This window comes from Equus asinus, chromosome 17, assembly GCF_041296235.1.
Source record: "Equus asinus isolate D_3611 breed Donkey chromosome 17, EquAss-T2T_v2, whole genome shotgun sequence".
NCBI classification, from domain to species: Eukaryota; Metazoa; Chordata; class Mammalia; order Perissodactyla; family Equidae; genus Equus; species Equus asinus.
Genome location: NC_091806.1, coordinates 13,929,268 through 14,001,356, shown reverse-complemented (window position 1 = coordinate 14,001,356; position 72,089 = coordinate 13,929,268). Strand labels below are relative to the sequence as shown.

The 72,089-nt window shown below is 34.7% G+C and overlaps 2 protein-coding genes and 1 pseudogene across 2 annotated transcripts; all 3 read right to left on the bottom strand.

Moving 5' to 3' along the window:
• Nucleotides 1-18,515: 18,515 nt before the first annotated feature.
• LOC139040863 (olfactory receptor 4A16-like) lies at nucleotides 18,516-19,617 on the bottom strand (annotated as a pseudogene).
• A 25,143-nt stretch (nucleotides 19,618-44,760) lies between these two features.
• On the bottom strand, nucleotides 44,761-45,678 carry LOC139040862 (olfactory receptor 4A47-like). The gene has a single exon (XM_070488589.1). It carries the CDS (start codon nucleotides 45,676-45,678, stop codon nucleotides 44,761-44,763), a length of 918 nt encoding a protein of 305 aa, XP_070344690.1.
• Nucleotides 45,679-61,262: 15,584 nt separating this feature from the next.
• LOC139040861 (olfactory receptor 4A47-like) lies at nucleotides 61,263-62,219 on the bottom strand. The gene has a single exon (XM_070488588.1). It carries the CDS (start codon nucleotides 62,217-62,219, stop codon nucleotides 61,263-61,265), a length of 957 nt encoding a protein of 318 aa, XP_070344689.1.
• Between the last annotated feature and the right edge of the window lie 9,870 nt (nucleotides 62,220-72,089).

Below are 72,089 nucleotides of genomic sequence, written 5' to 3'. Positions count from 1 at the left end.
TCTTGGAATATTTTAGTTAAAAAAACCAATATTTCTTTGGTGCAAAACATTACACTCTACCTCTTACTTCCTTTCTCCAATGTGATCTAAAGTGTATCACAAAACTGCTAAAGTGGTCAAGGCTGTCTTAGAAAAGATAAACCCTACACATTGATAAAATTTGTCAGCCTGTTTGTGAAGAGTTGTAATGGCAATTGAACACTGCAGTCTATTCCATCTGAATTCATATTACATTGTTTTAGAAAATTTACATTAGACATACAAAGCATTCTTTAATAGGATTTTAAGAAGTTCATGGACTATTTATTTAAATTATATACATGAACCCCAAGGAAACACGTGGTGGTCTGATTTCTTGCAAAATCTCTGGAAGTGTTGCTGTCACCCAAGCAAAACTCCAACTTCAATGGTTCTGAGCTGAGGTGTGGTTTGTTTAAAATAAAAAGTTAAAGATTTTTTAACTATGATTTACTTGTTTTTAAAAAGAGAATCCCCTCCTTGAGCATAGAATTGTGTTAAAAGACATAAAGTAATTGAAACAAATAAAGAGATATACCACGTTTATGGTTAGAGAGGATATATATAAAAATGATGTACATTCTTCCCAAATTAATCATTGCATTCAACAAATAAAATAAAAGTTCTGACAAAAGTTTTCATGAAATTTGAAAATCTGATTCCAGAATTCAAAAACAGCTACTATCTGGAGTAATTAAACTAACTTTTTAAAACAAAGAATAAAGATGATAGACATAACTTTCAGAATGGAATTATAGTATAAAACTAAAACAATTAAAGAGTTGATAAAAAATAGATATATGTGCTTGAAGACAGCCAACAAATAAACACATAAATATATTTGGGTTTATGTTTGAAGTGAAATTTCAAATCGACTTGAAATAATGATCTTAACTGATGTTGGGAGTGTGAATCTCCCCCTAGAGAAAAAAATACCTCACGAGGCACAAAAAATTATATGCCAGATGATTGAAAGGTACAAATGTATCAAAAAAAACTAGAAAAAATATTTGAGAAGTAATTAGAATGGATTTATATTGTAAGCTAAGGAAATTTTTTAAGCAAAACACAAAAAGTAAATACATAAAGAAGACATTTAAAATTTCCTTATGACAAAATTCCATATGAATAAAATATTTTAAACAGTAATGAAATGGGAGTAAATATAAATACTATAACTCAATAATATAAAGATAAGTAGCCTAATTTTCTAAAAGGACAAAACATTTGACAAGGCAATACACAGAAAGGAAATTACTACTGTCAGTGTCGCAATCCACTGTACACATCAGGATAGATGCGGAGAGGGCTGATCACCACTCTGAGTTTATTATAACCAGCGTTTCAATATATACATAGCTTACAGCTATTAAACATACACAGGTGTTCTGGATGAAGTAATTAGCGAATGCCAAGAATTCTTAGTGATTTCTCAAGGAGCCCTCCCTCGACCTCTGTTTTGATATTATCATGTTATTGCTGTTCTCATATATTTTTATCTTGGAGCAGGTAAGGTCTCCTAGGCAACAGCCCCTACTGTTCCAGATATCGATATCGTGTCTCCATCTGTGCCCCCAGGCGACCGCACCTGTCTTATGTTGCCTCCTCCTGGAGGTCTTACCCGTCATTGGCTGACTCGCCTTCTCACCTCTGGGTCACAGTTTGTTGGTAAGCCTTTTCCAGTGATTATTAACTCTTCCTGTGTCAGGGGTGGCTACAACTACTAGGCAATAGTATATATAAAAATACTCAACCTCATTAAAATCAGGAAAATTCAGGTTAAACAATGAGATACTACTTTCACTAATCAACTTCCTAAAAATAAAATTTAAAAATCCTCTTCATAGGCAAGGGAAAACAGGATTGAAACAAAAAAAAAACCCACTAATTGGGAAAAAATATTTACAACTTATTTATCTGACAAAGAGTTAATCTCCATAATATATAAAGAACTCACACAGCTCAACAATAAAAAATCAAACAACCCAATCAAAAAATGGGTAGGGTACATGAATAGACATTTCTCCATAAAAAAGGACAAAATCGTCCCATTCACAACAACATGGATGGACCTTGAGAATATTAGTTAAGTGAAACAAGCCAGATAGAGAAAGACGAACTCTGTATGACTTCACTCATAGGTGGAAGTTAACATATAGACAAAGAAAACTGATTCGTGGTTACCAGGGGAAAGGGGGAGTGGGGGAGGGAACAACAGGTGAAGTGGTGTACCTACAACATGACTAACAATAATGTACAACTAAAATTTCACAAGGTTGTAAACTATCATAATCTTAATAAAAGGAAAAAAAAAGCCTATTCATATAACATTTTGATGTGTGATCCAGTGAAAATACCCCCAAAAGTATACAAAAATATATTTCTTGCAGACTTGTTCAAATTTGGAAAATGGAAATGATCTAAATATCCGACAATAGAATGGAAATAATGTGTAGTATGGAAAACTAGGCAGAAATTTAAGTGTGGGATCCATGCGGAACATCTACCATGATACAAATCACTAAGATATACTTTTAAGTGGAAAATATGCAACAGTGCACAAAGATAATCACAGTATGATAACTTATATGTTAAAAAAGAATGCCAACATAATATAAGGTAGTTTCTATGAGAACCTCTGTGCCTATAAATTGACAGGAAAAGGTGTGGAAGGAAAGATTTACTACTCAAAAATAGAGGAGATGATGGCCACAGAGATTTTAGTGTTAAACAATATTTCACTTTCTTTATTAAAGAGATTATATTTCAGCATTATTTGCATAATTAAAGTTAATTTAAAAACTCACTATTTTTAATGTTGTTGAAGCAGAATACAATGCATAATGAATGAAATTAAACAACAAAAATGTATAAACCATAATCCTTTAGTGGAATTCAGTAAACCTATGTAACTTACCAAATTGTTTCCTCTATTACTTTATTAAATGTAGACATAGATGCTATTCTCCAAGCATTATATGCCATTAATTGTCATTAAAAAAAGAAATGTGACTATAGAGATACATTTCTACTCCCCCAGTTCTTCAGGGGGAGATATTTGCTATAACAAAACAGGAAACATGTCTATATCTGCATCTACATTTATACCAATATCTGCATCTCTTTTTACACCTATATCTGAATTTGGTTTTTATAGCAACATTAAAAAGTCGAGTTATACTTTTACAATCCTGACAGGATTTAAACAAGTTCCAAGATGTTCTTTTAAATCTAATAGCTGTTATTATTGAGGACTCAAGTTTATAATTTGCTATTTTTAATGGCTTCCTATTTTGCGGGACTAACTCTGGCTCTTATAGCTTTAATCAGAGGAAAAAATAAATTTGTAACAAAGGATGCTGAATAATCATTTTCTGCTACTCAAAAGGTTAGCAGCCTCTGATATGTGTGGACTCAATAGAAATGAAATCATATTTAAAGCTTCTAATTACCTGAATCCATCATCTCTGCTGCAAGGACTTCATTAAGAAAATCTACACTGAACAGCATCTTAAAAGGGGTAGTCAGGACACAATGTTTACCCTGTCTTATGACAAACTCTAAAAAAGAATAAAAAAGGGAGAAAATACTTAACTCCTATTTTCAGGGTCATCTTTTTGTCCAGAGTCTCCAAGAAAATGCTTCTTAGGAAACAAAACTGACTACTGTTCAAATCCTAAATGGCAATTGTATATGCAAAGGAGAAAAGTTATCACAGTGAATGAGAGTGCTTGAGTTATAGTAAATGGTTCCACAATATGGACCACAACTTAACTGTTGAATAATCTTAGGCAAGGTACATGATCTCTCAGCCTTTATTCATCTGTAAAACAGAGATAATAATAACACTTACCACATAGGATTCTAGTAAGAGTCAAAATAAAAGCTCCATATAAAACATTTACGTGTAGATATGTGCATCCACTATATTGAAAGAATTAACAAAATATAATCTCCTTTAGTACTAATTGTAAAGGACCAATATTCTAAAAATGTTTCACCATTTATAAGACTGGAGGCTCAGGCAATAAATATTCTTCAGTGAACTTATTTATTTATTTATGTATTTTTGGGGAAGATTAACCCTGAGCTAACATCTGCCACAAATCCTCCTCTTTTTGCTGAGGAAGACTGGCCCTGAGCTAACATCCATGCCTATCTTCCTCTACTTTAAATGTGAGATACCTGCCACAGCATAGCTTGGCAAGTGGTGTGAAGGTCCACACGTGGGATCTGAACTTGCAAACCCCGGGCTGCCACAGTGGAACATGCTAATTTAACCGCTGTGCCACTGGACCAGCCCCCAATGAATTTATGTTGGGGTTCCAGATTTTCGAAAATGTTATGTTGGGGCTATGAAATCTTTGATAAAGATCCTCAACTATGGGAAACTGAGCCTTGTTATCTTAATTCATACAATTAGCTAATTCTTTCCTTATTCATTTATTTATACAAGCTTATTTAGCATATATAAAGCAAGCTTATTTGTACAATTGGACATGCATTTTTAAGATAAATTAAGAATCATAAAAATGCATGTTTTCATTAACTGTTAATGTTAATAACTGTGAGTTCTCATCAAATATTTAATCAGTAGTTTAATCAATAGTCTCCTTTCTTCCTATGATGTTATTTCATTTCTAACTACTTCAACTGTCTTAAAACTTCAGGAACAAAATTCTAAGAAATTTCTCAGGTGGCCTTCAGTGACTACTTTGTGATGAAGGAAATACTCTTTCCTTTTCTCTAATGGATTATTTATAGCTTTTCTTATAATACTACATACAATTGTCTAAATTCAATTATCTGTGTTCTTCCTTTAGCTTACTTTTTGTAATAAGAATCCTTGAAATGTATGTATTCTCAGGATTTTATTCTCCATAGTTCAAAACCCAATGCATTCAACAATGCAGGTGCTTAGTAAGTGCTTATAAATGTAACTTCCTCAATTACCTTTTAACATATGATATTCATCTGATTCTTTTAATACTTTTCTGATTACAAAATACATGAATATGATTAATCTACTGCAGCCTTGTATCTATTATGTATAGTATACAGATAAACATGCTTCCAATTTATATATTGAGAAAGAAAAAAAACTGAGGTCAATTTAAAATAATTTAATAAATCACCTCCACAACGTGGAGTAGAAGATGTTGTAATCTCTGAACAGCACCACATGGCCATGTAAGATTTGACGACTCTGACACTCATAAAAATGATCATCATAACCATTTGACATTTTTTTGCACATGAATCCTTGGTCCTTAAAGAATGTAAGGAAAGCCTTAAGATTTTTAATATGGCATTGATATTAATGCATGTTTTTGTGCATGTCTTTGTGTATGAACATATATCCATTTTTTTCCAGAGGTGTGTTAGCAATTTTCCTCATGTTCTCAAGGGAATAAGACACAAAAATGGGTAACAATGATCTGGAGACAAAAAAAAAAAAACAACACTAGTAAAATAGCCCATCTTCTAGTAACTACTGTACTTACTTTAATCAAGTTTTGCCAACTTTAGAATGGCTAAATTTGTCAAAACAATGATAAACAGTCAATGAGTTTAGTGGGGAGGTCACACACGAGAGCTGAAAGAAAAGCATTCAGAAAAAGGTGGAAAATAGATAAGGGTGGAATAGAGTGTGAGGTGGATCTTTCTATCCTAACAATCTGTTTTATTTCAGAGGCCAAAGTGAGAATCATTGCTTTCCTTAAGGATTCTCTCCTTAACTACCCAACCCTCCCTGATTTGGTTACACTAGACTTCCGCCTTTGGGAGAATTCTTACACTCCTTTTATTTCTACACAAAATTTACCATTTTCTGTGGAAATGAGGCTAACAGGTTGTCTCAAGATTCTTTATTCCTCAAAAGCCCAAATAAAAGAATGATAAAAAACTCCCCTCTCACATAGATGGCACATTTTGCCTTTCAGCTTTATTATTTAGATTTTAGCCTACACATTGTCATGTTTCCTCTGAACATTCCATGAGGAGTAGTTATTCAGCTTTCCAAACTAAATCTGAGATGCATGTCAGCTGCAAAACTATATTTTTATGCTATCATTTTAGAAACATGCACAGAGTACTACTTCTATATTGTGATATACAAGATTCTATTTAAAGCTGACACTAGGTGACAGAAAAGCTCTCATTCTCCAGAAGCTATGTCAGGGTCACCACCTCTATTAAACTTTGTTCTAATTTCTAGCTAGGCATAAAGTCTTCTAACTTTAGATTTGCATAGTGAGCACTTATCTTGTTCATGTACCTTACATCAAAAGCATTTGTGGAGAATGGAAGAGAGATTTTGTCAAGATGGCAGCATAGGCAGACTCTGAATTCACCTCCTCCTATGAACACAACAAGGTTACAACTATTCTTGTAAAAATTACCCCTGAGAGCGAACTGAAAACTGGTTGAAAAGAACTCCCACAATAAGAGACTGTCCTGACTGAGTCAGAAGAGGCAGAAATTGCTCCTGGAGAGAAAAAAGTCACCTTTACAAGCCATAGAGCTTCATAGCCAGCTGGCCAGGAGCAGCCCTCAGGTATGTAGCCTTCCCTGGAAGAGTATGGGACCTGAGCAGGAGTGCTTTACCACTATAAGCATACTTCAGACTGAGCACAGCTGAGATGAGTGTCATAAAATCTGCCTTCCCTGGCTATTAACTACAACTGGGAATACCCACACAAAAGCTATTGGACATAAGTGGGAAAACCCAGATCTTAAAGGGCCCATGCACAAATTCACTCATCTCAGAAAGCAACCTAAAATCACTAGAAAGAAAGGTGCAAAGTCCTTTGGTGAAAAAAGACTCACAAGGTAGGCTCAGCTCCATCTCAGTGAGATGTGAGACCTCTCCAGGGACTGAGACATTGGTGGCAGCCATTATTGTAACCTAGTACAGACATGCTGACACAGATGCTGGCAGACACAATTGGAGTACTTCCCTTGGTTTATTAGCCCAGGGGTCTGCCACACCCACTAGAAAGTGATTTCATCCAGCTCAGCCGGGGCAGGCAGCCTGCCCTAGGTACTGGTACCATCCAACAGCAAGCCCTCAGGCTACTTGTCAGCCTGTATAGAGTGGCTACCTTGATTATCAGCAGGCAGGCCAGTGTGTCTGCGTCTGTAGGGCAGGGCCTGCATGAGGATCAGGTGGAGTGTGAAGGGAATTGTGGAGAGTGTGGGGCCTCTACAGTGGGGTGATTGAGTATGCTCCAGGGGGTTGGCATGTGTGCACAGGCCAGGATTGTCTTGATGTAGTGTGTGGACTGGTGGGGGGTGTGGCTTATCAGTGCCAGAAGACCTGTACTTCTCAAACAGCCTCATAGTGGGTCAGCCCCATCTTCCGAAGCATGAAACATTTGGGTGTTCTGTGGCTGGGGTCAGCCCAAAACAGCTGTAATCTGGAGAGAACACACAACAGCCTTGCAGGTCTGAAGCATACAGCAATTGTAAGCCCTTGAGCCTAGAAATCAGCCAGACTGGGTGCCTACTCACTTAACAGAAAAACCGCAACAGGAGTGTGCTATTAGACCTTGCAGTCAACTCTGCAAGGGCTTCCCAAACCCAATTTACAAACAGCAAGGCATTGGGGGAAGCCTAGACTCCCTGGATACCTGAAGTAAGAGCAACTCTGCCACAGAAGAAGGACACATGTAGCCCACACAAGTGTCAATCCTAGAACATTTGGAGTGGTGACAAGAGGGAAGCACACCTCCGGGCCTCAAAAAGTGTCTCTTACTTAAAGCCACTTCTCCAAGATCAGGAGACATAGCTAAACCACTTAATACAAAGATATAAGCACAGAAAAAGAGGCGAAATGAGGAGGCAAAGCAATACATTCCAAATAAGGCAACAGAACAAAACCAGTGATAAAGAACTAAATGGAACAGCAATAAAAAAAAAATAATGTACCTGACAAAGAATTCAAGAAAAAAGTCATAAGGTTTCTCAATGATCTTTGGAAAATATTGGATGGACACAGTGAGAACATCAACAAAGAAGTGGAAAATATGAAAAAATAACCACTCAGAAATGAAGAATACAATACTGGAAATGAAAAATTCACTAGAGGAATTCAATAGCAGAGTAGATGATCCAGAAGAATGGATCACCAAGTTGAATAAAAGACTAGAGGAAATCATCCACACTGAACAGATAAAATAAAAAAGCATCAAAAAGAATGAGCACAGTCTAAGGGAACTCTGGGACAATATCAAACACATGAGCATTCATATTAAAAGTGTTCCAGAAGGAGAAGAGAGACACAAAGGGGCAGAGAATCTATTTGAAGAAATAATACTTGAAAACGTTCCTAACCTAAAGAAGGAAACAAGTATCCAAGTACAGGAAGCACACAGAGCACCAAATGAGATAAATCCAAAGAGGCCCACAGCAAGACACATTATAATTGAAGTGTCCAAACTAAAAGATAGGAGAGAAACCCTAAAAGCTGTAAGAGAAAGAGAGCAAGTGACATATAAAGGGAATCCCATAAAGCTATCTGCTGACTTTTCAGCAGAATCCCTACAGGCTAGAAAAGAGTAGCATGATATATTTAAATTGCTGAAAGGAACAAACCTACAGCCAAGAATACTCTGTCCAGCAAGGTTATCATTCAGAATGGAAGGAGAGATAAAGACTTTCCAAGAGAAGCAAAAACTAAAGGAGTTTATCACCAAGAAACCAGTTCTACAAAAATGTTAAAAGGAATTATTTAAGAGGGAAAGAGAAGATGACAAATAGGAATAAGAGAATTATTTTTTAAAAAGGCAATAAAATCACTGGTATAGGCAAAAATACAGGAAAGGTAGCAGATCAATCACCTGTGAAGATAATATGAAGGTGAAAAGACAAAAGGTCTAAAATTTTCTATTTCAAAGATGAGAGGGTAATGGACACACACACATAAAACGAGAGGTTATATATGATAACAAAAACATAAAATGTGGAATGAGATGAGAAAAGAGTAGAGCTTTTAGAAAGAGGACAAACTAAAGAGAATATCAATGCAACATAGATTGCTATATATTTAGATTATTATACATGGGCCTGTGGGTAATCACAAACAAGAAACCTACAATAAATACACAAATAAGTAAAAGAGAGGAAATCAAACATATTACCAAAGAAACTCATCAAGCCACAAGGGAAGAGAGCAAGATAAAAGAAAGGCACAAAGAAGAACTACAGAAACACCCAGAAAAAAGTTGCAAAATCACAATAAATGCAATTTTATCAATAGCTACTCTAAATGCCAATGGACTAACTGCTCCATTCAAAAGGCATACGGTGACCAACTGGATTAAAAAAAAAACAAACATGTAAATGCTGCATACAAGAGACACACTTCAGACCTAAAGACACTCACAAACTGAAAGTGAAGGGATGGAAAAAGATACTCCATGCAAATGGCAAAGAAAAGAAAGCTAGGGTAACAATACTTATCTCAGACAAAATAGACTTTAAAATAAAAACTGTAACAAGACACAAAGAGGACTAAATAATGATAAAGGGACCAATCCAACAAAAGCACATAACACTTGTAAATATCTCTGCCCCCAACATAGGAGCACTAAAATATATAAAGTGATTATTAGCAGCAATAAAAAGAGAAATAGACAGTAACTCAGTAATAGTAGGGGACTTTAATACTCCACTTACACCAGTGTATAGATCATCCAAACAAGGTCAATAAGGAAACATTGGTCTTAAAAGACACATTAGACTAAATGGACTTAGTAGTTATAGATAAACATTCCATCCCAAAACCACAGAATGCACATTCTTTTCAAATGCACATGGAACATTCTTCAGGATTGATCAAATGTTAGGATACAAAACACGTCTCAATAAATTTAAGAAGATTGAAACAATACCAACCATCTTTTCTGAGCACAAAGTATGAAAACAGAAATCAACTACAGGAAGAAAATCAGAAAAGCCAAAAATGTATGGAGATCAAGCAAAATGCTACTGAACAACAATTGGGTCAATAAAGAAACCAAAAAATACCTGGAGACAAATGAAAATGAAAATAAGATGTGCCAAAATCTATGGGATATAGCAAAAGCAGTTCTAAGAGGGAAGTTTATAGCAATTCAGGCCTACCTCAACAAACAAGAAAAATCCCAAATAAACAATCTAACAGTGCATCTAAATGTACTGGAAAAAGAAGAAACAACGGAGCCCCAAATCAGCAGAAAGAAGGTAATAATAAAAATCAGAGCAGAAATAAATGAAATAGAGATTAAAAGAACAATAGAAACAAACCATTGAAATAAAAAACTGGTTCTTTGAAAAGACAAACAAGATTGGCAAACATTTAGCTGTATTCACAAAGAAAAGCAAGAGAGAAGACTCAAATAAATAAAATGAGAAACCAAAGAGGAGGAATTACAAAATTTATTACAGAAATACAAAATATTACAAGAGAATGCTATGAAAAGCTATATGCCAACAAATTGGATAACCTACAAGAAACGGATAAATTCTTAGAATCACACAACTTTCCAAAACTGAATCCAGAAGAAATAGAGAATTTGAATAAACCAATTCAGTAAGGACATCAAAACAGTAATCAAAAACCTCCCCAAAAATAAAAGTCCAGGACAGACAGCTTTCCTGGTGAATTCTACAAAACATTCAAAGACTTAATACCTATCCTTCTCAAATTATTCCAAAAAATTGAAGAGGACAGGAAGCATTCTAACTCAATCTATGAAGGCAATATTACCCCGATCCAAAAACCAGACAAGGATAACTCAAAAAAAGAAAACTATGGGCCAACATCACTGATGAATATTGATGCCAAAATCCTCCACAAAATAGTAGCCACTTGAATACAACAGTACATTAAAAAGACCGTACACCATGATCAAGTGCGATTTATTCCAAGGATGCAGGGCTGGTTCAACATCCGAAAATCAATCAACGTGAGACTTTAACAAAAAGAAGTATGAAAATCACATAATCATGTCAATAGATGCATATACGGCGTTTGACAACATACAGCATCCATTTATGATATAAAGTCTAAATAAAATGAGTATAGAAGGAAAATAACATAATAAAGGTCATATACAACAAAACCACAGCTAGTATATTTCTCAATGGAGAAAAACTTGAAGTTATCCCTTTAAGATCAGGACCCAGAGAAGGATGCCCACTGTCACCACTCTTATTTAACATAGTATTGAAAGTCTTAGCCAGAGCAATCAGGCAAGGCGAATAAATAAAAGGAATCCAAATTGGAAAGGAAGAAGCGAAACTGTCACTCTTTGCAGAAGACATGATTTTATATAGAGAAAACCTTAAAGAATCCACTAAAAAACTTTTAGAAATAATGGATACAGTCAATTCACAGGATACAAAATCAACATACAAAAATCAGTTGCATTTCTATATACTAACAACGAAGTAGCGGAAAGAGAAATTAAGAATACAATACCATTTACAATTGAAACAAAAATAATAACATATATAGGAATAAATTTAACCAAAGAGGTGAAAGATCTGTACCCCCAAAACTACAGAAAATTGTTGAAGGAAATTGAGGAAGACACAAAGAAATGGAAACATATTCTGTGCTCTTAGATTGGAAGGATTAGCATAGTAAAATATCCGTACTTCCTAAGGAAATCTATAGATTCAATCCAACCCCTATCAAAGTTCCACTAATATTTTTCACAGAAATAGAACAAAGCATCCCAAAATGTGTATGGAATAACAAAACACCCTGAATAGCCAAAGGAATCCTGATGAAAAAGAACAAACATAGGGGCAGGCCCCATGGCAGAGTGGTTAAGTTCATGTGCTCCATTGTGGCAACCCAGGGATTCCCAGGTTTGGATTCTGGGTATCGACATGGCACCACGGGTCAGGCCATGTTGAGGTGGCATCCCACATGTCACAACTAGAAGGACCTGCAACTAAGATATACAAATATGTACTGGGGGTATTTGGCGAGATAAAGCAGAAAAAAAAAAAGAGAGTGTCATCAGTTGTTAGCTCAAATGCCAATCTTAAAAAAAAAAAAAACCGGGAGGTATCATACTCTCTGATTTCAAATATACTACAAAACTATAGTAAACAAAACAGCATGGTACTGGAATAAAAACTGACACAAGGATCAATGGAACAGAATTGAGAGCCCAGAAATAAACCCACACATATATGGATAACTACTTTCTGACAATGGAACCAAGAACATACAATGGAGAATGGAAAGTCTCTTCAGTAAATCATGTTGGGAAAATTGGACAGCCACATGCAAAAGAATGAAAGTAGAACATGATATTAGACCGTGCACAAAAATCAACTCAAAATGGATTAAAGACTTGAATGTAAGATCAGAAACCATCAAACTTGTAGAAGAAAACATAAGCACCATGCTCTTTGACATCAATCTTAGCAGCATTTTTTCGAATACCATGTCTGACCAGGCAAGGGAAACAAAAGAAAAAATAAACAAATGGGACAACATCAAACTAAAAAGCTTCTGCACAGCAAAGCCAATCATCAATAAAAGGAAAAGACAACCTAACAATTGGGAGAAGATATTTGCAAATCATATATCAGATAAGGGGTTTATATCCAAAATATACAAAGAACTCGTACATCTCAACAAAAAAAAACTAACCCAATCAAAAAATGGGCAAGAGATCTGAGCAGAGATATTTTTCTTTTTGTTCTTTTTTATAATTTTCATCTATTTATTGATATAAATAACTTATTTGTGGAAGTATGGCTTTATAGTTCTTTCCTTTGGCTCTTTAGACATGTCTTCTTTTAGATTTTTGAATACTTTTACCTAACTTATTTAAAGTCTTTATCTAATAAGTGCACCATCTAGGCTTCCTTGGGGACAGTAAGTATTGCCTCTTTTTTTTTTTTTTCCTTTTTTATGAGCCATACGTTCCTGTTTCTTTGCATGTCTTACTTTTTTGATGAAAACTGGAAATGTAAATAAGATAATGCAGCAATTCTGGAAATCATATTTACCCGACCGCTATCATTCAGAATTTCTTGTAGTTCCTATTTGTTATTATTGCAAGTTGTTCTTTCTTTGGCTTTTCTGAACAAATTTTAACATCTGCTTCCTTTGTTACAAATTTCCCTTGAAGTCTTTGCTCAATTAACATAGTAGTCTGCTAATTAATTATTGGACAGATATTTCCTTAAGTTTATTAAACCAATCAGTCTCCCAGTCTTTGTCAGGTGTTATGTGTGTGTTTCGGGGCATGTCTTCAATGCTCCTATAAGTAGTTTATAACTATACTTTACCCTTCTCTTCCTTTGTGTGGAGCTTCAAGGTTAGTTAGCATTGAAAGATTAGAGTTTTCTTAGGTAATTCCTGAGAATTCATCCAGACATCATCGTGAACATGGCCCTCTAGAGTCCTAGGGATATATTGGGGCTTTTCAAATTTTGCTAGAGATATCTCATTCCACAGATTTTTCTGTTAAGGTTTTTGGTTATCTTAGTGTTTGTCCCATTTATTATCACTACCTCAGGCAGCTGGGATGTTAAAAGCTTTCCACTGAAATTTTCTTGGTAAAATGCCTCAGAGAAAATGTTCTCTCAGTGTGAACTCTGAGTCAGATTAGATAAAGACAAGCCCTGCAGATGGGGAATATTGGATCCTGAAAGATAAATAAAATAATTCTCTGGGATTGAAGTCTGGAAGAGCTCTAAACCTGTTCAGCCCCCTCAATGTACGCTGGAATGCCGGTTTTCATGGGTATCATGATGGCAAAGATGTTATTGTTGTGGGGAAAGGGTTATGTAACAGCACAAGTTAAAATGCCACAAAACTCACTGTTATTGCCAGGACTTAGCTATTTTTTTTAATAAACCATCCCTGCATTGTGGAAAGCCTTTTATTAATGTCCAGATCTCCAAAAAAGTGTATTTTGATATTTTTACACTATTTGCATTGTCTTTTTGAAGGAATGAATTTTCATAGGCCATTAATCCACCATTCTGGAAGTGCCTCCCATAACTTTTCACATTTTTAATGCAACATATAACATGTTGTATATGTACCTCTGTTTATGGAGTTACCTAAAAAGTTGAAATTTTAAGTGAGTTTAGAGGAAGAGAAGACTCTACAGAAGGTTCTGGTTGTACTGAAAATTATCCCAACAAATGGGCCTGGTAAACTTACAGATGAATCATACTAGATTTTTTTTTTTACCAGAGTAGGAAACTCACAGTGAAGACACTGTGATTTTTAATCACTCAATATACTCTTCTTTTCTCAAAAATTCTCCCTTTGATAAAGCAATTCAAAGCTTGCTAACAGGCTTTGATACAGACAAAATTCAGTAAGAAGATTCCAAATGAAAATGATAAAAAAATCTTTCCATTGTTAAAGAGATGTTATTTTATCCAACAAATTCTAAAAATGAGTATATATAAGTACTTGCTATTTTAAAATAGAAATGATATATATATATATATATTTCTGGGCCCAAACAGCTGCAGAGGGCACAAGTAATTTCCTTGAATATGGACTCAGATTCTCATGTCAGCCAGTCTGGCACATAAGGAGCTTAAAAGCTGCCACTCTATCCAAACAAAAAGTAAAAAGCTGAACAAAGTGATAAACCAACACATTCTTCTAAGATCATCATTCTGTGTTATTAGCATTAGTCTGTTACCAAAACCAGAGAAAGATATTAAAAGAAAAGAAAACTACAGACAAGTATCTCGCCTGAACATAGATGCAAAAATCTTGAACAAAATATTAACAAATCGAATCCAACAATTTATAAAGATGTTTACACACCATGACCAAGTGGGATGTGTCCCAATTATGCAAGGCTGGTTCATCATTTGAAATTAATTAATGTAGTCCATCACATCAATAGGCTAAAAGAGAAAAATGACATGACCATATCAATAGATAAGAAAACGCATCTGGCAAAATTCAACACTCATCCATGATAAAAAGTGTTGAGAAATAGGACTAGAGGGGAACTCCCTCAACCTTATAAAGAAGATCTACAAAATAGACTACAGCTAATATCATATTTAACATGAGAAACTCAAAGCTTACCTTCTAAGATCAGGAACAAGATAAGAATGTCCTTTCCTACTGCTGCTTTCCAAAATTGTAATAAAAATTGTATTTAATACAATAAAACTAGAAAAGGAAATAAAAGATATACAGTGAGAAGGAAGAAATAAGAATGTTCTTGTACACAGAGGGCATGATCATCTATGTGGAAAATCCAAAAGAATTGAATTAAAAAACTCCTGGAACTAATGAGAGATTATAGCCAGGTTGGAGGATACAAGGTTAATATACAAAAGTCAATCAGGTTCCTCTATACCAGCAACGAGCAAGTGGGATTTGAAATTAAAAGCACATTATTATTTACATTATCATCTCCATCCAAAATGAAATACTTAGACGCAAATTTAACAAAATATATACAAGATTTGTATGAGGAAAACTACAAAACTTTAGGAAAGATATCAAATAGAAACTAGATAAATGGAGAAATATCCCATGTCCATGAATGGGTAGTCTCAGTATTGTCAAGATGCCAATTCTTCCCACCTTGACCAATAAATTCAATGAATCCCAATCAAATTTCCAGCAAGTTCTCTTGTGGATGTCAACTAAATGAGTCTAAAGGTTATATGGAGAAGTAAAAGACTTAGAATAGTCAAATCAATATTGAAGGAGAACAAAGTCGGAGGACTGATGCCACCTGACTTCAAAATTTAACATAAAGCTATAGTAGACAATATGGTCCTGATGAAAAAAATACACAAGGTAAATCCATGGAACAGAACAAAGAGTCCTAAAATAGACCCATATTAATATGGCCAACCGATCTTTGACAAATGAACAAAGACAGTCTTTTCAACAAATGGCGCTGTAACAACTGGACATACACATGCAAAAAAATAAATCTAGACACAGACTTTATACTCTTCATAAAAATTATTTCAAAATGCTTTATAAACCTAAGTGAAAAATGCAAAAATGTAAAAATTTTAGAAAATAACATAGAAAAAAAACTAGATGATCTTGAGTATAGCAATAACTTTTTAGTTACAACATGGAAAGTGGTATCCATGAAATAAAATATTGATAACTTGGAGTTCGTTAAAATTTAAATAGTGTTTTATGAAAGTCAGTGCAAGAGAATTAGAAGACAAGATACAGACTAGGATAAATATATGCACGATACATCTAATAAAGAACTTTTAGCCAAAATATACAAAGAACACTTGAAACTCAGTAATAAGAAAGTAAGTAGCCATATCCAAAGATGAGGAAAAGCCTTAAAAGACAACTCACCAAAGAAGATATGCAGATGGGGAGTAAGTATATGGAAAGATGTTCAACATCTTGTATCATTAGTGAATTGCAAATTAAATTAACAGTGAAATATCACAACACACTTATTAGAATGGCAAAAATGTGAAACACTGGCAACATCAAATGTTGGCAAGAATGTAGAGCAACAAGAACTCTTCATTCATTGCTGGTGGGAATGCAAAATGGTGCTGCTGCTTTGGAAGACATTTTGGCAGTTTCTTACAGAACTAATATTACTTTTACCATATGATCCCGCAATCATATTCTTTAGCTATTTATCCACCGAAGTTGAAAACTTTCATCTACAAATAAGTCTTGATAGATTTTTACAGCAGCTTTATTTATAATTGCTAAACCCTGCCATAATTGCCAAAACATCCAAGATGTCCTTCAGTAGAAGAATGGATAATAAACTGTGGTGTATCCAGGCAAGGGAATATTATTCAACACTAAAGAGAAATGAGCTATTAAAGCATGAAAAGACATGGAGGAAACGAAGAGGCATATTACTTAGTGAAAGAAGCCAACCTGAAAACACTACATATTGTATGATTTCAACTATATGACATTATGGAAAAGAGAAAACTATGGAGACAGTAAAATGATCAGTGTTTATTATCAGTTCCTGGGGAGGGAGAGATGATCAGACAGAGCACAGAGGATTTTAAAGCAGTTAAGATAGTCTGTACAGTAGTACAATGGTGCATTCATGCAAATGTACATCTTTTCAAACTTATGGAAAGTAAAACATCAAAAGTAATCCTAATGTAAACTATGGACTCAAGGTGATAATGAGGCTTAAATGTAGATTCACCAAATGTAACAAATATACTACTGTGTTGTAGGATGTCAGCAATGGATGAGGTCATGCCTATTTGGGGACTACAGCTATATAAGGACCTATATATTTCACTCAATTTTTTTGTGAATTTAAAGCTGCTTTAAAAAAATAAAATTATTTGAATGAACAAAATTTGGTAATCTATTTTTAAATTTCCTTATTAACTGCTCCTTTTGCTTCATCACTTCTCCCTCATTCACACCTAGAGAATCATTAAAGGTCACCTAAAAGAGTTAGATTTTTATAGAAAAGGCAAAAAAAAATCACTTACAGGTATGGATTTACACAGTGCGCTGACTCTGGAAAAATATTATTGTTGCATACAAACTCCCAGGGTGATCATGAAAGGGAGCAGTGAAAGGAAATATCCCCAGAAGTCATTTTTTCAGGGAGTATATCTGGTTGTGGACATGGCAAGGAAGAGATAACCTGAGGCATAGGTCTACCCCATTCATGGCTTGGCCAGCTCATCAGCAACTTAGAAAGAAAAAGATTGAAAGTTTGATGACAAAAAGGTATGAGAGGTGATAAGGCAGTGAATGGACCTCTTAGAATGAGTGTGATGTGTAAATATATTTGTTCCCCATAAATGCCCACCGGACATCAAAGAGAAGACTCTTGATGAGCAAACTGATAGCATGACCCATCTGTGAATACTAGTCAAGTTCTTTGCAAGCTTTCACTGCTTGCTAAATTGATCCACGGAATAATGGATCTAATAGCAGTCTACTATTATACATGAACTTAAAAATATGGATTTGTCTTCACCATTGTTTTTCTGGCCACCCCTACAGCACAATACCCAAACTAGCATCAGTAAAGGCCATTGCAGAGATCATAATAAACCACCAGTCAGATATCCGGTATCACATTTATTATATCAGACCTACTTAATCATGAATGAGATAGTGATTTCTCTTAACAAGAATAGACACCTTCTGTTTATAACACTCCTGTACATGGATTCACAAAACTCATTTTATTCATTGCCATTAAATCCCACCCAACATTACCTCTTTATCAAGAAATCCATATTACAACAAAACAATGGGTTCGTAGTCATGAACTTCAGCACCAGAAATTTGTTCTAACTATTATCCAAGTTGCTTTCTCATTAATTTGAGTCAAAGCAAATTTTTAAAGGTAGTATATTTTTCACGTTTGAAAAGAAAAGACTCTTTCTTCTGAAGTCCCATTTCAATAAAAACTGAGAAAAATAAAGTTACAAGGTGAACTTAGTTTACTTTTCCTTGTGATACTGCAAATATCTATGCCTTTTATTCATCCTCCAGAATTTCTCTATTAGATTTTTTCTAACCTCAGAGGACAATTGATTCCATTTGTTGATGCTTCTGTATAAATAAAGAAAAGCATCCCTAGAGAATCCATTGAATTCACTAAGTCGTTCATTGTTAGAATTTGCTGCCTGTTTGTTGTTTTAGAACTAGTAACAAATGTGTTCAGTGTGGGTGACACATTCTTATTCTACATATGGTTAATTTTTTACACCAGAGTTTTTCCATGACATTTTTCATCTCCGGATTTCTCAAGGTGTATATTAAAGGATTTAACATGGGAGTGATAACCGTATAAACAACAGTTATGGATTTATCAATGGGAAAGTTTTAAACAGGTCTAGCATACATGAAAATACAGGTAACATAAAACAGGACAACCACCATGATGTGGGAACTGCAGGTAGACAAGGCTTTGCGCCTCCCTTCCTGACTGTGAGTTTTAAGGGAATTCAGGATCACTCCATAGGAGATCAAAAGAAGGATGAAGATGACCATACAGATTGCTCCACCATTGGCAACCACAGTGAAGCCTAGAAAGTAGGTGTCAGTGCAGGCAAGTTCCAGTAATGGGTACATGTCACAGACGAAGCGGTAAATGACATTGGGGCCACAAAAGGGGAGACTATATACAAAGAGAAGTTGAACTATAGAGAGCAAAAACCCTCCCACCCATGCCACCACCACCAGCAGGATGCAAATCTGTCTATTCATGACAGTCAAGTAGTACAGCGGCTTACAAATGGCCACATAGCGATCATAGGCCATTGCCACCAGAATGAAGACCTCAGCACCTCCAAATAAGTGTTCTAGAAAGAGCTGTCCCAGGCAAGCTTGGAAGGAAATTGTCTTTTTATTATAGAGTAAGTCTATAATCAACTTGAGTGAAGTGGCAGTGGGATAAACTGCATCCATGAGTGATAGGCAAGGAAGTAGTACATCAGGGAGCCCAGGGAGGGGCTGGCAAAATCAGTCACCACAATGAGCAGGTTGCCCACCATTGTCACAATGTAGATGAATAAAAACATGACAAATAATTCTTTTTTTGCCTCAGGATCCTTAGTGAGGCCCAGGAGGACAAATTCTGTTACATTGTTACTATATCCCATTTACTCTTCTATAAGGCCTGTTTCAGGGATTAGAGCTCAGAAGAACGGGACCTGAAATACAATTGTGAACATGACTATGAATACATCCATTTTGTCACTGGGACATCTTCATCATTACATTTTCTACAGTGGTTTACATACAATAAACATTTAGCAAATATCAATTGAATTCTTCCAAAGAGCTCATTACACCCTACTTTAACAATTCTACTTCTCAGATGATTTTGTTGGGCCTACAAGTAAGAGGTTATATCTCAAAATCTTAGCGGATTTTCTGTGGAGAAGCACAATTTAAGGCACAAGAGTCGAGTCTTGCATTTAATAAAGCCTTATTTAAACTGCATGATTTCTTGGCATAAAAATCAGCAATGATGAACAGAGAAAGAGTTCCTGCTCTCTGGAAACTTGCTCTCTAGTGGTGGTGATAAACTCTAAATAAATTGGCATGAAGTCAGACCTTTGAGATGGTAGTATCTGTGGTGAATACCTTGACAATGTGACTTATGTAGCATTAAAAATATTGTCTCTTCTGGAATAGCTCACTTAAAACTGTGTTATTCCACTGTTACATGTTCAAACCTTCATGTTTCAAAGGACATACAGTCTTCATGAATCTCTCATTCAATTTAAAGAAACTAGACTTTGAACTCTATGACATACTTAGAAAATAATTGAATTTATTGTTCCCTATAGCAACTACTTGGCCTGACTCTCTGGCAGCTTTTTAAGAAGTTGTAATTCTCTCCATTTAATCTTTGCCTATCCCGCAAGTCTTAACACACAATACACTGCGTAAATTTTCAGCAAATATTTTTGAACTGAAACAAAATGACGTATGACTATCGCCTCTATTAAATTAGCAGGTAGTGTTTTTTTTTCAAAACTCTTGGGATGAGAAAGGTAGTGAGGGAGGAGAAAATAGAGGTAGAGAAAAGAGAGGTAGAAGATACTGGAAAGAGAGGTAGAGGACAATGGGACATAGTTTTGTTTACAATGTTTCTTAGGTACTGAGAGAGCTCAAAATAGAATTTCAGTGCTCAGATTTGAAAAAGCAGCATACTCAAGGGAAAATTCCAAGTTCAGGGTAAAAAGGCATGGGTTTGAGACATTTTCAAAATGTAATTACAAACCTACTCAGTTTGCTCACTGGAAAACAAAGGGTTTGAAATAGCTGTTGTCAGAAGCCTTTCTAGTCCAACTATTTATGGTACTATTAGTGCAGCCCCACCTTATTTTATTCTGCTGACAATTTTTCCTTTCTTCATATTTTTATAATTAAATAAAAGATTACAAGCTTATCACCATTACTTAAAATAACATAGCCAGTGGCAATAGGATTTGATAATTATGGAGATCAAATGATGATTATAAGTTTCTCATTCAGTGTGTACCTATTTAAGATCCAAAACATCCTTTGAGAGAGAACATAGCACAGTGGTGAGTAATGTGGACTACGGAGCTGCACTGCCTGTGTTGGAATCCCAGCTTTGCTACCCACTATCTAGGTGACCTTTGGCAACTTGATAAACCCCTCTGTGCCTCAGTCTCATCATATTTAAAATGGTTATACTTAGCTTTTAGGTTTGTTGTTTTATTACAAATAAAGTGCCTAGAACATGCTAAGTGCCTGGCACCTGATAAAGTCTCAATGAATGACAGCTATTATTAAGGTTCTTGAGTGCTTCATTATGAACATTGCATCAGAACAAGCCATCTGGATCTTAGTGAATTTGATAGGAATTATAGACATGGCTCAAGATAAAAAGAACATTATAGCTATAATTCTTGAACCACAATTAGGGCGTAAGATAAGATGGCATGTCTTAGGAATTATCTATTTCATTATAGATGAGTAGTAATAGTTACCTACACATGTAGGTATATGACTAGATGTATTTTAACTTGAAACAAGCAGAATAAGAGAAAAGTAGAAAAGAAAAGAAAAGAAAAGAAAAGAAAAGAAAAGAAAAGAAAAGAAAAGAAGGAACAAATTAGGAAGGAAAAATTATATTTAATAAATGGATATCCGAAATAATAAGAATATTAATGTGAAAACTAAGTGAGGTCATATTCTTTAAAAAAATCTTCTTCACATGATTTCCTTTAGTGAGGAAGTGGTGGAAGAACACCTCTTTGAGGATTCCAGGGGTTACTGAGGAGGCTTCTTGGGAAGCCATACCAAATAAACATAGAGTACCTCCTAAAAAAAAAAAAGAAAAGAAAATTCTAAATAAAAGATCACTGATATCTCGGAAACTCTACCTCTGATGGTTAGGACGAAATTAAACTAGAAGAACTATATAACTACAAATACAAACCTAAAATTTCAGAATATTTACTGCTCAAAAATGTTATAAAATTACTAAACCTCAAATGTAGCACAAGTTGAGTCCCTTCACGTGGATTTGGTGGGGGGAGGACATGTGAAGGAAAGTCTGAGCTTTCTTTAGAAGCCCACTGTGAGGAACATTCCACAGGGTCACTCACATCACCACTCCCACTTGATTCAGAAGTTCTGTCATTGTGGAAGCTGTAGATTGATAAAAGTGCACCTGTTGAAGAACATAAGGGTAGAAGGTAATCTATAACCAATGAATTTTTTTCACTCATTACATTCTGCAGAATCTAGTGTTCTTACTCTTATTAATCAACAATATTCGATTTCACCAGGATGAATCTATCAGCCAAGTAAATTATTTACATGTGAAAATTAGGTATATAAAGTATTCCCCATAGTATAAGTCATCAAAGATTTGATACTATAAAAAACAAAAGATGGTATTTCTAGTCTTTCAGGTTAAACCATTAAGTTAGCACCTCTCTATTTTAGAAATATAATTTAACATAGGTTCTAAATTTTTTTCAAAAGGACAGATTAAAATCCTGTAGGTAGAAAAATACTATAGTACTTTCAAATTACAATTTTATGTCTCTCTAAGTGACAGTAAGCAAGGTACTTCCCTGAGCATGGGTTTCCTTATGAATATGTACAAACATGGTTGCTGTGACAATTTTAAAATATTCACACACAAAGATTCTTATCAAGGTCCCAGAATAAAATACCCATTCATTCCTTTATATTCTAATACAGTTGATATTATATATCATTTTAAATTCTCTAATTTAACTGTCTAAAAAAATTATAAATATGAACATATAACATAAAATGTAGCAGACCATAAACCAAGATTATAAATCCATTAGTGTGTTTCTAATGCATTACATGTTTCTCTTTTTTATTTGGCAAAATGGACAATAAACATCTGTCAGGCTGCAATACCAAAAACAAATACATTCTGTATATTCTGGTTCATTTCTATGTTTGCTAGCTTACTTTACTCAGTTCAGACTTCCACCCAAGGAAAAATATGATGTTTAAGAATTACCTATATTTAAATATATCTAAATTTAAATATATGACTTTTCTATGAGTATCTCTTGTCGGTTGTTACAAGAACTCACCTCTTGTGTTTTTTCCCTTGGTCTTTAACATCAGTACTTCCTTCCTTCATGTGAGGTAACTGTAGATACCTCATGTGTCTACCTGTGATCATGGAACATATAATAATGTATGTCTGATAAGTGAATCTAGAAATAGTTTCAAGTGGCCACACTTTCCATACTTCCACGCAGGCTCGCCATAATCTCAATCTTTTAGATAAATGTAGAAATATTCAATGTGGATGCCTAGAATATAAAGACACTTAAATATCACATGAATATTTACTGTGAAAGATAATTGAACATTCTCATTTGCTGGGAAAATTTCTTCAAAGAAAAACAAAGCCAGCAAGCTCTTATGGCTACATAAAAACTGACGTAATTAGTGGAAATTAACTTGGCCAAGCCCATTATTTGCCAGAACAACAACAGAAAAATTTAAAAGTACTTAAATGGGTTGTTTGAATGCATTTCTTCTCAGTCAATTACAGCAAGACTAACAAAAAGTACTGTACTTTGAGCATTTAGGATAACATTCATGTCTCTGACCAATAATACATCTCTGTGCCTAATAAGACAAATGTTTGGATTAAACTTCCTAGAATAGCCAATGACTGAGCATTCCCCTGGTAATAATAAAATTCTTTAGCCTTTCAATCATTCACATAGCTTATCTCTAAGGCCACATCCTCCTTAATTAATAGGATTTCTCTACATCTCTCCAACTTCATCCCCAAAAAATGGGAACTTGCATAAACTTCTACAAGAAATGAGGGATATCTGTGAAAAGGAAAATATAACAAGAAAACATCTAAAGGCCTAGACACCAGTTGAAGATCGACTCCAACCTGGAAATCTCTTGAGCTGCTCCATCAGGAAAATAATCCTCCCATTTATTTGTACGGACACACCCTGTGGTGTTTCCATCATATTATTTTAAATGAAAGATAATGTAAGATAATTATAGATTAGCTTATTAGAACATTTGGATCAAACTCAAAGAAAGCAATGTCTCCTGGATAGTTTTCTCCCCTAGAACAATCCCTCGAGATGAAAGGATTTGGCTCTTGCCATGGAAGAGTAGCAAAGAGCCAAATATGTGAAAAGCCAGTAATTCGAAAAAAAAAAAACTATTTAAAAAGAAAATAATAAGTTATGAGCTTCATATTACAAATATTTAGGTAAGGCAAAAGAACGCTTCAGCCAAAATGAAAGGAAAACCAGTTGCAGTCTTCTTTATCCATTCATATCCTCAACAAAGGAGGTCCTTACTCTCACTGTTAGAGCCTTTGCTCAAGAGGCCCTGAGGCTCAGAAGCAGAAAGCCTTGAGACTGGGAAGTAATTGAAGTTGATGTTTCGATTCTTGAAAAGAAAAGTAATCACAGACCTGTAGTTCTGGGTTGCAGTGAATGTTGTTGATCAAGGTCTGAATCTATGTCAGCTGGAACCATAATGATTTTCACTCCAGTAATTCAGTACTTTAACTTTAGTCCAATATCAATTGAGTGAGCATTTCTCAAGAAAGTTATTTACCACAAGAGCCTACCTGTACATCAAATCTCTGAGAGATTCTATTGTTATTTGTCTTAATATGACTAGCTATTGGCATATTGCTGCATTGAGCATGTTAATCTCCACTATATTTAGTTTACTATTGAATTTTATAGGACATAAGTATCTTAGGTAATGAGTCATTAAATGCCTATATGAAGCAACTGAAGACTTTTATTATATGTTAAGCCACACCAAAAGTTGGAGGTTTTCAGTTTACCTACTAAGTGGAGGAAATCTAAGAACCCCAAAAGTTGCATATATTATTTCTAAGATTTAAAGAGTACAACCAAGAGGGCCAGCCCGGTGGCACAGCGGTTAAGTTTGCAGGTTCCACTTCTCGGCATCCCGGGGTTTGCCATTTCAGATCCCGGGTGCGGACATGGCACTGCTTGGCACACCATGCTACAGTAGGCCTCCCACATATAAAGTAGAGGAAGATGGGCACGGATGTTAGCACAGGGCCAGGCTTCCTCAGCCAAAAGAGGAAGACTGGCAGTAGTTAGCTCAGGGCTAATCTTCCTCACAAAAAGAAAATAAAAGGATTACATCCAAGCACTGTACTTCTCTTACTGGGAAATGTCAAAACATATAGAAGTTATTCTTGATTTAGGAGAACTGTCTAATATAATCAAGCTTCCTCTAAACTAAATTAAAACTCAGAGCTGGGGAACTAATATATGCATAGATATAGTTCTCCATGTCCCTTCCAGCTGAATGCAAAGAACTACTAATGCTTTCTGCACAACTGAATGGAGTGAAAGAACTTGTTAGAAAGATGATCTGTACAGCAGCCCAGAACCTGAATTTATGTGCTTTAGTAAGAATAATACATTGAAAATATTAACCGATATAGACATTTCCTCAAAACAGCTAATAAGGCACAGTAATTTTCTATAAACCACATCCATTGCCAAACTAGAAAATTAAATGGAGAGATAATATTTGTCACCTGGAAAAGCGAGAATGGCTTGTTTTGCACCAAATCTCCCAAGAAGTGAGCTGGAAGAGCTGGAAAAATGTAAAATACACGTATTTAAAATCATTAGAGATCTAACAAGGAATCAAGGATTTATAGGGCCAATATTTTTAAGAGAAAATAAGCCAGAGCTAAATCCTGCATTTCTTGGCTTATTTTCTCTAAAGATATGAGCTAATTCTAAAAACCATGAATGAAAGCCTGAAAACGTAAGTGGAGCTTCCTAAACATACCTTATCCTGGGGAACAACAAATAGTATTCATGGTCTATCAAGGAAAAGGGGCATTTGTAAACAACCAGGCTCACATCTGAGACCACAAAGGGCTTTACTCTTGGAGTCAGGGTGAAGAGAAAATATAGCAGTTCTCAGAGAAACTCAAGCCCAGCTTGAATCATCTAAGTGCTTGATTAGATTAAGTTTCACCCGCTACCCCCACCCCACAGCCCAAGCCTAGCTACCAGCTATAAACAAAATGAAATCCTTTCTTAAGGAAGAAAACATCATGTAATTCTTGAATTATCTCTACAACTTTTTAAACAAAAATCTGAGACAAAAACAAAAATAACAAAACATAGAATACAAGGCTTAATTGAAAAGCAATAGCAATAGACACAGATATAGATGATCTAGACCAGGGAAGAACAAGCATTTTAAAACAAACTTAGTAGGTTCAAATAATTAAAGCACAGAATGGATAATAAATTGAAGCAAAGAAATTTGAAAACTAAAATATATAACGAAAATTAAGAACTCAATCATTGTGTTTAACAGCAGATTAGACACATATGAATAGAGAATTAGTAAATGGGAAGAAAGATAAGAGGAGAATATCTAGACCAAATAACAGAGAGGCAAAAGGGTGGAAAATGCAGAAAACAGCATAAAAGACATTTAAAAGGCACAGTGCGTAGTTTTAATACATATTTAATTTAGTTGCAATTTAAGAAAGAGAAGAGAAGGAGACTCGGTAGGCAAAGTATTTGAAGAGACAGGACTGAATTTTTTCTTTTTGTAATTTTTTTTTCGGATGTACATCATATTTTGAATTCTGTATACATTACATCATGTTCACCACCCAAACACCAATTATAGTGCATCCTCTCACATGTGACCCTAATCACCCCTTTTGCCCAACCCCCTCCCCCCTTTCCCAATGGTAATCACCAGTCCAATCTCCAATGCTATGTGTTTTTCTTTTTGTTTTTATCTTCTACTTATGAGTGAGATCATATGGTATTTGACTTTCTCCCTCTGATTTATTTCACTCAGCATAATACCCTCAAGGTCCAGCCATGTTGTCACAAATGGCTTGATTTCATCATTTCTGATGGCTGAGTAGTAGTCCATCGTGTATAAATACCACTTCTTCCCTAGTGAATTCTACCAAACATTCAAAGAAGACCTAATACCTATCCTTCTCAAACTCTTCCAAAAAATTGAAGAGGAGGGGAGGCTTCCTATTTCCTTCTATGAAGCAAACATTATCCTGATAGCAAAGCCAGATAAGGACAACACAAAAAAAGAAAATTACAGGCCAATATCACTAATGAACATCGATGCAAAAATCCTCAACAAAATACTAGCAAATCGAATACAACAATATATTAAAAAGATCATACATAATGATCAAGTGGGTTTCATTCCGGGGATGCAGGGATGGTTCAACATCCACAAATCTATCAATGTGATACACCACATTAACAAAATGAAGAATAAAAATCACATGATCATCTCAACAGATGCAGAGAAATATTTGACAAGATACAGCATCCATTTATGATAAAAGCTCTAAATAAAATGGGTATAGAAGGAAAATACCTCAACATAATAAAGGTCATATATGACAAACCAACACCAAATATTCTCAATGGAGAAAAACTGAAAGCTGTCCCTCTATGAACAGGAACCAGACAAGGATGCCCACTGTCACCACTCTTATTTAACATAGCATTGGAAGTCGTAGCCAGAACAATCAGGAAAGAAAAAGAAATAAAAGGGACTCACATTGGAAAAGAAGAAGTGAAACTATCTCTCTTTCCAGACGACATGATTTTATATCTAGAAAACCCTAAAGAGTCCACTAAAAAACTTTTAGAAATATTAAAGGAATACAGTCAAGTTGGGGGATACAAAATCAATGTACAGAAATCGGTTGCGTTTCTATACACTAACAACGAAGTAGCATAAAGAGAAATTAAGAATACAATCCCATTTATAATTGAAACAAAAAGAATAAAATACCTAGGAATAAACTTAACGAAAGAGGTGAAAGATCTGTACACTGCAAACTATAAGACATTGTTGAAAGAAATCGAAGAAGACACAAAGAAATGGAAAGATATCCCGTGCTCTTGGATTGGTGAATTAACATTGTTAAAATGTCCATACTTCCTAAAGCAATCTATAGATTCAATGCAATCCCTATCAAATTTCAACATTTTTTACAGAAATAGAACAAAGAATCTTAAAATGTATATGGAACAACAAAAGACCCCAAATAGCCAAAGGATTCCTGAGAAAAAAGAACAAAGCTGGAGGTATCACACTCCCCGATTTCATATTATACTACAAAGCCATAGTAACCAAAACAGCATGGTACGGGGACAAAAACAGACGCACAGATCAATGGAACAAAATTGAGAGCTCAGAAGTAAACCCACACATTTATGGACAGCTAATATTCAACAAGGGAGCCAAGAGCATACGATGGAGAAAGGAGAGTCTCTTCCATAACTGGTGTTGGGAAAACTGGACAGCCACATGCAAAAGAATTAAAGTAGACCATTCCCTTACACCATGCACAAAAATTAACTCAAAATGGATTAAAGACTTGAATGTAAGCCCTGAAACCTGAGACTTCTAGAAGACAACATAGGCAGTACGCTCTATTACATTGGTCTGAGCAGCATATTTTCAAGTCCCATGTCTGACCGGGCAAGGGAGACAAAAGAAAAAATGAACAAATGGGACTACGTCAAACTAAAAAGTTTCTGCACAGCAAAGGAAACCATCAACAAAACGAAAAGACAACCTAACAATTGGGAGAAGATATTTGCAAACCACATATCAGATAAGAGGTTAATATCCAAAATATGCAAAGAACTCATACAGCTCAACAACAAAAAAGCCAACGATCCAATTAGAAAATGGGCAAAAAATCTGAACAGAGATTTCTCCAAAGAAGACATACAGATGGCCAACACGCATATGAAAAGATGCTCAACATCATTAGCTATCAGGGGAATGCAAATCAAAACTACAATGAGGTATCACCTCACTCCCGTCAGAATGGCTATAATTAACAAGACAGGAAACAGCAAATGTTGGAGAGGGTGTGGAAAGAAGGGAACCCTTGTTCACTGCTGGTGGCAGTGCAAATGTGCAGCCACTATGGAAAGCAGTTTGGAGTCTCCTCAGAAAATTAAAGATAGATCTACCATATTATCCAGCTATTCCACTGCCGGGTATTTATCTAAAGAATTTGAAAATACAAAGGTATAAAGATACTTGCACCCCTATGTTCATTGCGGCATTATACACAATAGCCAAGACTTGGAAGCGACCTAGGTGCCCATCAAGGGACGAATGGATAAAGAAGATGTGGTATTTACACACGATGGACTACTACTCAGCCATAAGAAATGAATTTTTTCTAAAACTATTGAAAGGCATTTGATGTACATTCATACAGTTTACAAATCTCATGAAGAATAAAATTGTAAAATGATAAGTTTTGGGGGCCATTCCCAGTGGCCTAGTGCTTATGTTCAGCATGCTCTGCTTTGGAGGCCCAGGTTCAGTTCCTGGGTTCTGACCCACACCAATCGTCTGACAGTGGCCACCCTTGGTGGTGGCTCACATACAAAAAGAGGAAGATTGGCAACAGATGTGAGTTCAAAGTGAATCTTCCTCAGCAAAAAATAAATAAAATAAAAAATACAATGATAAATTTTCAAAAACAGATAAATAGGAAAAGTTAAGCATAATAAAATCAAAGACAAAGAGAAAACCTTAAGTATATATTGCATTCAAGGAAGTAAAAATAATGTTGACAACCAATTTCTTAAGAGGATAGAAAGCAAGAAGATAGAGGAATGACATCTTTAGAGTGCCAAATCAAAACAGAGCTCAATGGTATGAGCCTTACAAGATGAACATCTTAAATAAGAGGACAAAAGTTGAAAATAGTATGATGGAATAAACTGAATGAAATCTAGCCCAGAAAAAAAAAAAACCCACTGTTTCTATACTAATATCAGAAAGAAAATAGACTTAAGGCAAGAAACATTTCCCAATATAAAAGTTTTACAGCAGAAAAAGGTCAAAATAGCAGAAATATATATCAATTATAAATGGATATGCACCTAAAAACATAGCTTCATAATATGTATTTCTAAAAAGTAGATGGATTTGAAAGGAATAATAGATAAATCAGCAATGATGGAAGGAGATATTAGCATAGTTCTAATTGCAACAACATGCACTAACTAAAAAATTCATAGAGATATATAAAAAATAAAACATATCATTAACAAATATGATCTATGATGTAAAAAAATGCCTCAAAAAACTGCAAAATCTATATTCTTTTGAAGTGCATACAGAACATTTTCCAAAATGGATTATATACTGGGCCATAAAACAATTCTTAACAAATTTCAAATAATTACAATCATAAAGTATATCTCTGAACATGAGGAAAATAAGCTAGAAAACAAAATCCTAAAAGTAAATAGTAAACTCCTGTCTGTTTGAAAATTAAACAGTGCATTTCTAAATCACCCATGGGTACAATATATCATAATAGAAATTAGAAAATATTTACAGCTTAACAATAATGAAATTACAACCAATCAAAGTTGTGAGTGGCAGCTAAAATCTTACTTGCATATAGTAAAAATGATGCATCTTGAAAATTGGTCTTGAAGGATTGTAGTCAAGGAAATCTTCCTGGTAAGCAGTATATTGAGCAGTACATATGGTTTTGCAATTCACATGGAAAGAGAAATGGCCTGAGTTATGGATCTAGTCTGACTCCTGGACAGTGACTAAAAATTTGATGAATTATTGAAAGAAAAAAAGTGGAAGAACAGATGACAAAGCAGTCTTACGGAGCAGTATGTGGATGGTTCACTCAGAATGGCCACCACATACAACAATGTTTGTTTCTCATATAAGCGCCTGCCAAAAAGAAACCACTGCAGAGAAGTCTTTCAAAAGTCTGGTTGACAAAATGAGCTGCCTTGTACACATCACTCAGCCTTTTTCCCCAACCACTTTTGTGGTCACTGTGGCAGAGATGAATGTTCTACATAGACTCAGTGAACAACGTGATCTACTTTTCACCAATCCTGGTGTGGCTACTATCACTGCTGAATGGTCAAAATTCCATTAATAAAGTCCATCACTGACTCCCTCATAGTGTACATTTCTCTAGGGAAACCAATCAACATCTTGTGACAGATTACATCAGTGAAACTCCTCAACCTGGAGAAGACAGCATCTTGTCATCATATATTCTAGATATGTATTTTTCCCGGCTACACGCAGTGCAGACTGCTTCATTATTCATGGATCTGAATCCATTATCTATTGCCATGGTACTCCCCTCATTGTCTTCTGTAACAAGGAGACACACTTTGGAGTAAATAAAGTAAAGCAAATTGTTTACCACCATAGAATTCACTGATGTAGCCATATTACCCATCACCTAGAATCAATTGGATGAATAGAATATCAGTATGGCCTACTGAAGGCTGGGTTGTGGTGCTACCTGGGACATCCTGCTCTGAAAGCTTTCAATGCCCTCCAAATATTTAGCATACAGTATATGCTTAGTAAGCTTTTGTCATCTTATACTTTATGCCATGTATATTCATGAGAGAATAACCCCATGCTAATAAGCTTTGCTCCATGTAGCCTTATATTTTGCCCTCCTCCATTTCCATATCCAAAAGATCCAAAAGATGTTAGTCCAGTTATTTCCAGTACAGATTATCAAGATACTGCAATTTTTAATAGAAAAATTGTTTCCTTCTAAAACAAGACTGTATTTCCTGCTTGGGTTCTACTGACACCTGAACCTAATTATTGATCTAGAGGCAATGAGGGACAGTTCTGGAAAAAGGCACGAGACGTTTGATAAGTTGGCTTTCTGAAGCTTATGTGAACTTTGAAGAAAATAATCTTGAAACAATTGTCTAACAGCACTCCCAGCAACAAAAGCAATAAATTCTTCTTTCATAAAGGGAGAGCAGGGTGGTATATCACCATATACACCTCAGTCCAGCCTTTATGCCACTTGAATCCATTTCTTCATATACATCATGGGAACAGTTACTCTAAGATTCCCTTCCTGGGGGGAAATTGGAAGAGAATGCTTAGAAGGATAAATTATGTCCCTTGCCACTACAGCTGATCTTAGAATTGCTACTTCTACTTATCATCTTCTTCCATCACTTTCAATTCTATTCTCAGTTCACCTTATGCTAACACCTTGGCTGGTCTCAGTGATTTATCTAGAGGTGTAGTCCAGAACTTTACCCCTAAAAGGTCTAGTTTCCTCTTCACTATGCCTGTCTCAAGCCAGGGTTCCTGTATTCTCTCATTTACTGTCACAATTAGATGAGAGTAACAATACGTAACCAAGTGGATCAACTGAGAGACAAAAATATTCTTCCTTGCCACCAGTGTGTTATAGCATTTCCATTTTCACCTGATAATCAAGGTCAATTATCTCTAGCAGAGTCTAGAAAGAGCACTTTCTCTGAATTATTACAGACAGCAATCCTTCTAGTGCCAAGAGAGCAGGATTTAAGATAAGTCCAACACTGTGACACATGGGATGTGGTGAATAAAGAAACTAATTTTTTTATAACATAACTGATCCATTTTATCAAGTAACCATGAAGCTTCCATAATTGTAATGTTTGCAATTGTTAGACAATCAAGAAATATCTTCATATTTCAAAATAATTTGAGTTGAGTTTTCTGTCATTTACAAGCAAAAGTATCCTAACTGAAACACATTCATTTTAAATATGTATGTGAAATTGGGTTAATAGATAATTCATTTTACTCATTTACATATGTACTTTTGAACCAGGACCACATGATTTTAATGGTTGAAACATAATAATCTGCATTATCATCTGGAATGGCTCATTACACTTTCAAAGTTTAATTGTAATTTGTTTATCTTTATGCTTCCAGATGAACTTTTAAAATCAAAGGATTGCCATGCATAGTTTGCTTGTATGTGGAAAGGAGTGTAATACGTGTCTAACAATTTACCCCAAGGATATATATCTTTAATGTTCTGCCATACTTTTAAATGAAATTTAGATATGATCATATTTAAAGTAAGTGTATTCATTACACAGATAAGATCATTGTTTTTTAAAGTAAGAAGCTTGAGAGGATATGAGAGCTAAGATAAATATGGTTAGTGAAGTATGACTGATCAGTATAGCCAAATCAGGTAAGTCTCTGGAAATAACATAGTCCATGGTCGTTAAAGACATTCTACAAAACCCTACTAAATTCACCACTATTCCTTTCATATCCTAGTACCAAGAAAGAAAGGACATTGGCTCTAGGAGCTTCATAATGGGAAGACAGTCATGAAATGTCACTGGAATCCCATAATATTAGTGCTTAGACAATTTCAGAAGTGTCTACTATATAAATACTTGTAGCCTGGAGAATTTGGCTGAAGCCTAATACTGCGGCCCTTAGTGAACCTGAGATTTGGAATTAAATAATTCCATGATACTGTGGCCAGATGCAGGTTATTTGAAAGACAACAACTGGAAGTCATTGGATGTTTGCAGACACATCTTATATCTATCACAGTGCCCTTTATGTCATGGGTGATGTCAGAGGGTCATTCTCAAAAGGATGGAGTAGAATAAAAAATCTCTTTAATTAAATGACATTTGTAAATGTAGAAATATGCTATGGGAGGTGGCTCAGGGGAAGTACATCATATTCATAAGCATAACTTTCAGGACAAATTAGAACCTCTGGCAGAGTTTGCCACTCACTCCTACTTCTAAGTGATAAGAATGTAATTGTTCACTTCCTGCTAAAGAAACAGAAAATACTTAATTTCACAATAGAAGTCCCAAAACTGAAGGGTAGGATTCACATGGAAATCTGGTAAAATTCCCTCTGAAAGGTAAAACCATGGTGAAATAAGACAAAATTAAGTCCACCCAGTGACAAGATATGTGACCAGTATATCCATCAGTGCCGGGAGCATTTGGTTCTTACCTTGAGATCAATGTCTGGATATTTACAAATCCATGGACTGTAGTTGACAGCTTCATGATTTTGTCAGACAGATAAGCCCATGATCAATGGGTGTTTACGATAACCAGTGACAGAAAATGCTGTTATGGAAGGCCTTAGAATATTCAGAAGGAAGATTAAAGTGGGTCATGTCAATCCCCCATAGAATCAAGGTATTGACTCAAACAACGAATAAAATGCCTTTGACCTGGTCTCTGGAGGTACCCACTTGAATATATGAGATAAATGACATATAAGAATGGGCAGAAAAACAACATATACCACCATAAGCCAACCAAAGTCACTGATGCAAATAGAGACTGATGTGCTTTAACAATAAGTGAAAAACTGTTTAAAATCATTTGAGAAGGATTTGCTAGGGCAAAGGACCACCATATAGCTTGTACAGATGTTACAAAAGACAATTAGCCATAGATCCTAGTAGCCGCAAGAGGATTTATCTCGAAATAGACTTTTAATTCCACTTTTCACTTTAGTTATCCTGTGATCTAAATCACAAATGAAAATACAATCAAGCCACTGGAGCAATGCATGGTGTGCCAATTTGTTCCTCTAAATTACATCTTATTGAACGAAGGCACAAATTTCCCAAAGTCCAGTGGGTATAAATGGGCTAAGAAGTACATCACATGAACATGTTATACTTCTTACAACTCATATAATAATGGCTTAACCAAAATCTGAAATTGGGTTGAGGTGGGTAATACATGGTTAAAAAGGAAAATCAGGCCAAAAGTAAAGAAGCATACAATTGGGTGATAATTCTTAGGAAGGACACTATTATTCTTTCCCGTGAGATTATATTGACTCTAAAGAATAAAACTCAACTATTCCTCTCATATATGACACTGTAGGTTAATGCTAGGAAAAGGGACTCAATCTCTTTTTACTTGAGTGGGAGAATTTGACTGAAGATTTAGTGCTTTACCTGAGAATTATACTTATGCTATTTGTAGGAAAGATATGATGCAATGCCTCTATTGACCCACGTGAACTGTTAAATGGTGGAAATTATAAAAGGTAAAGAAAGAGAAGAAGTAGTTCAGTTGCTGGAGGAATGTCTAAAAGTCCAATAGTATAATCCATAATCCTGAGATTGGTAAAATACAGGAAAAATTTATACTTCGTAAAATGACTCAAAAAGAAATTGAAAAGCTAAATTACTACTATATCTTTCAAAGAAATAAACTATCCTTTTTTAGTAGACAACATGACTTTGTCATAGAAAAATCCTAAGTAATCTACAGAAATTACTAGAAACCCACTAAGTGAATTTAGCAAGTTTGTAGGACTCAAGGTCCAAATAAAATACTCAATTGCATTTCTATATATTAGCACCAATAACAATGGGTAAAAGTTAAACACTTTTTACAATAGCACCTAAAAACATAAATATTTAGGAAATTATGAGCAACATCCTTATACTAAAAACTACTTTTCAAAAATAAATTTTGAAAATACCTAAACAAATAGATATATAGTGTTTAGGAATGAGAAACTTCAATATTGTTAAGATAGTCTTCACTCGAAAATGAGCTATAAATTCAACTCAATCATAATGAAACTCCCAGCATACACTTTCAGAGATGTAGGCTATTGTATTGTCCAAAAATGAATATGACAATATCTCCCATCCCACATGGCAGTTTGCAGTGTGACTTTGCCAGTCCCCTATCATATGTTATCATCAATTTCTCCACCACCTCCAGTCTGGGAAAGCCATATAACTTCTTTGACCAATAGAATATTGTAAAAGTGACAGCATGATACATTTGGACATAGCCCTTAACTGGTCTGACACCTTCAACTTTCTACTCCTGGGATCGCTGAGTATCACATAAAAGATCTGAATATCCTGCTTGTGGTCCTGCTTCTAAATGGCTAGGGAGAGGGACTCCCATGGGTCCCTTCCAGTCATCACATTCAAGATAACATGAATGTGAATTCAAGTGCCTGGGTCCTATAGTCTATCCACTTATCAGTTGAAAACAAGATATTAAAATATCTTGGGCCATTTTCCTTAAAATAAATACGTAGTGTCATGAAATTCTAAATATATTTTTTTATGGAAAGTTTTCAAACTTTAAAAAATGGCCCTAAGTTCCACAAAGGGGGCAGGGAAAGCCTCTACTTGCCATTAGTGTAGAGGTCCCGCCCAGCATTCAGAATACTGGGAAGCTCCAGGAGAGGAGGATCCTGGGCAGGGCAGCAGCCAGCCAGCCACCTCTGACTCATGGATTCCAACTGTGTCCCAGAGGGGACAAGAAACACCCAGTTATCCCGTGGGAGTGGCCATGGGCGGGGTGGAGCTCCAGCGGCCTGGCTCCATGGCCTAGGGGGAAAATCCATGGTCCCACAGCAGCCTAAGTGAAAGCCTCTGCACAGCACTAGTGGAGAGGCCCCAACAGACAATCACAAGGGTGGAAGGCCCTGGGGCAAACATAGCACAGCTAAGTGAGCTAACCACGGACTGAAAAAGATACTCATAGCTCTGCTGTGACCTATAGTGGACAAGTGAGATCCTGTGGGCTCTTATAGTGACAGAGCTGCAAATATAGGTCATCCTGCTCCCGGCCATTGGGAAAGCCCATAACACCACTGCAGACCATAAAGAGGGAGTGTGTCTAGGTGCTCTGCAACAGTAGGCACCAGCAGCCTGAGGCCTCCCTTGCGATTGCCCCCACAGCTGATGAGGGACCCTACAGGACCACTGTGACTACAAGGAGGGGCCCAGGTCCAGTCAGCAACAGCTGACAGGGTTCCTGGTTGGTGCAGTCTAAACAGCTGCTCCCCCACACACACCAGTAGAAACAAGTGGAAGCAGTAACTAAACTCTATCTCTATGCAGAGGCACAAATCCACGCCATCATGCAGTATGAAAACATATATTAAATCTCCAGAACAGAAGGAAAATGACAAGTACCCAGAAAACAATCCCAAAGACAATGAAATCTATAAGATAAATGATAATGAATTCAAAACAGCCAGTATTAAAAAACTCAACGAGTTAAAAGAGAATACAGATATACAACTCAACAAATTCAGGAGCTATGTCACAAATGAGCTTGATATTATAAAGAAGAACCAATCAGAAATACTGGAGATGAAGAAGACAATGGAGGAGATTAAGAAAAATGTGGACTCTTTGAACAGTAGTGTCCATAATATGGAGAACAGAATTAGCAATTTGGAGGATAGGAATATAGAAATGCTGCAGACAGAGGAGGAGAGAGAACTAAGACTAAAAAGAAATGAAGAAAACTATGAGAATTATCCAACTCAATTAGGAGAGGCACCCTAAGAATTATAGGTATTCCAGAGGGTGAAGAGAGGGAGACGGGGGCCAGAAAGCCTGTTCAAAGGAATAATGGCTGAGAACTTTCCAAACCTGGGGAGAGAGATGGAATTTCACATGACAGAAGCCAATAGATCTCCAAACTTTATCAATGTAAGAAGACCAATCACAAGTCATATATTAGTGAAGCTAGAAAACGTCAATGACAAAGAGAAAGTACTAAGGGCAACCAGGCAGAAGAAAATAGCCTACAAAGGAACCCCAATAAGGCTATCAGCAGATTTCTCAGCAGATACCTTACAGGCTAGAGGAGAGTGGAATGATATATTCAAAACTCTGAAGGACAAAAAGCTGCAGTCAAGAATACTCTACCCAGTGAAAATATCCTTCAAATATGATGGAGAAATAAAAACTTTCCCAGATAAACAAAAGTTAAGGGACTTCATTGCCACAAAACTTCCTCTTCAAGAAATACTCAGGAAGACCCTCATACCTGAAAAATCAAAAAAAAAAAAAAAAAGAAAGGGGTTAAAAAACCCAAAGCAAAGGAGATAAGTAGAAGGACAATAACAGACAGTAGCAGCTCTCCATCAGAACAGGTTAGCAAAAGTTAAATAAAACATTCAAGATAAAAGGAAGGGAAACACCAAGAATAAACATAATCCTGTCATTTTAACAACAATATCACAACACAAGAAGGAAGAGGGGAAAAAAATATGACAATAGCAACCTAGAAGGGGAAGAGAAAAGGAATGGAACATTTTAATTTAAGGAAATAAGAGGCTATCAGAAAATGGACTATCTCATCTATGAGATGTTTTATTTAAACCACCTGGTAATCACTAAATAAATAACAAGAATAAAGGCACAAATTACAAATAAGAAGAAAGACAATACAGAAATTCACCTGCCTGAACTAGGAATCCAAACATCATGGGACGAGAAACAAGGGAAATGCAAGAGAACCAGAAAACAAGTGATAAAATGGCAGCCGTAGTCCCGCACATTTCTATCATTCTAAATATAAATGGATTGAACTCACCAATCAAAAGACACAGAGTGGCAGGATGGATCAAATAACAAGATCCAACAATATGCTGCCTCCAGGAAACACACCTCAGCCCCAAAGACAAACACAGACTCAGAGTGAAAGGATGGAAGACAATACTCCAAGCTAACAATGAACAAAAGAAAGCAGCTGTTGCCATACCTATATCAGACAAAGTAGATTTCAAAGCAAAACAGATAAAGAAAGACAAAGAGGGGCAGTTTATAATGATAAAAGGGACACTCCACCATGATGACATAACACTTATAAATATATACACACCCAACACAGGAGCACCAAAATTTGTAAAGAAACTATTAACAAAACTAAAAGGAGACATCAACAACAATACAATAATAGTAGGGGATGTCAACATCCCATTGACACCAATGGATAGATCATCCAGACAGGAAATCAACAAGGAAATTATAGAATTAAATGAAAAATTAGACCAGATAGACTTAATAGACATATATAGAACACTTCATCCAGAAACAGGTTACACATTCTTCTCAAATGTACATGGAACATTCTCATGGATAGACCATATTGTGGGAAACAAAGCAAGCATCAATAACTTCAAGAGGGTTGAAATAATATTGAGCATCTCTTCTGATCATAATGCTGTGAAACTAGAAATCAACTACAAGAATAAAGCTGGGAAAGGGGAAAAAATGTGGAGACTAAACAACATGCTACTGAACAAACAATGGATTATTGAAGAAATTAAAGAAGAAATCAAATATTATCTGGAGACAAATGAAAATGAAAACATACCATACCAACTCACTTAGGATACAGCAAAAGCGGTCCTAAGAGGGAAATTCATTGCAATACAGGCTTCACGTCAAAAATCAAGAAAAATCTTACATAAGCAACCTCAAACAAACCTAACAGAATTAGAAAAAGAAGAACAAACAAAGCCCAAAGTCAGGAGAAGGAGGAAAATATTAAAAATCAGAACAGAAACAAATGATATTGAAACAAAAAAGACAGTAGAAAGGATCAATGAAACAAAGAGTCGGTTCTTCAAAAAAATTAAGAACATCAACAAACCCTTAGCCAGACTCCCTACGAAAAAAAGAGAGAAGACTCAAATAAATAAAATGAGAAATGAGAGAGGAGAAATCACAACGGATACCAAAGAAATACAAGGGATCATCAGTGAATACTATGAATAACTATATGCCAACAAATTGAACAACCCAGAAGAAATGGATAAATTCCTAGACTCATACAACCTCCCCACACTGAATCAGGAAGAATTAGAGAATCTGAATAGACCAATCACAAGTAAAGAAATAGAAACAGTAATCAAAAACCTCCCCAAAAATAAAAGTCCAGGACCAGACGACTTATCTGTAGAATTCTACCACATTCAAAGAAGATTTAATACCTATCCTTCTCAAACTATTCCAGAAAATAGAGGAAGATGGAGCACTCCCTAACACATTCTATCAAGCCAACATCACCCTGATCCCCAAACCTGACAAGGACAACACAAAGAAGGAGACATATACACCAACATCAATGATGAACATAGATGCAAAAATCCTCAACAAAATTTTGGCAAACCGAATACAGCAATACATCAAAAAGATTATACACCATGATCAAGTGAGATTTATACCAGGGACACAGGGATGGTTCAACATCCGCAAGTCAATCAATGTGATACACTACATTAACAAAATGAGAAACAAAAACCACATGATCATCTCGATAGATGCAGAGAAAGCATTCAACAAGATCCAACATCCATTTATGATAAAAACCCTAAATAAAATGGGTATAGAAGGAAAGTACCTCAACATAATAAAGGCCATATATGACAAACCCACAGCCAACATCATACTCAACAGACAAAAACTGAAACCCATCCCTCTAAGAACAGGAACAAGACAAGGGTGCCCACTTTCACCACTCCTATTCAAGATAGTACTGGAGGTGTTGGCCAGAGCAATTTGTCAGGAAAAAGAAATAAAATGAATCCAAATAGGCAATGAAGAAGGAAAACTCTTGCTCTTTGCAGACAACATGATCTTATATATAGAAAACCCCAAAGAATCCATAAGAAAACTATTAGAAACAATCAAAAGCTACAGCAAAGTTGCAGGGTATAAAATCAACATACATAAATCAGTAGCATTTCTGTATGCTAACAATGAACTAAAAGAAAAAGAACTCAAGAACTTAATCCCATTCACAATCCCAACAAAAAGAAAAAATACCTTGGGATAAATTTAACCAAGGAAGAGAAAGATCTATACAATGAAAACTACAAGACTTTCTTGAAAGAAATTGATGATGACATACAGAGATGGAAAGACATTCCATGCACATGGATTGGAAGAATAAACATAGTTAAAATGTCCATACTACCTAAAGCAATCTACAGATTCAATTCTATCCCAATCAGAATCCCAATGACATTCTTTACAGAAATTGAACAAAGAATCCTAAAATTCATATGGGGCAACAAAAGACCCCGAATTGCTAAAGCAATCCTGAGAAAGAAGAACAAAGATGGAGGCATCACAATCCCTGACTTCAAAGCATACTACAAAGCTACAGTGATCAAAACAGCTTGGTACTGGTACAAATGCAGGTGCCCAGATCAATGGAAAGAATTGAAATCCCAGAAATAAAACCACACATCTATGGACAGCTAATCTTCGACTAAGGAGCTGAGGGCCAACAATGGAGAAAAGAAAGACTCTTCAAGAAATGGTGCTGGGAAAACTGGACAGCCACATGTAAAAGAATGAAAATCAACCATTCTTTTTCACCATTCACAAAAATAAACTCAAAATGGATCAAAGACCTAAGGATTAGGCCTGAAACAATAAGTCTCCTAGAAGAGAATATAGGCAGTACACCATTTGACATCAGTTTCAAAAGAATCTTTTCAGATACCATAACTCCTCAGATGAGGTAAACAATAGAAAGAATAAACAAATGGGGCTTCATCAGTCTAAAGAGCTTCTTCAAGGCAAGGGAAAACAGGATTGAAACAAACAAAAAAAACCACCCACTAATTGGGAAAAAAAATATTTGCAAGTTATTTATCTGACAAAGGGTTAATCTCCATGTTATATAAAGAACTCACACAGCTCAACAACAAAAAATCAAACTACCCAATCAAAAAATGGGCAGGGGACAAGAACAGACATTTCTCCAAAGAAGATATAAGGATGGCTAATAGACACATGAAAAGATGCTCATCATCACTAATCATCAGGGAAATGCAAACCAAAACTACACTAAGATATCACCTTATACCTGTTAAAATGGAAAAATATCCAAAACTAAGAGTGACAAATGTTGGAGAGGTTGTGGAGAAAAAGGAACCCTCATACACTGTTGGTGGGAATGCAAACTGGTACAGCCACTATGGAAAACAGTATGGAGATTTCTCAAAAAGTTAAAAATAGAAATACCTTATGACCCAGTCATCCCGCTACTGGCTATCTATCCTAAGAACCTGAAGTCAGCAATTCCAAAAGTCCGATGAACCCTTATGTTCAGCACAGCATTATTTACAATAGCTACGACTTGGAACCAACCTAAGTGCCCAGCAACTGATGATTGGATAAAGAAGATATGGTATATGTATACAATGGAATACTACTCAGCCATAAAAAAGGACAAAACTGTCCCATTCACAATAACTTGGATGGACCTTGATGGTATTATGTTAAGTGAAATAAGCCAGACACAGAAAGACGAACTCTGTATGACTCCACTCATAGGTGGAAGTTAACATATAGACAGAGAGAATTGATTGGTGGTTACCAGGGGAAAGAGGGGGTGGGGGGAGTGTACAAAGGGTGAAGTGGTGTACCTACAACATGACTAACAATAATGTACAACTGAAATTTCACAAGGCTGTAAACTATCGTAATCTTAACAAAAAAAATGACCCTAAAATTTATCAGGAGAAACTAAATACATAGGAATTGGAAGAAGTTTTTGAAAACGATGAATAATTACGGGAGACTACACTAGTAAGCAAGTACACATTAAAAATTCTTGACCACTGACATGGAATGTTAGTGGTAGGGGAATACACCAAAGAAGAAGAAGAAATATGAAGATAAGGGCTAAGGAGGAAGAGGGAAAAGAGGAATAATGGCCCCCAAATTAAGCTTTATAACTGTATACGTTTTGACGTATTACATAGCAAAATTTCAAATTACTACTGAAATTAATAATAATATTGGCAGATTAGTTTACCTGTTTGTAGAAAATAGGTTTAGTTATTTCCTAATCACAAACAAAATTAAATTCTAGATGGGTTAAAAAATAAAGTTTTCTAAAAAGTTTGTGAAAAAACACAGAATTTAAAATTGATAAAATCATTGAAGTAAATGGAATTTTCAAGAGTGATGTGATAGAAGAAATCAAAAAGTAAGAGAATATTCAACTATAACATCTTTATATAAAAAATCCATAATTATAGTATAAATAACATAAGCTTAATATTTGTTTTAAATATCAGGGAAGAGCAAATATTTGTAGCAAATATATATGTTTAATGTATAAAGAGTCTATAAAAATTCATCAGTAAAAATTCTCACCCCACTAGACCAAGAATTCAAGGATACAAGTAACTATAAAGTTTTTGGAGTGGATTCTATGTCCCAGACATTATGCAAGGCACAGAGAGCCCAAAGACAGCTAAAAAACTTTCCCTGACTGTGAGAGCTTATAAAGCAATGAACATAGGTAATGAATAAAGATTTTAATTCTATCAATTGAAATAGCTCTATCAATTTAAAAATTAGCTAAATGTCTGTCTTCGTCCATTTGGACTGCTATTACATAACACCATAGACTGGGCAACTTAAACAACAAACATTTATATGTCATAGTTCTGGAGGCTTGGAAGTCTCAGATCAAGTTGCCGGCTGAATCCGTGTATGGTGGGGACTCACTTTCTAATTCATAGGCAGCCATCTTTTTTCCATGTCCTCACAAGACAGAAGGGCCAAGTGAGCTGTCTGGGGTCTCTTTTATAAGGACACTAATCCCATTCATGAGGGTGCCACCTTCATGACCTAACCATTTCCCAAAAAGCCACTTTCAAATACCACCACATTATAAAGGATTGAACTTGTGAATTCAGGGGGAGACTCAAACTTTCAGTCTATAGCAATGTCCAAAAGTGAAGGAGTTAATTATGTAAATTCTGATAAATTCAAATACTTCATATCATTTGGTGAATAGTATTACTTTGAGAAGAATTTGAGATGATACAATAAACCTCTATGCAATAATAACAGGCATAAATATCAGGATATAAAGTTTCTCATACTGTGTGCTCACCAATGAAAAGGACCTGTTTCCCCATCGACTTACCCCTTTAGGAATCCAGACTAAAAAAGGGAGGCATAGTCATGAGTTTCTTTGACCATATCCTTCTATTTTATTACTGAGGTCTCTGTCAAATAAAACAATATGTTCTGCCCTCTGTATCACCTAATAATGTACATTCCATTAATAAGAGAGTCAAGAACAGCATATATTGTCAGTATCTTTCTTAACAGTAATGTCACCCAAGATAACTGATGTGGAGTTCTGTATGGTGTATTTGAAGCACATGGATTATAGATCATGCTAATTCTATATATTAAAGACAGGGCCTGGGTTGCTATAGAAGGCTATGAAACACTATAAGCAAAGAAAGGAGATGAGGATATTGTAAAATAGCAGACATGTTATCAGATATTTCAAACCATCTGGAAAGCTTAATGGATCATCTTTATGAAAATGTGACACCAAACAAAATGGTTCCACTTGAGGAGATACTATGATTTCCCAATCACAACACTACATAAAATTTAGTTATTTTTCTTCATATCTGCCTTGCTTATTCAAATCTTTGTAAATGCTTGGCCTAATTAATATTAGAACTGTGAAGCATCATTCATCTTCAAACTTAAGGTATAAGCAATATGAGCAAAACTATATATTTTAAAGTATCTTGCAGATACAGAAATAAGATATATCTTTCAACATTAACATGGGCTGTCTGTGTGGAGAGGAGTGAAACAAGATTTTGTGTCTTATTTTTTAATTTTATTTTGCTGAAATTTGCAATGAGTGCTATTAATTCTGAAAAAGATTGCATTATTTAAGAAACGAATGATAAAAATCTTTGATTAAAATAATCACTAAAATAAATAGTATTAACTATAGCATGCTAATGACATAGAGCATAAATCTATAGTCTCAACAGATACATTTTATGCACAAAAACTGAATATATATTTTCCAAAGCAATTACGAAAATCTTAAAAGTATATTTAAAATAAAATATGTATTTTGAACTTGGAAATTATGAAAATCTTAAAAAATATTTTGATCATGGGACGTATTCACATAATGAAAGTTTTTCATCATGCCCAAGTTATTAAACATGAGATCTTTACTACAGTTAAATAATGACAGATGGCTTTCCTGGAAGGAGCAATTCTTCATTGAAAATATGTGAGACATTTGCCTTCTGCCTCATTTACTTTGTCTACTCCAGAGCTTTTTCATGGCATTTTTCATCTCTCCATTTCTCAGAGTATAGATTAAGGGGTTCAACATAGGTGTGATAACAGTGTAAAACACAGTCAAGGATTTATCAATGGGTAAGGTAGAAGGAGGTCTCACGTACATAAAAATACAAGGGACAAAGAAGAGGACCACGACAGTGATGTGGGAGCCACAAGTGGTTAAGGCTTTGCGCCTCCCTTCTTGACTAAGATTCTTCAGGGAGTGCAGAATGACCCCATAGGAGATGAGTAAGAGCATAAAGATGACCACACAGATTGTCCCATCATTGGCAATCACAGTGAGACTAATAATGTAGGTGTCAGTGCAGGCAAGTTTTAATAAGGGGTACATGTCACAGATGAAGTGGTCGATGACATTGGGGCCACAGAAGGGCAGATTGTAAACCAACAGAAGTTTAACTATAGCATGCAAAAACCCTCCAATCCAGGCCAATAGAAGCAGCAGAATACACACTCGTTGATTCATGATTGTCAAATAATGCAAGGGTTTGCAGATGGCCACATAGCAGTCATAGGCCATGACCACCAGGAGTAAAATCTCAGCACCACCAAATAAGTGCCCTATAAAAAGCTGGCTCATGCAAGCTTGGAAGGAGATGGTTTTCTTCTCACAGAGTAGGTCTATAATCAAATTTGGGGTGACTGTAGTAGAATAAACAGCATCCATAAATGATAAGTAGCCAAGAAAGAAGTACATAGGGACCTCCAGCATTGGGCTGACCATCACAGTCAAGACAATGAGTAGGTTGCCCACCATTGTCGCAACATAGATGAGCAAGAACACAACAAATAATATTTTCTGACCCTGGAGGCTCTGAGTAAGCCCCAAGAGGACAAATTCAGTTACATTGTTCCTTTGTTCCATAGGTTCTTCTGTACTTCTCATTTCAGAGTCCAGGACAAAACTACCTGTAAATATGATTATTACTAGTGTATTCCTGAAATCTTAAAACAATTTGTTTATTCATTCAACAAATATGTATTATGATTTATCATGCTCCACGAGATTCAGAGATTATAAGAATGAAAGGCTGCTTAAACCATGGGCCTTAACTTCAGTAATCTTACAGACTAATGGAGAGACAAGTAATTAGAGACATATGTTGGAAATGCACACATCATTAAATAAATGGGTTACCGTAACTAGCTTTCCAGTTGTAAGCTGATAAAATTGTACATATAGCTAATAACTTACACAAAAATAAAACAAAAATAGATTAAACGTTTAATGAAAAACTTAAATAAGATTTAATTTATATTTACATTCCAGTTAATAAGCAAAATGGCTTTGTACATTCTAGGGGTAGAATAAGCCTCTTAAGTATTAATTGAAATTCCAAATAGATATATTTGACAATTTCAACAAATTTTAAGGACTTAGGAAAAGATACCATAACATCAATAGACAAAATTAGTCTGGGGAAAAGATTTACATTTTAGATGACATATACAGAGTTAACATCAACATAAACAAAGAGCTCTAAGCAGTTAACACACAAAAGAAAAACAAACCAACAGCAAAAGTAGACAAATGATGTAAACAAGCAATTGAATGAAGACTCCATCCATATGGCCAAGAAAAGTATGATAGGATGCTCAAACTCACCTGTGAACATAAAAATAGGAATTGAAGTAACATGCTACGTCATCCTCTAGTTTTTAACAGATTAACAAACAAGGTTTAGAGAATATAACAATTGAAACTATCATGGTATTTAGAAATATCTGGCAATTAAAATATCCCTAAATAGGTATAACTGAAAGTGCTTTTGAAAAATATTGATGTTGAGGAGGTAAATTTATTTTGAATCTTTATAATATGAAAATATGGAAAAGAGTATTACAGAATTGACTCAATCTCTATATATTTTAGTAATCACAAAGGATCCCTAATATTGCTGGTTATCACAATTACATAGGAGAACTTTTAAAAGAATGTGAATTGTCACACCAGCAATTCAGTCTTGCAAAATGTAAAGCTTAGATCAGAATCTTACGTGTAAATACACTTCCTGAGTTACTTGCGTAAGGAGACAGTCATTCCACTCAGGTTCCAGATTGTGATGCTTTCTCCATCGTCCTTCATGCACTGCTGCCATTTCTGTGAGCACGGAGAGCAAGATAACACATGCACCACCACTGGATCTTGACCTGTTTCCATGAAACAAACTCTTTACATGCCTGCCGGAAGTTTGATTCATTTCATTCTTTCAGAAAAATATTACCTTTTAAATTGCTGTGATTTTCAAAATGAATATGAGTGTCTGTAACCTAAAGAAGTCTGAATCTTGATTGTGAACAAAGACATTTGAAAATCTTCATTGTCCACAGAATTTGTCCTGATGACAAACAAATATTAAATCAATATTTTGAAGTTCAAAAAAGTAACTGTGTAGGAGAAAATTTGGAACAGTTTAGATAAATATTTTACAGAATCTGTTTTATAACAATAAAAGTGAAACAGTGAAATAGCATTTATAACATTTCAATTCTCAATCAGTTATACTGGCCCATCTTTATACAGCATTATTGAATTTGGGTTGCCTGAAGGATGGAGAAAAATTTTATATAGATACTTTATTGGCTTCTGAATCTACTATTTCAGCTCCTGACAGTCATGTGAATACAGAAACAGGCAAACCTCTCTGAGGTAAGGGTCAAGGTCTGTACACACTTTGTCTACATTTGAACCACAGCACATACTATTGAGTCATTCAGTTGGTGCATCTTCAAAGATGATTCTTCTCTAATTAAGTTCACTGGGGCCTTAAGCATAATTTTGAAGGCAGACTCTGAATCTCCAGGGGTGCCACCAGCATAATCACCATGTACAAGAGAACTTATTGAACCATGTCCTCTAGGGATGGGAGATGGAATCAAAAAAGAACAACTTGAGGTCAAATAACCAAAAGGGAAAAGCACAGCAGAAGTGAAATATGTAAAAACTCTATTGTTTAATCATGACCTTCAAAATAGGTAAAGCAATTTAAATCTAAGCTGTATGTTTGCAGATGGCATCTGAACTGACTTCCAGAAGATGATGAACATGAATTTCGGAACAAGTCATTTAAAAGTTGTTTCAAATGCAGATGAAGTTTGTCACATAGTTTCAGACAGGCAAGTTGATAGAATCTGTGATAGTATGGAAGTGGGGAAAGAGAAAACAGTTGTGGGACTATTCCATTTATATCAAAGTGCCAATGAAACATTCACCAAAACAGACAATATAGTAGGCCACAAAAAAGTTGCCATGAATTTCAAAGGACCTAAATCATACAGAATATATGTCTTACAATAATGTAATTCAATTAGAAATTCATAAGAAAATATATCATTTCCCAATTATTTTCAAATTAAGCAATACAATTTAAGTTAAACATGAACATTTTTAAAAATAAATTTTCTTTTCTTTTCTTTGCTTTTTGGTGAGGATGATTAGCCCTCAGCTAAAATACGTTGCCAAACTTTTTGCTTGAGAAAAATTGTCCCTGAGCTAACATCTGTACCAATTTTCCTCTATTTTGTATGTGGGATGCCACCACAGCACGGCTTCATGAGTGGTGTGTAGGTTCGCACCCTGGATCCAAAACTGCAAACCCAGGGGATCCAAAGCCAAGCACATAAAATTAAGCACTACACCCCCAAGCTAGCCCCTGAAAATAAATTTTCAACAGAAAGACGATGATATACTAAACGTATATAAAATATATATGAAAGATATCTATGAAAGATATGGGTGAAAGAAATATGAAAGATTTTATATATATATATCTATATATATATATATTTACTGGATGCAGCTAAAGGAGTGCTTAGAGAGAAATTTGTAGCTTTAAATGCAAGTATTAGAAAACAAGAAATATTATAAGAAATGAATTAAGCTTCCATCTTAAGAAGCTGGAAAAGGAAAAACAAACTAAACCCAGAGAACATTGCAAAATTGCAATAGTAAATAGAAGACAGAAATCACTGAAATAGAAATTATTTAAAGATAGAGAAAATATATAAACCTAGGAATTGATCCTTTCAAAGGTTAATAAAACTTATAAGTTCCAACTCTATTCTCTTTGATAATTTCCCCTCAGAATTCTAGCTGCCTTCATGCCTGGGTCTCCTTGGACTCTCAGCTGTATCTGCTCAACTAAAGCAGTCTACTGGGATCTTCCCAGGTACCCCTCTCTATACCACGGTTTGGAAACTTTTTAAAGGCAATATAAGCTGGGACAATTCTAGGACTACACTTTTTTCATTCCTCTCTCTCAGTTATTACTGTCAATTGTTTCTGACATCTATTATCTTGAAAGCCATTATTTCATATATTTTTTTATGGTTTATTTGATTGTTTTAGGCCATAGGGTAAATTTGATCCCTATTTCCTCTCATTGGCTTCAATTAACCTTCCAAGTAGAATCATAATTAAATATTTTAAAATTAATCTATGTGTCATGAAAATAAGTCAATGAAAAAATATGATCATATTTATAGGTTCTTAAGCATGGTTCATTAATTCCACTCCACTTTCTAAAAAAAAATATGTTGTTACATTATGAGAATAGATGAATTTACTTACTACAAAATAAAAGTATAAATCTTAAACCCCAAATCGATAACATGCTTAATAATGAAATACCAAAGACTGTCTTTCTTTCTTTCTTTTTTTTAAGATTGGGACCTGAGCTGACAACTGTTGCCAATCTTTTTTTCTTTTTTCTCTCTGCATTTTTGCCCCAAATCCCCCCAGTACATAGTTGTATATATTTTAGTTGTGGGTCCTTCCAGTTGTGGTAAGACTGTCTTTCTTATTTTAGGATAATTTTAAAAGCAGAATTTTCCTCCTAATTGTGTGAATGTTTATGCTTAGGTAATAAAAGAAATACATTAGATAAAATTAGGATAATCATGTTTGAAAATGCCTCTGACCCTCTTCACAACTAGTAGTAAAAAAATAGTATGAATCCCAGTCAAAAAGTAGAATTATAGGATATGAATTCTCAAAACTCTCAGCAAATTGTATATGCTTACATTGCGTGAGGTAAGGAAATACGATAATGTTGTGAATGTTCCAGGCCTCCAGTCTCTCCTTCTCTGGCCAGCATTTCTGTGAGAAGACTTCAGCAGTCACAAAATGTGTAGTGCAAAGAAGCTGCGTGTTCTGTTATTTTATTCTGTAGAGTATGCAATTTGACTATTTTCAGGGCAAACACCAGTCAAAATAGAAAGATAATAATAAATAATAAATGCTAACAAAAAGCTAATAAAGGTTAGGTCTGATTGTTACTAACGAACCTTCAAAGAAAGTATCATCCGATTGCTATTTAACCTGTTTAAAAAAGTAGATTATTCTAAAAAGTAAAACTAATTCTCTCTATAAGGCACTCTCTCGATTATTTACTGTGCCCAGCATTATCATAAGGGCTAAGGATCCAACAGTAAACTTACATTCTAATGGGAGAACAGATAATACACAAAATTTTTAAAGTAATTATATATAGTGTATTAGCTCGTCAAAAATGGCAACATTAAGGATGAAAGAAAACATTGTGTGACAGACAGAGAATTTTGGTATGCATTATAACTCATGAAAATCCATGCAGAAATGCTTTGAAAATATCTGACAGAATCTATAAATATAAAAAGACAATATGACACTGACCTAACAAAATTTATTCTACAAATGCAAGGATGATCTAATACAGTAAAATCCTGTGTAAAACTAGAAACAATTACATAGTTAAGGAGAAAAAACTGTAATTATCTCAATAACCGCTGAAAAGTCATTTTGAAAGATAACATCATTCATGATTTTAAAAAACAACACTAAAACACAAACTGTGGGAAATTTCAGTTACTAAGAGCCTTATTTGATATTACACTGGGTGTAAAAACCAACTGAAGAGAAAGAAATGAGAAGTATTAGAATTTGGAAAGGAAGAAATGCAGAAGACAGTGCACATGATATAATTATGTACCTGTAAACACAGAAAGAGAGAAAGGAGCAATTCCTAGAATTTGAGGGGAAAAAAACACAACCAAATCAGTTTAACTTACACAAAGTTGGTGGCATAAAAACAGAGAAAAATTTAAAACAATATTCTAATTTTAAATCCCTACTAGAATATATTCTACAGGCAAAAAGAACTCCAAAGAAATCTTAAACTGCATTGAGTAGTAGTCATATTTTAGTAGTAATATTAATATTGTTTCTTTAAAATTATGTAGATATCATGTAGGATAAATAAGTAAGTAATATTGAAATAGATTAATGATCTAAGATTTGTCATATTGTAAATAAGTTAATAAAAGGTGTCAATTAAAAATATCAATATGAAAAGTCACACTTTATATTCTCTCCAATAATATTTATTTCTAGCTCTACTCACTGAAAATTGCTAGAACTAATAAAATCTAGTAGCAATATGAAAATTGATGCACAGGTTATAATCTCTAAAAATAATTCATCACTACAAGCAATCAAGGCTCTTCAGAAAAATTGTTAATTCCAGGCACAGTGCAGAAAATATGTAAGATGAGGCTTGGATATCTTGCAGTGTTAGAAAACAAGGAAGCTTTCAAACACTAAAGTATCCATATCAAAATGACAAAGGACACATTTGAAACTGTTCTCACTAGCCTACAGTGAATCAACTGTGAGGTAAGAATGAGTACAACAAATTAAACTACATCTAATACATGAAGTACTAAACCCATTGGTCATGACTAGAAGCTACCAGGACACCAAATTAAACTAAAAGAAATAGTTAAAAATGCATCTTGTCTTTCCTGTATGAACTTTCTTTCAGGGAAGGATCTAAAATATGAGGGAAACTCCTTTTGTTTTTTTAGGTAGATTAGCCCTGAACTAAGATAACACCCATGCCCACCTTCCTCTGCTTTATATATGGGATGCCTACTACAGCATGGCTTGCCAAGATGTCCACACCCAGGATTTGAACTGGCGAACCCTGGGTTGCCGAAGAGGAATGTGCACACTTAACCACTGCACCACCAGGCTGGCTCTGGAAACTCCTTTTTAAAACAAGAAATCTAGTTAATAAAAGAAAAAATATTAGAATTACAATAGCACCATTTTCAACTCCTAATGACATAGTAAATATAGGCAATATAACAGGTGGATACTGAAACTTTTGGTTTAAAGTTAATAGAGAACTTTAAAATGGAGAAACAAGATTGAAACAACTTGAACCTACAGTTCAAACTGAGCATCAATATGTACCTTCTGCTGTGATGTAATAGAAAGTACTTACATCATATATAAAGAATTCTTGCTAAAAGAAGTTGAACTTGAAACCATTGAAGCCTTTAGTTCTAGCTACTACTAGCTCATAGGAAGTAGCAAAAAGTAAGGAACATAAACAATACTATAATTTGAATTCCAACCACTTAAAACTTTTGAAAATTTTACAAGATAAATGACCTGCTATCACTAACAAAACAATAGCATTAAAATGACCATTAAATAGACCATTGGGAGATTAAAAAATAGGTAGGTTAAATCACTAAAAGAGTTTAAATTGAGAGATGAATATTACAAAATAAAAGTGATGTGAGAGAATTCCAAACACATATAATGGCTAGATCTTGTTTGCATGGTGATAAAAACAACCAAGAGGAAACAGACCACTTTCAGAAAATGAAATCAAATATTCTACTAAATATAAATGCTCTAAAAGCAATAAGTAAGAGACGAAGATTTTCAGATTGGCTAGAAAGCAAGACCCAATCTGCTTCCTGTCTACAAAAATAATCAATTGAAATATGAAGACACAGATATGCGAAAGTGAAGGAATGGACAACAACATACCATGCAAACACTGATCGAAACTGATCTGGAGTGAATATATTGATAAGGCAGACTTCATGAAAATAAATATTACTAGGAATAAAGATGACTATAAGATAAGGAAAAGGAGTCAATTCTCCAATAACAATTAACCTAAATGTGTAATTCAACCAGTTTCTCCCAAGAATCAATATAAATTAAGACAGATAATCAATAAGGAGATCAAAGGCACCGAAGAGCACTATGAACTAACTTGACCTTATTGATACAAAACAACAAAATACATATTTTCTCCAAGTGCGTGTATAATATTTACCATTCACCAAGATAAAGCATATCGGGACTAAATAATGTGGAATTCTTAAGAATTTTAATCATGTATACCATATTCCTTTGCAAAAACTACATTAAATTCAAAATCAATAATGAAAAAATCTGTAAAATCTCCCAAATATTTGGAAATTATGTGACAAAGAGAATATACACTCCTTTAAAGTGAACATGTAACATTCCCCAAAATAAAGTAGGTTCTGGGCCATAAAAAATGCAATAACAAACACAAAAAGATTCAAATCATACATAGTATATTCTTTGATATTAATGAAATTGAACTAGAAATCAATAACAGAAAAAAATCGGGGAAAATCACCAACTATTTGGAAATTAAACACAAAGTTATAAATAACCCAAACCCAAAGTACAAATCAAAAGTGAAATTGAAAAATATTTTGAACTAAATAAATATGAAAAAATAGCATTTTGTGAACCAGCCCCTTTGCCAAGTGGTTAGGTATGGTATGCTACACTTTGGCAGCCCAGGTTTGGTTCCCTTGTGTGGACCTACATCACTCTTTGGTGGCCATTCTGTGGTGGCAATCACATACAAAACAGAGGAGTATTGACACAAATATTAGCTAAGTGTGAATTTTCCTCAAGCAAAAAGGGGAAGATTGGCAAAAGATGTTAGCTCAAGGAAAATATTCCTCAGGAAAAAAAAAACCCAGCATTTCAAAATTTGTGAGATGCAGCTAAAACAGTCTTTAGACCGAAATTACCATTACATAGTCCTTGGATATATATTAGCATTAAATACCTGCATCAGAAATGAAGAAACAGCTCAAATCAATTATCTAAACACCTACCTAAAAGACTGAAGAAAAAAGAATGAATTAAATCCAGCAAGGCAAAAGAAAGAATTAAGAATGCAAATCAATGAATGTGAAAACAGAAAAAGCATAGGGAAAAAGAAATGATATGAAGAGCTGACCTGTTTTTTTTTGTTTGTTGTTTTGATTAAGATTAGCCCTGAGCTAACTGCTGCCAATCCTCCTCTTTTTGCTGAGGAAGACTGGCCCTGAGCTAACATCCATGCCCATCTTCCTGTACTTCATATGAGGGACGCCTTCCACAGCATGGCTTGCCAAGCAGTGCCATGTCCGCACCTGGGATCCAAACCGGCAAACCCCGCGTCACCAAAGCGGAACGTGTGCACTTAACTGCTGCGCCACCGGGCCAGCCCCAAAGAGCTGATTCGTATAAAAAAAAATTGATAAAATTCTAGCCAGACTGATGTAGAAAGAAAAAGAGAAGAAACACAAATTACAAATATCAGGAGGTGAAAAAGAGGACATAATGGAAACCTATGTACATTAAAACTATAATAAGGAACCACAATAGACAGGTATACTCTCATAAATGTGACGACCTTAAGGGAAAATTCTTTATAGCACACAAGCTGTCACAGCCCACTCAAAAAGTAAAAGATAACATGAATATCCCTTTTGCTATGAAAGAACTTGAATCTGTAGGAAAAACTCGGCAACAAAGTAAGATCAAGAAGTAGATCGCTTCTTTCATGAAATCTTCTAAATACTTAAGGAAGAAATAATGTCAATTCTATAGAAATTCTTCCAGCATATAGATGTGTATGAAATCTTCCCAAATCAGTTTATGAGGCCATAGTTATCATGATACTCAAGCTAGAAAAGAGCTTAAAAGAAAAATGAACATTCTTACATGAGCACACGTACAAAAATACTCTACAAAATTCTAGCAAATCAAAATTATACATGATGACCAAGTGGGATTTATTCTGTGAATGCAAGCCTGATTCAATATTTGAAAATCAGTGTAATTCATTCTATCAAGAGACTAAAAACATAAAATTATATGATCATCTCAATATATGTAAAATATACTGAGACAAAATTCAACTTCTAGTCACGTTAAAAACCCTTGACAGATTAAGAACGAAAGATAACTCCCCCAATATGATACCAGGCATCTCCAAAACCCTATAGATAACATCCTACTTAATCACAAAAACCCAAATGCTTTCATCCCAAGATCACAAACAAGGAAAAGATGGCCTCTCTCAAGACACATGTTCAACACCAAATATAGGTCATAACAGAAGCAATAAGGAAAAGAAATAAAATTCACTATATTGGAAAAGATGGAATCAAAATGTCCCTATTCACAGAAATGAGTTATCTACTAAAAAATCTCAAAGATTCTAGAAAAACAGCAACTAGAACTAATAAGTGAGTTTAGTAAGGTCATAGGATATATGGGCAAAAATTAATCATATGTCTCTGCATTGACAATGAACAACTTGAAATTGAAATTTCTTTTTGGAGGAAGATTCGCCCTGAGCTAATGCCCACCTCCAAGACTCCTCTTGTTGTGGAGGAAGACTGGCGCTGAATTAACATCTGTGCCCATCTTCCTGTATTTCATATATGCAGGATGCCTGCCACAGCATGGCTTGATAAGTGGTGCATAGGTCCATGCCTGGATCCAAACTGGCAAACCCTGGGTCACAGAAGCAGAACATGTGAACTCAACCACTGCGCCAGTGGGCCAACCTTGGAAATTTAAATTTTCAAATGTACCATAAAAATAACAATACAAATCATGAAATTTTTAGGCATAGAACTTATAAATATTGCTGTAGTGGGGTAAACTACAAAATGCTGATTAAAAAATCAAAAGAAAATTAAATATGTAGAGAGATATACTATAGGCATGAATTGGAAGACATTATTATTAAAAATCTCAAACATTCTCAAACTGATCTATATATTCAATGCAATCCCACACAAAACCCCACTACAATTTCTTTTGTAGAAATTCACAAGATGATTCACAAATTTGTATGGAAAGTCAAGATAACTAGAATAGCCAAAATAATTTTGAAAAGATAAAAGCTGAAGAACTCACACCACCTGATTTGTAGAAGTCATATAAAGTGTAGTATTGGAGAGAGCTTACACATGTAGATAAATGAAATATAACAGATAGTCTACAAATAGACCCACGCATTTGATGATTTATAAGTGATAGAGGTAATTCATTGTAGAAATAATAGTCCTTCCAATAAATAGTGCTTCAATGAGTGGATATTTATTTGCAAAATATGAACTTTGCTCAATGCCTCAAGCCATAAACAAAGTTAGTCCAAAATGGCTCACAGAACTAAATGGTCAACCTAAAAACATAGAACTTCTAAATGGGAACATCAGAGAAAATCTTTTCAACCTTGGATTAGTGAGAAATTTCCTAGATATGATAATGAAAGTATGATCAATAAAAGAAAAAAAGGATAAATTGGACACCTTTAGAAATGAGAAATTCTGCTTTTCCAAGGATGTTTCAAAGAGAATGAAAAGACAAGCCACAGACTGAGAGAAAATATTTGCAAATCACATATCTGATAAAGGACTTGTTTTCAGAATATATAAAGTAATCTCTGTTATCAATAATAATAAACAACTAAGAACAAAATGGCCACAAGAAATGAACAGAAATTTCACCAAGGAAGACATATAAATGGCAAAAAAGTACAAGAAAAATGCTCAACACCATTAGTTATTCAGGAAATGGGAATTAAAATCACAACAACATATCAGCACTGACTTATTGAAGGGATAAAATAAAAAACTTGACAATACCAAGTTCTGACAAAGGTGGAGAAAACCTAAAAATATCATTTGTTGCTCATAGGAAAAGGATGTACTGTACTTTGGAAAACAGTTTGAAAGTGTTTTATGAAATCAAACATACACTTACCTTCATACCCAGCTCTTCCTCTCCTAGGTATTTATACAAGTGTAAAGACAACTTACACTCACACAAAAATTTATATGTGAGAATTATGGCAGTTTTGTTAATAACTTCAAATATCTGGAAAAAATCAAAATATGTCTTGAGAAAGAGATAAACTGTGATACATCTAAAAAATGAAATATTACTCAGCAATAAATTGAATGAACTATTTTTTATTTTTTGAGGAAGATTAGCCCTGAACTAACATCTGCTGCCAATCCTCCTCTTTTTGCTGAGGAAGACTGGCCCTGAGCTAACATCCATGCCCATCTTCCTATACTTTATATGTGGGACGCCTGCCACAGTATGGATTGATGAGTGGTGCCATGTCTGCACCTGAGATCCGAACCAGCGAACCCCAGGCCGCCGAAGCAGAACATACACACTTAACCGCTGCACCACTGGGCTGGCCCCTAAAGTGAATGAACTATTGATGAAGACAATAATATGCATAAACCACAAATTCATATACTAAGAGAAAGAAGCCAGACTTAAAAGACTACGTACTGGACATATACAAAGAAAACACTAAAGACACTATCAAAAACTGTTAGAACTAATAAGCAAACAATTTGACAAGTAAACAAATTAGTATATTATATATACTAATAGTGAATTGTCCAAAAGCAAAATTAAGAAAATAATCTCATTTACAATAACATCAAAAAGAACAAAATATTAGGAATAAAAATTTAAGCAAATAAGTGAAATATTTGTTTGCTACAATTTATATAACATGGAAGAAATAATTGAAGACACAAATAAATGAAATACAATATTCACCAATTGAAAGAATGAATATTGTTAAAATGTGCATACTATCCAAAGCAATCTACCAATTCAATAGAATCCTTATCAAAATTCCAATGACATTTTTCACAGAAATAGGAAAAAAGTCATGCAATTCGTGGAACCACAAAAGACTTCAAATTGCCAAAGCAAGCTTGAGAATGGAGAACAAAGCTGGAGACATCACACATTCTGGCTTAAAAATATATTACAACACTATCATAATCAAAACAGTATGGTACCAGCATAAAAACAGACACATTGATAAATGGAACAGAATAGAAAGCTCAGAAATAAACCCATGCATATACAATCAACTGATCTTTGAAAAGTGGACCCTGAATATGCTATGGAGAAAGGAAAGAGATTCATTGCTTTGGAAAAACTCGATATCCATAGGCAAAAGAATGAAACTGAACCCTCGCTGTGGTTTGAGTGTTTGTGTCCCCTGAAATTCATATGTTGAAATTCTAACTTCCAGTGATGGTATTAGGAGCTTTAGACTTTGGCAGGTGATTAGATCATGAGGGCTGAGCCTTCATAAATGAAATAAATTCCCTTAGAAAAGAGACATGTTGGCAAGGATGTAGAAAAGTTAGAACACTTATACGCTTTTGGTGGGAATGCAAATTGATGCAACCATTATGGAAAACAGTACCGAAAATAATTGAAAACAGAACTACCACATAATCCAGCAATCGCACTTCTAGGCATATCCCCAAAGGTAATGATAGCAATATCTCAAAGAGATACCAGCATTCTCATGTTCACGGAAACATTATTCACAATAGCCAAGATATGAAGACAACCTAAGCGTTCATTGGGTTTATATGTCATCTACTTGTTGACAGATGAGAGATATTGCTCAAAGTTTAGAAACTTCCAGTTATAAGAAAAATAAGTTCTGGTGTTTTAATATACAGCATGGTGGTTATAGTTAATAATACTGTATTGTATACTTGAAATGTTCTTGGAGAATAGATTTTAAGTGGTCTTACAGAAAATGGTAATAATGTGAGTTGATGGATGCGTTAATTATCTTGATTGTGATAACCATTTCACAATGTGTATATATATCTCAAGTTGTCACATTGTCCATCTCAAATATATATGATTTTAATTTGTCAACTATACTTCAATAAAGCTGGGAGAAAAAATGACTACATTCTGTATGATTCAATATATATAACACTCTGGAAAATGCAAAACTATAGCAATAGAAATGAATCAGTTTTCCAGGATCTGGAGACAAGAGAAGAAGATGCCTACAAAAGTATATGTGGAAATATTTTTGGTGACGAAGTATTCTGTATACTGCTTAAAACGTTGGTTACATATATGTGTTTATCAAAACTTGCAGAACTTAGACTTAAAAAGGATAAATGGTGCACTGTGAAGTGTATATCTTATTTAAATATTAAAAAAAACAGATATCCTACATTGAAACAACAGACGCTCAGAAAATGATAGAAGATACTATTTATAATAGCATCATAAAAACAAATTCAAAAACGCTAAATTTACAAGAAACATACCAGATCTATATGAACATAAAAACGTCTTATTAAGTGAAAAGAACAAGTGTTTGTGGATAAGAATTCGCATTTCTCTGAAGATGTAAACTCTTTCTAAATCAAATGTTATTGAAAATACTAAATAAACTTAGTTTTTACTAGACTAACTTATGGGAATTTAATTTTAAAATATTAATATGCAAGAATAGACATATTCTGATAAGGAATAATAATGAACAAGTACTAAGCTTATCAGATATAAAAGTGTATTATAAATCAAGTGCAATTATGTCATCTGTTACAGAGCACACGGATAAAGAAATCAACAGAAGATAGTGGAGACGTGAATTGGATCCAAACCCCAAACATATGCTGCATTTTAGAATTCAAAATTGGAATATCAAAGCAGTTTGGAAAAATAATTATGCATCTATGAAAATGGCCTTCAGGAAAAATACTTAAAATGTAATTCTTAATTAACTCCTTACATCACAATAAAACGGATATGGATCAAAATTTATACATAAAATACAAAATCACAAAAAAACTAACGTAACTAAATGTTGAAAAAAAGTGGCAGAATGTTTTGTTAACACTGAAATAAGGAAAGCCTTTCTAAAAGACATAAATTCCAAAGAATACCTTGAGAGATTCCATTATGTAAACATAAAGATATTTCTACATGGCCAAAAATATTCCACACAGTATAAAAACATCAAAAACAAATCACAAGCTGGAAAAATAATAATCACACATCCAATGGTAAAAGGGATAGTTTATTTAATGTATAATTAAATCATAAAAGTCTCAATAGAAAAGGGGCTGCTCCGGTGGTGTAGTGGTTAAGTTTATGTGCTCTGCTTCAGTGGCATGGGATTTGCGGGTTCATATCCTGAGCATGGACCTACACACCACTGAACAAGCCATGCTGTGGCAGCATCCTACATACATAATAGAGGAAGATCGGCACACATGTTAGCTCAGGGCCAATCTTCCTCACACACACACACACAAAACCTGTATGGAAAATATCAGCAATCAAATAAAACAGATAACATTCACTAATAGGCAATTCACAAAAAAGAAATTCAAATCATTTTAAACATGTGAATAGATCCACACATTCAATTATATTTATTATATTTCAATTAAAATACATAAATGAAAGGTAATATCTTTAATTAATCAGATTGTCAAATACAATAAATGTTTATCAAGCATTGATTGTTGACAATGTGGTCAAACAGGCATTTTCCAGACTGAGGGCAGTAGTGCAGTTTGGTAGAAGCTCCTGGATGGCATTTTGGCAATAACTATGAACATCAACATTTTCAATACATATTTCAGTTAATTCAACAATTCCACTTCTAGGAACTTATACTTAACAAGATTTCATAAAGACTTCACTGCAGAATTATTTATTTGCCATAGAAAAAGATTGGAAGAAACATGAGGAAGATTGGATGTATTAACTTTAGTGTATCTTTATAAAGGAGTAGTAAGGAATATGAGGAAACTGAAAATGAATTTTACCTATATAGACTGGTATCAGAAGAACTTCAGGAGGCTGAGTAGTAAAGTGCAAAATTTATACACAGAGACAAACACACATATTCAAAACTATGCTTATATTTGCAATGACTATAATTTGAAGAATCTTACGGAGTAGAATGGCTGTATCTGGAAGAACTGGGACTCTGCTGAGGGATGGGTAGGAGGTTTAGCCTACACTATTAATATTTTGTGTGGATTCTATTTTTAGTATTTATTATCTATTATACTTCCAATATTTATTTAAAATAGCAAAATATTTCACTAAAAATTTCATATGTAATGCTAATAAAATTGAATGAAGAAAATACTCCACAAATCATTAAATATTTTTACTATTGCAATTAAAAGAATGAAGATAATAAAGAATCTGACTAAAAATAAAGCTAAGAATAAAGGGAAAGTAATAAAAATATTTGCATAAATTAATTAAAATTAATGTAACTATAAACATTTCATTGATTAATTCCTTACATATTTGTTGACTCCCCACTGTGCATGCATTTCACCTTTCTAGGTTCAGTAATAAACAAGATGATATAGAACTTACATTGAGCAAAGAAATTGCTATTAATAGGACAAACACAGTTCATCCTTTAATTATAATTACCATAAATCCTTTGGAGAAAAGGGAAGTTTGCTTCAGATTTATGAAAACTTTTACACTCAAAGTAGATAGCCTTAATGCTAAATTACTTTCTTGATGATGGATGATGCACTTACTAGTTGATGTGATTTTTTTCTACAGAGCTTCTTCGTAGCATTAGTCATTTCTGAATTTCTCAAAGTGTAGATTAATGGGTTCAGCAAGGGGGTTATGACTCCATAAAACAAACTTAATGATTTGTCAATGTGGAAGGTCTCTGCAGGTCTTGCATACATGAAAACACAGGGAACAAAGAAGAAAACAACCACAGTGATGTGGGAACTGCAGGTCTGTAGGGCTTTCCGCTTACCTTGCTGACTAAGGTTCTTCAGAGAGTACAAGATGACACCATAAGAGAGAAGTAAGAGCAGAAACACTATAATGCAGATCAGTCCTCCATTGGCCACCACTAAGACGCCAATGACATAGGTGTCAGTACAGACAAGTTTCAATAAGGGGTACATGTCACAGGAAAAATGGTCAATGACATTGTGGCCACAGAATGGGAGCCCATAAATAGTGGATATTTGAATTAGTGAGTGCAGAAGACCTACAATCCAACACACTACTAACAGCACAATACACACCTTTTGCCTCATAATAACCAAATAATGCAAGGGCTTACAGATGGCCACATAGAGGTCATAGGCCATCACCAACAGAAGAAAGATCTCTGATCCACCAAAAAAATGTTCTGTAAAAAGCTGGATCATACACGATTGGAAGGATATGATATTTTCTCCAAAGAACAAGTCTGAAATCAATCTGGGGGAAATGGAAGAGGAATAAAGGACATCCGTAAATGATAGACTAGCAAGAAAAAAGTACATCGGGGAGTGGAGAGTCTTACTGACAGTCACAGTCATGACAATGAGCATGTTGCCCACCATGGTCAAAATGTACAAGAGCAAAAACATAACAAAAAGGACTTTCAGCTCCTTTGGATTCTGTGTGAGACCCAAGAGGACAAAGTAAGTCACATTGTTCCTTCGTTCCATCTAATCTTTATAGGTGCTGACTTCAGATGTTAGAAGCAGCTTGCCTACAAATCAAGGGGGAAAATTTTAAATGCATTATAAATTTAATCTTTATTTATTCATTTAATAGAATGTGTACAGAATATCTATTTGCGTCAAATGTGCCACATTGCGATTACCAAGGTGAATAAGACATAGTTGCCTACAGTCAGTGATGTGATGCATCATGAGGAATCAGTAAATTCCAGATCAATTTAATACGTGCCATTATAAAAATATTCACACAATGCTAAGGGTCTCAATTCAGGAATCTATCAAACTGGAATTAGATAAGGATTCCCAGAGGAATCAATGCTTTAGCTGAATTTTAAAGGAAAATTGAAAGAATAAAAGAAGATGTGAAGGGAATTCTACAAAAAGGGGCAACATTTGTAAAGTGACAAACCTGTACTACTTGAGACTCATTTAAGGTAATTTACGTATTCAAATTCAGTACATCAAATTATGAATCGAAGCTCACTGCCCTGGATTTTCTCACACCTCACTGAGACCTCTTTGTTAGGGTCTTTAGATGGATATTCAACTTTTCTGTGACCAATAATTGCTGTAGCACTTCAATTTTGTGTCGCCAGCTCCTCTCTCTCATATCATTTTCAAACATGTATATGCAACATCTCCAATTTTGGACATCTGCAATTGTCTGTCAAATTTAGTATTTATAAAACTAAATTTTTAATTTTTCACAAAATTTATGTGTTCCTCTTCTCATTAAATGGTACCACCCTCATCTTATTGCTCAGGCAATAAATCTCACAGGGCCCTTCACTGCTTTTTTGCTCTCAAATTACTTATTCATATCTTAACAAATCTTATTGACTCTATTTTCTAATATATTCACAAATTTGGTCATTTCTGAACCCGCATTTCCTTCCTGGCCCACTTCAATAGCATCCTGCCAAGGGTCTCCTCATTCATTCTGCCCTCCAACAATTTCTTCCTCTGAAGCAGCCCAAATGATCCTTTATAAATTTTATTGTGATTATATCAGTCCACTGCACAAAGCCCCTACAGTGGGTTCCACAAACTCACAATTTAATATGCTGTATGTAATATTTACAGTAGCAAGAACTATAATTTCCATTTCATAGTTGAGAAAACTGAAGTACAGCATATTTAATTCATTTTCCCAAGGTCACACATTTAAAGCAATAAAACTAGGATTGGAATCTAAATTTGATTTACTTCAAAGTGATTTAATGTCTTACATACTAAAGAAATTCACATAATTGTGAAGACTGGTTCCCACTGTTTACTGTTAGTCTTACCTTGTGGAGGCTTGTTCACAATCTAAAGACAGACTTTTTAACTTATTCAGAGGCCCGAGAATTCTTCATTCATCCAGGATGACAACAAAGGACAAAGGAAACATTATGATTTGAGGATATATTTTGTTTCATTCAGCTGTCTGTGCATTTTCTCCCTGGAGCATTTTGAATTTTAGAAGATTGTTTTAATTTGCACTGTAAATTATTTAATAGGAATTCCATGGTACACACAGAATACAAAAGATTATCATGTTAGTATAGTTTATCACAAAGGCAAGGAAAGCCCATGTTTACATAAGAAGATCACAACTAGCCATATCCCAGGGAAATTTTTCTGGAGTATCTTCTTTCCTACTAACTTCAAGATAGAAAAATAGAGGCCAGCCTGGTGATGTAGTGGTTAAGTTTGCATGCACCTCTTCCACAGCCCAGGGTTCACTGGCTCGATTCCAGGTGTGGACCTGTGCACTGCTTGTCAAACCATGCTGTGGTAGGCATCCACATAATAGAAGAAGATGGGCAAGGATGTTTGCTCAGAAAAATACCATTCAATTGTTTAGTCCTTCTTTTCTATCATGTTGGTATGGCCAGGCTATTTGACTTGATATTTTGAGACATTCTTGCACTTTTTTTCAGGGAATGCTTCTTCCCAATAGGGACAAAGATCATTGGACATTTTATTCCTTCTAATCACATTTATCATTGAGTCTTGGAATTGGAATATGTCCAAGACTAATTCTACCCTAATTACATTCACTCGGATTTGCCACAAAATTTAAAAGTAATTCTATATGTAAACACACTACTAGGCCAAATCCCACTAGGATCAGAAAGATGTACATGGAGAAAAAAATAGCATTAGAACCATTATGATACTATGGCTACTCAAGAAAAAAATATCACCCCAGTCATTTCGTTCCAGTGAAGATGAATTTATCAAATATTTCTCCATCTGCCAGAGAAAGTGTTTCTTTCCTTTTATTTAATACCCAATTTATTCTGCCTTGAAGAATGGTGACATATGTTAAAATTATCACCAATTTATATAAAATAATTATTTATTCAATCTTTAGTTTTATTTTTAAAAATTAGAGTACCTTTTATTTATACCGGCAAATATGCTATGAGTGAGGACACAGCAACTAATAAAACAGGGTAAAAAATCATGTAAAAGATCCTGCCTGCATTGACTGTATATTCTTATAATAGTCATATGATAAAGAAGGGGACAATTTAATAATGTAATTACAGTCTTAGTGCTTATAAGACAACAAACAGAGTACTGGGACAGCAAACAAGAGGGAGAATTCTATTATGGATAATGCAATTAGAGAAGCCCTTTCCTAAAGGTGATGTTTAAGCTGAGATCCTAAGAATAACATGATGCTCTCATTAGAAGCATTGTTATATGTACAGTGTCAACACTGAAAAGAGTTTAGCAAGTTCAAGACACTTAAAGGTCTTTATACATGGAGGTAATAGGGAAAGGGGAGAAGAAAACAAACAAATTGAACAGATGAAGAGGAACCATAATTCTTCAGGGTAGTATAGAGCTTAGTAAGGAATCTAGATTTTATTTAAAATTTTTAAAGTGAGGGTAAATAAATCACTTAGACAATTCTTTTTTAAATTCAGGAAGACTTCCATCCAAAAAACTTCAAACCTAGGATAGAAGAGTTTTTTTAAAAAACTTGATACCAAATCGCATGCTATACTATACTGAGAAGGATAAGAAATATCAGTTTTTTCTGTTTCTGCTTGATAACTAAGCACAATGATTATAGAATAGGTGCTTAGTAAAAATTAAATGAATATATCAGAAGCTGTCTATAGTATCAATAAATTTTCTGCTCACTTACTTATTGTTCTGTATGTTTCTCTTCTTCATTATCTGTAAGGCACACAGAAACAGAGACAGCTACCTATCTGATAAAATAAAATACTTTACACAAGACTCCATCCCCAAGTGTATTGAAAACCAAAGTTGTGTGGCTGCCCAAAGTCTTTGAATGCACCCAGACACTTTGTTAGTGACCCAGAGGACATGGCATCCAGTTTCCTGACATAAAATCCAAATGACTACACTTTCCAGAATCTCCTTGACAATTGGGTGCAGACATGTGACTTGGGTTCTGCCAACCAGGATCATCTGTGAACGTGTTTAGATCAGAAAGTAGTTATCTGAGGCTGAGTTCTCCTACAGAGTCGGTAGAGTCAGAGTAGTTCCTAGGTGAGGGCAGTGGTGGCACCTTTGCAGCTAGCCACTGCCACATAGCCATGGTGTCAGCAGAGACAGGATTTCCTTTAGCATTCCAGTCCCGTCAAGTGTGCTTATACAGCTCCTTGTCACTCATACTGAATCTGTGACCCTAGCCCTTCCAAAGATTCTTTATGCTATAATTTCTCATAGCATAATGTCATAATTAATACTAATTAATCTCTCTAGCTATAATTCAGTCTCTTCAGATAAGAGTCCTGACATACACCAGACTAATCCGAAATTCTCCATTTCAATTTATCGCCAAAGTGGAAGTCATCAATTTGAGAAGTATTCCAGTTAACAATTTTTATTTTTACAAACGCATGTATTCTAAAGAATGTTACATGGAGATGATGATAGTTTATTGAGTAAATATTTGTTAAACATTTATTCTCTGTCAATCTCTGTTCTAGATATTTAGAGATGTGGTAGTGAACAAAACAAGTAATGCCTCTACTTTTACAGAGTTTATATGTTAGTTGGAAGAGAGAAACAATACGCAGATAAATCAGATTGTGAAAATGCTGTGAAGGAAATTAAGATAGTTGTTTGATAGACAGTAACTCAAGGAGAAGGAGGATGCCTTTACATGGATGGTTAAGTTGTTTAAGAAACCTCTCGTAGAAGGTGGCAGTTGGACTGAAGACTGAGTAATGACGAAGAGCCATTCATGGTGACCTCTGGAAGGCAAGTGTTTTAGGAATAAAAATGAGCTAGTGCAAAGGCCCTAGAGCAAAAATGAAGCCATTGGTTCTGAAATGTAGGCAACATGGTAGAATGTGGTACTGGATAAGTTTACGGAGCTGTGTGTTTGAGTAGGGAGCAACTGTGCATACTCCTGTAAGCTGTGAAAAGCCTGGTTATATTTTAGCGTAAATTTAGTTACATAGCTTTTGTTCTACCAATCAGCTTAGCTCAGTGTGTTGAGGTAATATTTGCTTGAATACATATGATATAGTTAGATAAGATAGAGAGATAAGTAGATAGGTAGATAGATACAGATAGATGGTAGATACATAGATATAAGTATATAATGTTTTATTAAGCTTAATACTCACTTTACTTAGAGCTGAATTAATTATAGGCTAAGGTTGTTTGGTGATCTTTGAGTCAGGAAGACAAGAAAAGTTAATGATACACATTCAGCTCAGATAAAAATCCCTTTCCCAAATACAGACATTCCTCTCCAGTGGTTCTATCCATGACCTTCAGCTCATTGTCTCTCATCCCTGGACATGGTTAGATAAATACTGTAAATTCTTGCTCTTCAGTCCTCTTTGAACACGCAGTCTAAACAGGACCCTTGCCTTCTGAGTCACTCTTTGTCATATCTATTCTTTATGTTTTAAGAACATTTTACTCTCTTTATCCTTTCCATATGTTTACTTATTTATTGCTTATCTCTCACTACCAGAAAGTGTTTCTTTTTTCAGGTATTTGTCATTATTATATTTACCATAGTGTTTAAAAGTGCAAGTTCTGAAACAAAACTACATGGGTTCAAATCCTACTTTAGGTATTTTGCAGGACTGTGGCCATGGGTAAGTTATTTAACTTTTCCAAATTCATTAATTATCATGGACAACATGATTAATTGTAGCTGTTTGAAAAGCGTTAGAATGTTTATACAAAGCAATGCTTTAATAGCATGTGCCACATTATAGTACATAAATAATGACCTTTAATACAATTATAATTGTGCCACATCTGTTTTATTTGGCATTAAGAAGTTTATCCAATTATGACACTTTCCTCAACCTGATTTTAATTTTAGTGACACTGACATTTTAAAGTAAGTTAATCAGAGTTAATCTAAGCCATCTTAGTTTAATTTTATTTGGTTTACTTTCAGATTTCTGAAAGTTTCTCTTGGCCTCTAATACTATATCTACATAAAATTAAATCATATAAATAAATGAGTTTAAAAATGTCAGACAAATTGGACACTGATGTAGAATTGAGAGAGGGAACAAATACAATGACATTAATTAAGCAGTCACTGAGTGTCTGACATTGTCCTGGATGCTTGATATCCTTAATCTCAAGTACTACCAATTAATTATATTAATTAACTAAGGTTGAAATAAGACTCTGAGATTGGGACATGCAGGCAATGTTACATTAACTAGTGAGATGGAATGTTATCCTTTTTTAGTTGACTCCAGACTACCAAAAGCTTCCACATGATCTGAAAATCTGCTAATTACAGCACATCCAGAGGCTCAATAATGATCTTATGAGCCCGTACAAAATGCTTGAACTTCAAGGAAAAAATAGCGTTGGGCATAATTTGGGTTAGGCTGGTCATAAAAAAAGTTGCCTTTTTTCACCTAAGAAGATAAAGACAGGGCAAGATCCACCCCCATCTGGAAGCTAGGTCAGAACAAGTCAATATCCTTTTGCTTTCCTAAACACTTTTAGACTGTTTTCTATGTTTTGGGCATTGTTACAAGTACTTAAATATTAACTAATTTAAGTGGCCCAACAACTTAAGTAGATAGGTACTATGATGACTGTTTTTGCAGATGAAGAAAATGGGTCACAGAGAGTTTTAAAAAATTTCCCAGGTAACGTTGAAACACAGGGAATCTGACTCCCGAGCCTTCTCTTAACCACTGCACCATACTATCTTATCTAAACATATCTTATATTCTGGTTTCCTGCTCTGTTGAATTCAGACTCATAGTAAAATAATGCTTTGACCACTCAAAAAGTTCTTGTCAGGAGAAAATCAGACCCACAAATGGCTTAGCCCCAAGAATGTGGAGGAACATGGCAAGTGTACATTAGAAAACCAGGAGACAGAGGTTCAGTAATGGCCAAGGAGGTTGGAAACCAACCCAGTCTCCAACAGCTTGTAAAATGGCAGTCAGCTTTCAGAATATTCTTAACAAGAGGAAAATGCAGATTATCATTCCTTCTAAAGCTCACAAAAAGATTATATATATTTATTTCTATTCTTAGACACTCCACTTATAAGGATTGTTCATCATAACTAGCATCTATTCAGCATTCATTGGTACAAAGAGTTTTACAAGGATTCTTTATTTGATCCTGATAATATCTCTATCATTACTCTTTAATTGAATCCTCCAGATATGGTGTTTTGCCAAAATTTACACTATAAGGGGAAAAATAAGTTCTTATCAGGACTGTCTCACTCAAATAATGTGGTGAAATATTTCTAATCACATCATATGATATCATGATTTGAGTAATCATAATCATATATAATTCTAATATACTAATTCCTATCATCCATTTCTGTAAAATGTGCTTACAAAAATGATACAGAAAATTTGTTTCACACAGGAAAACCATGTAAAAAGGCTCTCAATGTAAATGAGTAATTAACATAAAATAACAATGCATTTTAGTCCAAATAATGTGGCAAAAATAAATGGCAGACATCGCCCTTAGTGACAGGAAAAGAAAGAATCAGCCCAGATGTGGCAGAAGAGTAGGAATTACAAAAAAAGGAACACACAGAATAGAGACCTAAAACATTCCTGTGTACCCGGATTTTTTGTTTTGTAATTGCAAGGACAATGAGCTTGCTTTCAATGATTTATCAAAAGTTAGAGCATTTCATGATTCCCCTATCTTTAGCTTGAAGGATACTTCCCAAGAAATGCCTTAATAAGGTGCCTGCAGACAGAAATGGCAGATTAGTATATTCCAGACTCTAGATTCCCCACATAAAGATGAGGAAAACAACTAAACTGACTAAAATAACTTTAGAGGAGCTTTGGAAATTAGTGAAAGATGTACAGCAACCAAACAAATGTCCAACCAGTAAAAAGTCACATTCAAATGGCAGAATATTATGGTATGATTTATGGTAAAGAGTATTACTTCAAGCATCTTACAAAGAGGGTAGAACGACTGCATCTGAAGGAGAACTTGGAAACTCTAATATGGGATGGATAAGAAGTTGATTCTACACTATTATCATTCCATATGATTTCTACTGTTAATATGTAACTTATTATCTTATATTAAATGATGAATAAGAAATAAAATAAGCTAATGAAAAGGAAATAAATAGACCTAAAATAATTACTAAATTTAACTAATTTAAATCAAGTATCAGTAAATAAATCAATTAAATTAATAAAAACAAAATCAAGTAATCAATTTAATATTCATTATTATCTATTACACTTTCAAATTTTATTTTAAAAGTAAATATATGATGTTAAAAATTTCATATGTAATGCAAATAAAATTGAACAAAGAGGATAGGCTCTGTAGAATTAAATATTTTTAGTGCAATAAATAGAATGAAGATAAATGACCACAATCTCAAAACTAATTTTGGGAAAGAAGGTAATAAAAGTAAACACAGAAATTAGTTAAAAATTAGCACAACTCTATAGATATTTCATTAACAAATTCATTGCATATTGTTGGTTGACTCCCCACTGTACATGAATTTCACCTTTCTAGCTACAGTGATAAATAAGACATTGTGCAGCTTTCATTCCAAAGAGAAGTTGTTATTAATAGCACAAATACACAGTTCATTATTTATTTATTTTTTTTGAGGAAGATTAGCCCTGAGCTAACATCTGCCACCAATCCTCTTCTTTTTGCTGAGGAAGACTGGCCCTGAGCTAACATCCATGCCCATCTTCCTCTGCTTTATACGTGGGATGCCTACCACAGCATGGCTTGCCATGCAGTGCCATGTCCGCACCCAGGATCCAAACCAGTGAATCCCTGGCCACCGAAGCAGAACATGTGAACTTCACCGCTGTGCCACTGGGCGGGCCCCCAGAATTCATTATTTAATTACAATTAGAGTTTATTCTTATATATATTAATTATATACATTATTTATGCAATTATAGTTCACTCTTTAGTTAAAATTATCATAATTCCTGTGAAGAAAAGAAAAATTTGCAAGAGATTTATTAAAATTTCTGCATACCAAGGAAATTAACCTTAATGTCAAAGAACTCTTCATGGTGAACGGCATACTTATTTAGTAGCAGATATGATATTTCCTCTGCAGAGCTTCACCATAGAAATTATCATCTGTGTATTTCTCAGCATATGTTAGTGGACTCAACATGGGAGTTATGATTCTATAAAACACACTCAGTAATTTGTCAATAGCGAAGGTCTCTGCATGTCATGCATACGTGAAACACAGGGAGTAAAGAAGAAGATTCCCACAGGTCTAGAGTGTGTTCTGCCTCCATTTTTGACTAAGATTCTTTAGAGATTGTAAGACGACATCAAAAGACATGAGTAAGAGCAAAAACACAACAGTGCTGATCAGTCCTCCATTAGCCAACTCTAAAGCGAAATGATACAAGTGTCAGTACAGATGAGTTTCAATAAGGGGTATATGTCACAGGAAAAATGATCAATGACATTGGGACCACAGAATACGGGCCCCAAAATAGTGGAAATTTTAATTACTGAGTGTAGAAAACCTCCAGCCAACATACCACTAGCAACACAATACACACCAATTACCTCATGACAACCAATTAATACAAGGGCTTACAGATGGCCACATAGCAGTTAAAGGTCATCACCAACAAAAGAAAGATCTCTGATTCAACAAAAATGTGCTCTGTAACGGGCTGGATCATACAAGGTTGGAAAAGTAAAGTATATCCCAGAGAACAAGTCTGAAATATTTCTGGTGGTAATGAGAGAGGGAAAAATGCCATCCATAAATGAATAACTAGCAAGAAAAAAGTACATCTATGAGTTCACTGTTGTACTGACAATTATAGTCATGACAATGAGCATGTTGCCCACCATGGTCAAAACTTAGAAGAGCATGAACATAACAAAAAGGACATTCTGCTCCTTTGGATTCTGTCTGAAGACCAAGAGGAAAAAATAAGACACATTGTACCTTGCTTCCATCTAGCCTTTATAGCAGCTGACTTCAAATATTAGAATCACTTTACTTATAAGATAAGAAGAAAAAACTATTAAATGCATTGTAAGTTTAATGTTATATTAATTCACTCAATTAAACAAAACTCTGTATGGAGTACATATTTGTGTCAAATGTGTCATAGACATTGTGATCACCAACTTTAATAAAACACAGTTATCTACCTTGAGTGATCCGAGGCATAAGGGTGGTCAGTCAACTCCTCACCAATATAATAAGTGTCATGATAAAAATATTCACACAATGCTGAAGTGTAAGAAGACATCAGTCAAACTGGCATCAGAGAAGTCTTCCCTCTTGCTTTAGCTGAGTTTTAAAGGAAAAGTGAAATAACAAGAGAAGATGGAAGGAAATTCCATGAAAAGGTACATCACTTATAAAGT

Coding starts and splice junctions, on each gene's coding strand:
- LOC139040862 (XM_070488589.1), bottom strand. CDS start 45,678: ATGGAACAAAGGAACAATGTAACTGAATTTGTCCTCTTGGGGCTTACT.
- LOC139040861 (XM_070488588.1), bottom strand. CDS start 62,219: ATGGAACGAAGGAACAATGTGACTTACTTTGTCCTCTTGGGTCTCACA.